General features: G+C 35.3%; 1 protein-coding gene across 1 annotated transcript; it reads left to right on the top strand.

Moving 5' to 3' along the window:
• Positions 1–13,308: 13,308 nt before the first annotated feature.
• LOC110457886 (glutamate receptor ionotropic, NMDA 3A-like) lies at positions 13,309–68,276 on the top strand. Its single transcript, XM_021509340.1, has 8 exons — positions 13,309–13,790; positions 32,855–33,893; positions 46,048–46,181; positions 56,852–57,002; positions 58,121–58,411; positions 59,072–59,191; positions 60,046–60,122; positions 66,666–68,276. The coding sequence occupies exons 1-8, from the start codon at positions 13,399–13,401 to the stop codon at positions 67,486–67,488; spliced, it is 3,027 nt and encodes a 1,008-aa protein (XP_021365015.1). The 5' UTR covers positions 13,309–13,398; the 3' UTR covers positions 67,489–68,276.
• The last annotated feature ends 3,813 nt before the right edge of the window (positions 68,277–72,089 follow it).

Below are 72,089 nucleotides of genomic sequence, written 5' to 3'. Positions count from 1 at the left end.
ATTTACCTACCTGAGTAAGTGTTGTACAATTGTGATACTAATTACAGGCTTAGCTTGTTATCTCATCAATATAGGCCGACGACATGTAATATATAAAACTGGTCACCACCTTCCTTTACATTTATTTAACGGTAATAGGAAACCTGCATTCCCGATATCAACCTGGGCTCAATCGTTAGGTAAGGAGTGTTGTTGTTAGTTAACCTGTTCTTAATAACAACATCTGATCAGATAAGAGGATATGTCAGTAAAACAAATCTTACATAAAAACATTTCCGTGGTCGTATAATAATCATCAATTTTCCTAATCAGCTGAAGAAGAAGGAGATATCACGGGATCCTTGTCAAAACGTGAAGAACATATACATTTGTTTCCGACCAAATGATCCAATTAACTTAATGTCGCTAAAGACAAGTTTTACTGGATAAGAAATACGTGTTTAGATCGTTAAAACACCAACAGACATAAACTTGTCAAATTGATTTTGTTTTTGGATATACATGCTGATTTTCATTTTCATGCATACATGCATGTATGTAACAGGTCACATGGTCTGACGTCAAAGCTATGCGGTATAAGGTCACGTGTGGATGATCTGGATGGGATGGGGGTACATGTAGTTCGTAGCAGTATACAGTGATGTACAGGTGTATGTGCAGTCAAGTTGACATACACACACCTCGGTGTATAAATATCTGACCCACAATATAAGGTTACATGTTGTCGGAGGTCATCACGTAAAAAAAAGTTAATTTGGAAAATGGTGCGGTAAGAGATTTTGATTGGATAATAATTTATATTGTTAAGCTATCGAGTCACTGTGAAATATTGTGTTTAACATGATTTATTCATCAATTTGTCGTGATTTATATTTTATTTTAAAAGTTTTTGCATAGAACAAATAGAGCACAAATTTAAAGTCTGTACATATCTTTCAGATAAAATATAATACTATCTCTTTATTTGCACTTAATTGCACTGCCCCTCCCATCTCCTAAGTGGGTCTGGATAGTGTGACGTCGCAGCATACTAAATTTGATAAATAATTTACATTTTAAGCTTCAGTGGCAGGTTAAGGATAAACGCTTGTGTATGCTTGATAGATTCATCATCAAAGCGGAAACATCAGTTTAAGTAGCAACTAAGGGAGGGTCCGGGTATTTGAGTTGGCCAATGTACGAAATGACCTGGTGCACAAGTTGTGCCCGGGGGGTCGGGGTGTGCTGTAGCCGGTTTGTAACAGGACGTAGAATAAACGATGTTAGGTACACAGTAGATAGACATAGGCACCAGTGTTTAACTTGTCTATGTACAGCCTATCATAGCTGATCGATAGCTTTAATTTCAATCCGTCGGCCATATGTCTCGTATCAAGGAATTGTTCCAATTACATGAACATTCAAGACGACATGATATTGCTGCTAGCCTACCAAAGTTGTATTCAGCTTTTACCGGCTTGTTTACACTAAATGCTTTCTATTTTCGTAGATTAGTTGTTATCTATCGTTATCTATAACGTCCGTACGAGACATAGCACAAAACCTGATTGGAAACGTTTATTTTTGGTTGAAAATAAACTGTATTTGCTTCGCCGAAGATTATTCAAGCAGCCAAAATGTCCTTGGACAGCTAACAACAAGCTATATTGTACCGTAAATATAATACGCACACAAGCGTGTTCGCATAATCTGCGACTAGAGTTGTGGTTAATTGTTTTTATGGACTCAGCAGCTACTAAACATAAGTGAACACTGACATTGCAGTCATTTAAATGATTGAGATTATAGCGGGATTATAGATCAAGATAAATACGGTCAATGCCATTCTAATTTATACAGTGTATACCGGATTGATGATTCACCAAGCCTGGCTGGTAAAACAAGAGTTTGGCACTATTCTTTATTGATGTGATGGGAAAACAAAGCACTCTTAATTGCTTAACATGGCAATGGCAGTGTGATATAACTCAAAAGAAGTATCACAACACATGGCAATACATAAAGTTTCTCCAAACAGTGGTGCTGCTTGCCAAAAGAAAAAAGAAAAATACAATAAGATGATGATGTGATCACCACTATCTTGTAATTATATGTTGTCTTTAACAAGAAACGAAATATTGAAAATGTAAACACTGAAAATAGATTATATTGTACGACACGACAAGATATAAGACTATATTCGACAAATTTACAATTTGTAAGAAAACCTTTTCTACTACATTAACCCCTGTTAATGAAGTTACAGGGCAGCTGTACGAAAAGCAGAACGATTTTGATTTACCAATCCTGATCTTTTCCTTGCTTTTTAGTAATACCCATCCTTCTCCAAATTCTCTGAACTTGATTTTTTTTCGAAGGGCAGGTGAGTTTATGCCATGGCGCATAAATAATTTCTTCTCAATAACCAAAAGGCCCAGGGTACTGATATTGAACCTGTAGCATGCTGGGATGAAGGGCTACCAGGTTTGTTCAAATGAATGACCTTGACCAACTTTCAACGTCACAGAGGTCAAATGTCTTAAAATCTTCAAACCGATTCTTCTCAATAGCCAAAAGGCACAGGGTACTGATATTGGGCCTGTATCATGCTTGGATGAAGGACTGCCGGGTTTGTTAGAAATGGGCAAACTTGACCAACTTTCAAAGTCACAGGGGTCAAATGTCTTAAAATCTTCAAACAACTTCTTCTCAATAACCAAAACGCCCAGGGTATTGACTTTATGCCTGTATCATGCTGGGATGAAGGGCTACCAAGTTTGTTCAAAGGAATGACCTTGACCTACTTCCAAGGTCAAAGGGGTCAAATGTCTTAAAATCTTCAAACAACATCTTCTCAATAAACTAAAGACCAAGGGTAATGATATTGGGTTTGTAGCATGCTGCGATGAAGGGCTACAAAGTTTGTTCAAATGAATGACTTTCATCTTTTTTCAAGGTCACATTGGTCAAATATGTTTTAAACCTATAAACAACTACTTCTGAATAAGCAAGCGGCCTAGGATAATGCCAGTAAAATGATGGGATGAAGGACTACCAAGTTTGTTTAAATGAATGACCTTGACATATATTGAAGGTCACAGGGGTCAAATATGTTTAAAGCTTTAAATGATTTGTTCTGTATAACCAAAAGGTCCAGGGTAATTATATTGAGCCTGTAGCATGCTGGGATGATGGGCTACCAGGTTTCCCGTTCTTCTTAGATCTTATCTAGATGCACACGGTAGTTTTGGTTATTTTTGGACAAAAAAAACGCGTTCCCTTCCGGAACACCTTGGCCAATTATTCAAAAATCAATCATAATAAACATATCTTTTTAAAAAAAGAATTGAAAATTTGCACTTAAAATTCGACAGGCTTATCAAGCTTTTGAACACATTTGTTCATATTATCAATTTTGAATACAGATTACAATTTGGTTGACACTTTGATATTTTGTTGTAATTAGACACGATGTTGTATAAAAGTATATCTAGTCTAGCAATAAAACAAGATGTGTCTTAACCTGTACATTAAATAATGTTATAGCAGGTTTTGTAAGAATATATATAATGCATCAATACAGGTTGCTGTTAGAAGTGGGCTTTATTAGTAAGCAATACTGATCCACGCAGTGTTCGGATTGTACGACTCTAATTCACCCTACGGTTAAACAAGTTACCTTAAACAACGCTCTTGTTGAATAGGTTTGATAAATAACGTTTGATTAAACAATTTAATACAACGCTCTTAATATAGATATTAATTAGCTATATAACAGAGGGACGTAATATGACATTTGGATTATACATGTGAAATATGATTATACCCATGAATGCATCAAAATATGCTTCCAAAGTTAATTATTCAAATTTCATCTTCCTTTGTTCAAAGATGAATTGCTCTCTACCATTAGTATACAGAGATGTGTTGAAATGATTCTACCCAAAACAAGTTAACTTCTGTTTTACGACTTTGTTTAAACCTTTCAAGACAATAGATTAGCTCTACGTGTATCGCACAAGGCCTTAGATCACTTCATTTTAGAACATGTTAAAGGCAGTTGTCATTTTATTGATTTTCACACATTTTCACGTTTACAAGTTATTGGCTTTCTTAATCTAAGACAGTAAGTTGTGATTTTTAAATATGTGATCGAACTCCCACGAAGAAATACAACAGAACAGAAATGGAACGAAACTACGTGATAAAACTGGTGCACTCTCAGACAAGTCAAATAATTATGTAACACATGTCCCTATCTGCTATAGAAACATCCACGTGTTGCGATCGTTCGTTTATCTACCAAATAATTTCACAGATTGGTTTCGCTTTACATTTCACCGGCAGCGTTCGTGATGTTTACGATTATCGACTGAAATAGTGCACTTTGATAGCCAGTATCACAACTATTTTGTTTGTCAAGTAATACCAAATAAATTAATTATTGTTATGATAGAATATTAATCATCTATAGATAATAATTTTACTTCAGTTTTCCATCGGACTGCAAATCATATTTCTAACAGAAGATATAATATAACATATTTATTAATATGCGAAACTTGAGTCCTGGTAATAAATGACGCAATTTCCTTCCTCAAATAATTACCTTTATCATTCTGATTCACACGAAACCGTCCCTGAAAATGAAATTGAAATCAATTACAAAAGACGGATCGTGTTCATGTTGATTATACGAAATGATAACTTTAAGAAAAAAAATATAGATTTTTTTGCTTAGCTTCGTAAATAAAATTATTATAATCTCTACTTGATCAACACATTAATGCTTGTGCCTTGTGCTAAATACTACTCACAACACGAAAGTGAAACAGATTGATTAATGAAAACAGGCTACAATAATACTTTCCCAGGGTAAGAACATCACATGGAAAGGTATTACAACATCAGAAGTCAAGGATCCGGTGTCATTTTCATGCTGTGCTAATTTAATAATGCTTTGTCTGTTTTTATTAACTTTATAAATATGTATTGCTAGATTCTGAACAATAGTCCTGTACTGTACTGTATTTAAGCGTACTTCATCAAATGTTTTAAGCTTTAAATTTGGGTGAACTAAAACTTGTACTTCAATTCTCGATCTTGTCCAATTTTCCTTTAACCTTTGACGTCACAAGCAAACAAATGGTACTGGTAATTGTAACAACACGCCTGGATGTTATATCAAAATAAGATATAAGAACGCATTAGTTATTTGTTACTGCATTTTACCTCTCCACTTAAATTCGTTCCGCATGTTATTCTCTGATCGGATTTATTTGTGTGTACCCCTCAATTAAGATGTGACTTGCGGTAGGGGAGCATTACCCGATTGAGGACAGTGCCCGATAACAGTGATTTTTGAAATGTATTATATCACTCCTCCAATGGGATCTATTACATCATGTACCCCTCGTCTGGGATCTATTACAACATGAACCCCTCGTCTGGGATCTATTACAACATGTACCCCTCTTATGGGATCTATTACAACATGTTCCCCTCGTCTGGGATCTATTTCAACATGTACCCCTCGTCTAGGATCTATTACAACATGTACCCCTCGACTGGAATATATTACAATATGCCCCCCCTTCAATGGGATTTATTACAACATGTATCCCTTGACTGGGCTTTATTATATCAACTCTCGAATGGGATTTATTACCCATGTAATCCTCGGCTGGGCTTTATTATAACATATCATCCCTCCAATGGGATTTCTTACAACAAGTATCCCTCGACTGGGCTTTATTATAACATATCGATCCTCAAATGGGATTTATTACACATGTATTCCTCGACTGGGCTTTATTATAACATATCGATCCTCAAATGGGATTTATTACACATGTAATCCTCGGCTGGGCTTTATTATAACATATCGATCCTCAAATGGGATTTATTACAACAAGTATCTCTACTCTGGAATATATTACAACATGTATCTCTCGACTGGGATTTATAATATCACCTTTCGAATGGGATTTATTACACACGTATCTTTCAACGGGGCTTTATTATATGATATCGATCCTCAAATGGGATTTATTACACATGTATTCCTCGACTGGGCTTTATTATAACATATCAACCCTCCAATGGGATTTATTACAACATGTATCCCTTGACTGGGCTTTATTATATCCCCTCTCGAATGGGATTTATTTACTATATATCACCCCTCGACTGGGATTTATTACACATGTATCCCTTGGCTGGGCTTTATTACATCACCTCTCGAATGGGATTTATTTAATATATATCACCCCTCGACTGGGATTTATTATACATGTATCCCTTGACTGGGCTTTATTATATCACCTCTCGAATGGGATTTATTTAATACATATCACTTCTCGAATGGGATTTATTACACATGTAATCCTCGGCTGGGCTTTATTATAACATATCGATCCTTAAATGGGATTTAATACACATGCATTCCTCGACTGGGCTTTATTATAACATATCGATCCTTAAATGGGATTTAATACACATGTATTCCTCGACTGGGCTTTATTATAACATATCATCCCTCCAATGGGATTTATTGCAACATGTATTCCTTGACTTGAATTTATTATATCACCACTCGAATGGGATTTATTACACATGTATCCCTCGACTGGGATTTATTATATCACCTCTCGAATGGGATTTATTACAATATGTACCACCTGGGAATTATAACATTTGTCCTCGACTGGACACACTTTGACTGGGATGTATTACAGCATCTTGTATACGTTACAAAATTGGGATTTATTATACAATAATTCAGTCCTGAAGTTAAAATGAACGGATTTATACGCCGGTTCTGAGCCAGAAGCAAGGATGCTTTCCTTCATTTGTATCAAATAAAAAGAATGCTTCACATTAAACATTACAAGAAACATGCAAAGACCGCTACATATAGCTGTAAGATCTATAATATAAAATCGAGATTGACTGTTAATTAAAAAGACTTTAAAAACACAATCTCTGCTCAAGACGACATTATCGATTATCTGTTGTAAAGTAGATTTAAAAAAACAGTCATCCCGGTTTAAGCTATTGAAGTGGAACTTCCTCCTGTGTTATGGAAATGGCAGCCTATGTGTGTGCGTTGTTTGTCAGTATGATCAACTCCGAGTGTTATTCAGTAAGTGACAGCCATTGACAACATCCTCTTCAGCTGCGTTATCATACTTCTCACCCACAATCTACTCTCCTCCCTGAATGAAATAATTATTGATTTGCTTCTCTTACTGACAACAAACAGTAAACCAAACGTTTAAGGTTTCTCTTGTTACTGGAGAGGTTATGTAAGCTTAGCGGTGGTACAGGATCACATGAATCGTGCATGTGGTTACATACAATACTCTATAGTGGTATATATATTTACTGGTGGCTGTTATGAACTGGTACATGTGTACGTACATTGTGTGTATCCTGAAAGCGGTGACTAATTAGTGGTTCATATTTACCCTCAAAGCTGTTACAGTATGAGATGGTAAATGTGTATCACGAATCTGTTATTATATAATGGTATATATCTACTCTGAGGGCTGTTATTATATAATGGTACATATCTACCACGAAGGCTGTTATTATGTAGTTGTACATATCTACCATGAAAGCTGTTATTATGTAGTGGTATATACTTTATCTACCATGAAGGCTGTTATTGTGTAGTGGTATATAATTTATCTACCATGAAGGCTGTTATTATGTAGTGGTACATATCTACCCTGAAGGCTGTTATAATGTAGTGGTACATATCTACCATGAAAGATGTTATTATGTAGTGGTACATATCTACCATGAAAGATGTTATTATGTAGTGGTATATAATTTATCTACCATGAAGGTTGTTATTATGTAGTGGTACACATCTACCCTGAAGGCTGTTATTATGTAGTGGTACATATTAACTCTGAATGCTGTTATTATGTAGTGGTACCTATCTACCCTTAAGGCTGTTATAATGTAGTGATACATATCTACCATGAAGGCTGTTATTATGTAGTGGTACATATCTACCATGAAGGCTGTTATTATGTAGTGGTACATATCTACCATGAAAGATGTTATTATGTAGTGGTATATAATTTATCTACCATGAAGGTTGTTATTATGTAGTGGTACACATCTACCCTAAAGGCTGTTATTATGTAGTGGTACATATATACTCTGAAGGCTGTTATTTTATGGTGGTATATATCTACCCCTAGGGCTGTTATTATATAATGGTACATATCTACCATGAAGGCTGTTATTATGAAGTAGTACATATTTACCATAGAAGCTGTTATTATGTAGTGGTATATAATTTATCTACCATGAAGGCTGTTATTATGTAGTGGTACACATCTACCCTGAAGGCTGTTATTATGTAGTGGTACATATCAACTCTGAATGCTGTTATTTTATGGTGGTATACATCTACCCTGAAGGTTGTTATTATGTAGTGGTACATATCAACTCTGAATGCTGTTATAATGTAGTGGTACATATCTACCATGAAAGATGTTATTATGTAGTGGTATATAATTTATCTACCATGAAGGCTGTTATTATGTAGTGGTACATATCTACCATGAAGGCTGTTATTTTGTAATGGTACATATCTACCATGAAGGCTGTTATTATGTAATGGTACATATCAACTTTAAAGGCTGTTATTTTATGGTGGTATATTTATTACCCTGAGGGCTGTTATTATATAATGGTACATATCTACCCTGAAGGCTGTTATTTTATGGTGGTATATTTATTACCCTGAGGGCTGTTATTATATAAGAGTACATATCTACCCTGAAGGCTGTTATTTTATGGTGGTATATATATACCCTGAGGGCTGTCATTATGTAGTGGTACATATCAATTCTAAAGGCTGTTATTTTATGGTGGTAAATAGATACCCTGAGAGCTGTTATTATATAATGGTACATATATACTCTGAAGGCTGTTATTTTATGGTGGTAAATAGATACCCTGAGGGCTGTTATTATATAATGGTACATATATACTCTGAAGGCTGTTTTTTTATGGTGGTATATATATACCCTGAGGGCTGTTATTATATAATGGTACATATCTACCCTGAAGGCTGGTAGTATATAGAAGTAACTCTGTACCTTGAATAGCCAAAATGTAAAGGTAGAGGTGCATTAGTACTATGAAGGCTGTTCATGTTTGTAATTGTTTTTTCCAGTGTACATTTTTACCCTAAAGATAACACTTTGTTTGCATTTTTCACAATTGTGAAAGGGATATCATTTCGGCAGGGTAAAACGAAAAGAAAAAAGAACAGTTGTATTTTCCTATTCACTGGTGATTCAAAACCACATTCCGTAATTTTGCTTACCCTGATATGATCATTCGTTTTCCCATGTGTACATGACAATGTGGAAGTGCAATTTCGAAACCTCAGACTCTCCTTGTTCAATTATTTTACAGCAAAGATATGTCTGTTCCTGCTGTCAATGTATCATTAATACCCGCGTAACATATGAGAGCTATCATAAGTCCTTCACGTGTCCTTTCAACAGTTTCCAATCCCAACCCTGAGTCAGACCAATGAGAGGCTGAACTGTTCGGTACCGGTAATAGAGTTCGTCTTCCCACTGAAGAACATCTGGTCATGGAAAAGATATATTTCCTGATGATGAGACACACATCAAATTCTATATGCACCAAAGTAAAGATGCTGTATCAATAATAATGGAAACCTGTTGCACTTATCACGAAAATACTATACTAAACCGTTATCAAAAGGAAATATCAAGCAAAACAAAAACCGATCTTAATTCTTAAAATTATATTGCTCTGACCTTCGAATCGCAAAGAGGTTACCACAATCGAAGATCCCGAATATATTACATTAATGTACCAGAAGGGTTGGACGAAATACAGATGTTATAAAACTGATAATTTTCTTTGCAGACAACCATTACTTTCCCGTTTTAGAGAAAGGCGTAGCTGGGTGTGACAAAATGATGATGATCAACTCTAAAATTCGCTTGTCATGTTCCATGAATGTGTCTGTCGAGAGGGACCTCTGATTTACATACCCAGCTCGCCACACCTTGTGTTTGCTGGACGAACACTCCAGTAAATTGGCTCTCCCGTCTGGACGGAAGCCCCATTCATATGTGGTTATTTCATAGACTCTTCTGACGCAAACCCATATCTATTGGACTAATTGTAGGGTTGATTAATGGCTCTTTGATAGTCTACAGAAGACAGCAACGGAAAGTTTTCAATTCATTTACTTGATTTTTCTTCTATATGATAAATGGATTTTAGAACAAGAGCGATGAAGCACATGGGAATAGAATTTTCTGTCCGTACGATTGATACTGAGTGGACTTCCCGAACAATGCATTCCAGCGAAAATGTTAAATTGGATTGGTGATCTGCAGACAGAAAATCAGTCTTCTTACCAATGCGCTGAGAATATGCATTGAAGTAATTACCCGTCAAACAATTAAAACTTATATTGACATAAAAACACGATTAATGGTAGGAAAGGAAAGAAGCATCATAAGGATATTCTTAAATAAACAGTTGCATGCATGCCGAATACTGCATAACTTTGTAGAGACGTTGATTAAGACAGCTGAAATGCATCATGTATTTGAATTTATTAGATATAATATCTTTGACTTTTTTATGTATGTATGTACGCACTGATTACTCTAATTATAATACCTTAGTATGACATTTATACATATTTTGCTAGACCAATTGTAATTCATATTCAAAAGTAGATAATTGAATATCCAAACCAACGATGTATAAAAGTGAATTATGTTTGGGAAATTAGGTTCTTTTCGATTTTAATTGTTTTCCTCTTTTTTCTTTTGTGTTCGTATGCCTTTGCTATATCAATGTTCCATTAAACACTATATAGTAATGAATGCTAAACAGACAGCCGATGATGTTTATGTTATTATATTATTTTTATTATTGTAAATGTAATCATTCTTGTATTCCATTTTGTCATCTTTAATCATTACATGATGCCCCTTATCTCTATTGCCATGGCTCGCTGACATTTCGACATAAAAGGATATCTTTAAAATAAGCGATGCGTGTAGATGCATGATGTTCGTATTGTAACACATGCTAAAACTGTTAAAGGAATTATTGCTTTACCAGATTGAACTATTTCAAACCGAGCTGATAAAAAACATAATGTATTATAGATTTCTTCAAGAAAACAAAAGGAAACAGAAAAACTCCTAATTTCATCATTTTATCAATGCTCAATGTTAATCTTAGTCTTTGACAGTTGATGTTGAACTTAATTTGAAAATAAAAATAAAAATATGAATATAAAAAAATTGAGAAAATGTATCATAAAAGGACCAGCACATCTTCGACAGACCACAGTCGATAGACACTTGAGACTGTTCGCCCTTCCCTTCATTGCAGACGTGTTACAAGCGAACGTAATAATGGCCTAACATATATCCACAAACTGCACGTGCCAATAACAACTCAATAAGAGTTTTGGGGAAGAGGGAGGATATCGTCAAATATCAAGTATTTGATCAGAGTTTTATTTGTCTATTTATTTGAAACACGATAGGAAAACAGCAAAAACAATTCAACAGGTCCTTCTGCTGTTGGAGAAAATGCTTGGCTGTGTTTGTGAGCAAACATATCCCACAGGCGCTGGTTTCTTCAGCATCACCCCGTGAATTCGAATCACACATGCAATCGGTACATCTTATCTGATAGACAAGCGGTATATTCCTTATGAAAAATCTCTCTGTGATCCAACGTTCAAAGTGTCAGTGATGTGTAAAAAGAGACGCGTTATTGAAAGTCATTTGGTTAAGACTGTAGAACCACTAGAAGGGTCATGTGACCAACACCAGCCGTTTATGCAAAATTCATAATTATTTTCATCATTTTAATTTATTTACTTATATAATTTGTCCCTTTCTCCTCCTTCTCCTCATAGTCCACGTCCTCTTTTATATTTTCATTTTACGAACATATTGTAACAATATAATCCCACAAACTAAAAGAGAAAGAGTTCGAAATCCCTTTGTTGCACACTTATTCAAAAAACTGATTTAGAAGCGATGATTGTTTAAGTATTGAAATAAGTCAATATAATGATAACTCTCAGTTGTGAGTTCTTATCTCCATTCTTAACGTTACAGACAATTTTCAATTAATATGGCTAGGCTGGGTTTTTTTCAAATTGTAAATTGAGAGATTGAACAAGCTTTGGCAAGCTAGCCTGGTATGGTTAAATTATTCTGACTCCTTAACTAGAAACATGCCAGAGAGAGACGGCAAAATTAAGAAATACACATTTGAACGCGTGGTTAATATGATCAGAATCCCCCAGTGATTCCTGGGAGTGACAAACGACTATGATAGATGTGTTCTCTAGTAATGTCGAGGTCGGCACAAGTTCATGTATCGCTACTGAATGATTCCCCCCTCTGTTGCTAAATTTATTACAGCACTGTCGTGTATATACAGGATACATACTATGGAAATGCAAATGCATCACTATAGTTGTGAAATAGAACATGTTTTCATTTACACGTCTGTTAGTACAAGTATCAGGAGTGCGTTAATCCAGATAATATGTCAACATCCTGTTCAATAAATATCTCCTTTTATTTTGCAGCAGATCACATCAAATAGCGACAAGTTGTCTAGGGGGAATCGGTCGCAAACACAAAAACAAAAAACTGACATTGTGATTAGACATTCTATCTTTATATCCCTGAAAGCCTCTCATTCTAATGTTATCTGGTTCTTTTGAAACAAAGCCTCATTATCATTGTCATATCCTTAGCTATCAATAATTACACAACCACGCAAGACCGGTGGATCGAGTCAATTTCTATATTTATGCATCTGTTTAGAACACGAAGATTTGATAAAGTATGTTCTCCTTGCTAACGTCAATGTTTTGATAATTTTCATGTCATACTCATATATTGGTAGTTGTAGACATTTACGTAAAAAGTTCTGAATATCAATAAAATGAATATGTCTCAAATCCCGTCAACAACATTCGGTGTGTACCCCCGCTACACTGTATGCGAAATTCGGATGTCTATTTTACTCAAATTCTTACAAATGTTAATGTACGTCAAAGTCAAGTAAATAAATATAAAATGTTGTAGATGTTAGTTATTTTATTTTTGGAATGTATTTTGTGTATAACATAGCTTTGTTTTCCATTTTACACAGATACCAAGCTCAATGTATATTAAACTGGAGCCCTCCTGGAGGTACATGGCCAGAGGTCTCATCAAGTTCTTCCAAGCCAACTTCTGGTTTGAATTTCTGCTGTACTTAGAGGATGACTTTCTCTTCGATGGTTTCTACGACGAACTTCATAGTATTACAGACGATGATAAATGGAATATTAGTGAGGAAATATTTTCTAAGAAAATGACGGAAAAAGAGATGTATCGTAGTTTAAACACATCAGTAAACAACCAAGACCGGATTATTGTTATCCACTCGAGTGTTGCAATGGCCAAAAGGATATTCAAAGTGGTTGGATCTGTTAATCTGTTCAAGGATGTTCACATAGCTTGGTTTATAACGGAGCGAGCTTACACGCGAAATAAAACGGTGCTACGGTATTATCCGGAGGGTAGTCTTGCCTTGCTCATGAATGATGCGGTCAACACTGTTGACCTTCTACAAGACGTTATATCATTGGTATCCACAGTTTTCAGGGATTTGCCTAACGAAGACAAGCGATTGTTTTCCAACGTCAAGTACGACTGCGATAACTTGTCCAATATAAATGTGTGTCTCGGAGAGAAATTATACAAGTAAGTATTGTCATCATACGTCTATTTCCGGCGTAAAAACCGCCATACGCCGATATGGTAAGTACTGTGTTAAAACAAGTAAGCCCGTCACTATACGATTGTAAAAATACAATCACAATATCCCTATACAGATAGGAAAGTGTCTTCACTATACGTTTATATATGTTAGTGCCCGCCAAAAACGCATGTATACATTCGTATCGCCGAAATACGCCTATTTCAGTCCGATTCGTCCCTATATACTTTTTTTAGTGTCGTCACTGTGCGTCAATGTCAATAAGTACCATATATGTTTTAAGAAATATTGTCTCTTTACAACTTTGAAGATCATAGCTTGTTAAATCTCTTGCTTCATTTTCTATTCAGAAATGTCTACGTTTCTTAACATGAAATCACATGATGACACCTGTATAGGCATGCTAAGAACCACTATCAGCATTTTCATTTAACATTTTACTCGGGTTTTACTTACTTACTCATGTTTGCTAAATTTACTCCTGTTTTGCTAATACCTTACTAATGAACTCGTATACTGCGCAATTACGTAGTTTACAATTGCAGTAAGCAGTTTTGATTTATTAAATCCGTTTAGCTGCCCTTGTTACCATTATCATGCAATGCTTAAGCAACCCAATATTGGTTATCCGTCGTTTGCTTCATTGCAAGCACGATCAGGAAATAGAAAACGGTAACACCAGCGAGTGTTTTTCACGATAGGAATATTCAACACAAAAAGACAATAGAGAATCAAACACTCAAACATACATCAGCGACAGTTTTGCTTCAGCAGAATTATACCATCATAGCAATATATCCTATCTAGACAAAAACTATCAAAATCATAAAAAGCCATTTGTGTTTTAGATGCAATTTTGAAAATGACGAGGCAAGGGGTCTTCTCTCTCAGTGTTCCATGAACACTTTAACCAGTATGAGATCCTAAATGAGACGACAAAACATCATGTATAATCCATCTATAAACCATATATACCATAACGGCACGAATATCTGACTCATACAAACGACCACAATAAAGGACGTTATATTGGTGAAACTCATCGCGATCAGTGTTTTACATTGAAGCATTGCCTAGCGTTAGCTGATACACTTTATATTTTGTTCTGCGTTTTTTTTTTTTTTTATCTAATCCCATGTGTGAAAATAGTTTTAAGTTAAACATCACGCATATGCTGTATCATTTAATACTTTCCATATCGTTATGTTTTGGTATATCATTAAGTGTTTATACATATCCTACTTGTTCCCCAATACAACAAATTCACCACAAGAACACATAATTCGGTTTATTTTGTATCGGCATATGATGGTGATTTGATTCTATGTATAGTTCTGGAAACAACCACATATTTTTGCCTGATGTAGACTTCCTTCAGGCAGATATGTGTCTATATAACGCTTGCAATCTATACATGTAATGTTTCCACCAGCTGCAGTGTTTATTCGTGTTGCAATGACATAACAATACGTAACGTTCACCTAAAAAAAGCTATATAACCAGAAGGTATTACTGCCAGATGTGTTATGTGTTACAGGACACTGACCTGGTCTTACATACGTCCGCAATGTTTTATTCCGAGCGAAGATTCTTTTTTTAAATCCGACGTTGAATTTAAAGTACCATTAGCAACCTTTACCATAATGTAATTCCTACGCCGAGGCATCCCATAATACGCGTCAATCAAGGCCATATGTGTATGCAACTCCTTGGCCTTCTCACACTGTGTATCGAAAGCACTAAAGGTACATTTTCTGTAACCGTTTTCTTTTCTTCTGTGCTGACGTCCTGGAGACATTGCATAAACAAACTGATTATGCTGCCCTATTGTTACATTTGCTACTTTGTAAAAATAACATTACTATTAAGGATGAGGCGCTACTTTGTCGGAATAATGGGAGTAGTTTGGTGTTGCGCTACCTTGTTGGTGTTATAAAACTGGTTGAGTTGCGCTATTTTTTCGGAATAATGTGACTGGCTGGGAACTGGGATGTCGCGTCTTTGCGGGAATGATGTTATTGGTTGGGTCTCGCACTACTTTGTCAGAAAAAAAAGGTAATAGGTTTGAATGTGGCGCCTCTTTGTCAAAATAATAGAACTTGTTGGGTCTTGTGCTTCCTTATAATATGACTAGTTTTGATCTGGTGCTACTATGTCGGAATAAGTTATTTTATCAGGTCTCGCGTTACTTTGTTGGTCTAACGTGATTGGATGGGATTTCGTGCTACTTTGTTCTAGTTTTTGTCTGACGGTAAAAGTTCAGTAAGTATTTTCATTATCTGTTAACACAATTTGTTGCATTAGTAGTAAAGACATCAGCCTATACATGTCACCTTAATGTATCATACAATTTGAAAGAAGATATTAAAAAATATAGTAAAAGTGACAAATTCCTGATATATTCTAACATTTAATTATTTTGTAAATGTTCAATATTCCCAGTAAGTTGTGAGCGAGTTGAAGACACAAAAGAAAATTGAAAAGAAACGAATAGAAAGAAACATACTGAATTATAAATAACACGTTAATCAAATGTTTAAGCTACTGATTTCTCAGATCCGACGACCGAAGTTCAATTCCCCTGGTAAAAGATTGACACTAATATTGAAATTATTATATCGGGGCCGATTAAAAGCTTTTTTTACAGCTCGTTAGCAGAAGTCGGTCTAACAAAGGTCATCTGATTCCATTGGAAGTCACATTATTATTTAGCCACCTCGTGACATAGAGACACATGGGATAAATGTACGGTACATGTATCATTACCTTTAATTCGATAGCAAGCAAACGAGTATAGAGGCTAAAACGGGTGATGATGTTTGATACTCTGTTTGAAATAGGAATCTCCATTACGTCACAATAACGGTATTCATAACACAACCACGGATCTCTATTGCATTCAGGCAGAAGAACAATTAAGTAACAACGGCAGAATTCTAAGAAACCTCGAGTATGTATACCATTAGTTCAGCTAAACACAAAGTAGCCATGGGTCTTTATTTCATTACGTCATAACAACATCATCCTAGATTTTTACGACCTTTTTTCATTGCGTCAGTACATTCAACGCCTGCTGGTGTCAGGTGCTATTTTGGCATTAGATTTTCATGAACTAAGCCTTATAAATGGCAAGCCGAGATCAAAATCACTACTAAAAGATAGCAGCCTCGCCGAAATGCAATACATATTTAAAGACGGACACTCTTTGTAGCAGAAATGTAGGCACCAGTGTGCGATGTATAGGCCTTAAGGGATTTTCCGTTAATATTGTCACAGAGATAGCTAGCTTAGTTAAACTAAGACACGATATATGTGTCTCTGTCAATACAAGATCAGTAACGCATACACGACCTGGAAATGACATTGAATATTAAGTAGAATTTAAAAAAAATGTAAGTCAAACAACAAGGCGAAGTTATAGAGTGGATTTTAAGATCCTTAGTAAAAGAATCATCCGCATGTTTGTAGCAAAGACGTAAAAACGATGAACGATAATACAAACTCTATATAACCAACTGTCAGACTAGAAATTCATCGGAGGTGTACATTTGACTTGTCTTTCCTTGATTAACAGGATAGAATAAACAGCTAACTACATTATACACAGCACAATATAAGAAATGTGCAGATTCATATTATGTTTTTAAATAGTACTGAGAAATGACCTGATAAAACCTCTAATGTTAATTTGATAAATAGTTGTATTATCTTTGTCTTGACACAATTGCAGCTTGAAGATACTAGAGCTCATTTCATTAGTCTCAGATTGCGTTTGGTTTTGTTATCTTTCGTATTGTTTAGTAATGTTCTGTACTAAAACAAGTATTGTCTGCTGTTGAGACCATAATGGTATAGTGTTGTTACGAGATGCAAAACTTATAGAACTCCAACATAGGACAGCGCTGGGTTTAGTCAACAGCACGACTACTTCCGGTAACCATTATGACCAATCAAAAGCGGCAAAGCTAATTCAAAGCTAAGTGGTTTCTGTAATCTATACCGTATTGGATTAAATGAGTGGGATTTGTATCTACTTTGTTATTGTCATATTCTTCCACTTGAAATAGCATGAAGTAATCAAAGTGAAACGCTAAGCTGAAGCTGATATTACAGATACAGGCATAACGCAATCGCTGCCCTTTGCCATTTATCGACGTAAACGATGCATTCTCATGAAGGAGACAACGAGGAAAAAAGTGTATTACAATATTTATTGCATTTCTTTTTGCCCAATGTCAAAAATGATTTCTTCAACCCTGTTATATAATATACAAAATCCACTATGAAATGTCTTTTAACCGTTAGCTAGTCTCACGAGCATACATTGTACATACTCCTATAGGGCTGATAAGGTTGTTTTCTTTAATGTCCGGCAGTTGAAGGCGAAGATAATTAAAACCAATTTCTAAAAAGAATCTAATCCGATATTACGTTACAAAACCACAAAATGGACAATATTGTAATCACGGACTTTCATGGGAAAATATAAATATCTCAAAAGGTTGTTTTTAATCTGAAATTACGATCAGTGGTGATACCAGCTCTCTTGTTTTACTTTTATAACTTCTGTAATTACAGTATTCGAGTGAACGATTACTTGAACACTGTATCTTGTGACGTTAGCTGCATTGTCAATTATAAGTGATGGCAATGCTGGATGAACTTATACTGTGTTCTACATTTGTCACAGGTAGACTTTGTTTATACAGCTGACTCTGTAAGAAATCCCTAGACCTCCTGCATCTAAGATCCTCCCCTTCTGTTCGCGGGCGCGACAGTACTTGGGTATCGATTCCGCCAACAATAATTGCCAGCACATACCCATTTGAGTGGCCTTAATCTAATAAGTTCTTCTTGCGGATAAAATGGATACCCTCTCCATCGCAACACACCAACCGGAAAAAGACAATTTAAATTTGAAAACAATAATCTTTTCTGTCAGAATTGTTGTATTCTGAGGAACATCAAATACCTTCCTGATGTCTCTGGCGGAGAAAGAGAGACTGTAACTTCCCATAAATAACAACGTTTCTTGTCCAAATTAGGAACTAGCAAGGGAAATACTGCCTTTCTGAGACGAATCTGTGACGTAGAACTTAATACGGTTACGGACGACAAAGTAGTCATGTGACAACGGCTGGGAGTAATCTGCACAAATAATTCGCACAAATAAATAATAAGAACCGAACTAAATGTCATACCTACCTTGTGTTAAACCGAAGGCCATTGTGACCTGGTCTGCTCTCATTAATGTCGCAGAAGATTTAATCTTACGACGGTGGCCAAGATACCTCTGTGTGTCACCGTACATAGGTCAGTCTGTGCGATTCCTTACCTAATTGCTTGAATTTGCAGTGTAAACGAACGGTTTCGATAATAACAATAAAGTCAAAATAAGTAAAGTTCATATTAGATGTATAAATTAATAACCTTAATTTGTTCTTACCCACAGCACAGTCAAAGCAAGTCACGTCTCTGATACATTTAACCGCCTATACATTGCACTTATGTAGAGGTGTGCGTTCCTTCGTGTCTTAAATTCAATTAAGTATTATGTGCCAGGATTATAATGATGAAAAAGCATGCAATGTTTCATTGTACAGAATTCAACCTTACTTTTTTACTTCTATCCGTTAATACAGGGTCAGATATCATTTTTTTCCGAACAAGCAAATATCAACTAAAAGCGATGCTACAATTTGTTTTCTCTAAACTTTGATTTCATCAGACCTAGGGATGAGGCAAATATTTAGGTCTGTTCGATATAACAGGGTCACATTGATCTTGAAGAGTTCTGAATAGACGAAATCACTTTATGATGCAAACAATGTATTCCGTGACATTTTGCATTGACTTACTATTTTTTGAATATGTGGTCACTTAATTCGTATTTTAATTGTTTACTTTAGATGAAACTTTAAGATCATTAATGCTCATTACTAAAGTTCATACATATAAGAACCATCAAATGTTTAGAAGATCAAGTTTTTCCTTGGTTCTGAGCAATGAAGTAATTATTGAATTTGTTTTGTAAAATCAAACTTTTCGATACCTTCTAACGGTCTATGGACTGAAAAGACATCCGTAGGAAAAAGTTGCAAAATGTATGGCGTCATATGTAAAGAGTTATTGCAAAGGCTTATCGGTACACCGCAATGAGTCCAGATTGAAAATAAATGTCTGATCAATGTGAATTCACCCCAGACATACTAAACTGCTGCTGTCAGCGTGTAATTAGGAGACACTAACTGTAGAAGCCCCATTTTTATATACAACAACTAGCTCTATTCTACATAATTTATTCAAGGACACATTTGATTGGAGAGCGTTATGTATCATTGCGTTACATTAGCGTTGTTGGGCAGTTCCAGGCATTGTCTATGTCGTATCCTGCTTGCTTAAGTAAGTATGTTGATGGACCTTATGTAATGATATTAAATATAATCAAACGCGCGAGCTTTGTTTCCAACTTTTCGAATGCACGAGTAACATTCTGTAACAGTGTAACTATTAAACTTTGAATGAAAAAATTAACTATTTTCTTGCTACGTTCGTGTATGGCATCATGAAATTAAACTGGGAAAAAGTTCCCCCTATATTTGAAAAATATGATAGATTTTCTTGAAGAAGCTTCAGGACTCAAGGATTATGTCTTGTATTGTTGCTGTCATTTTCCCCCAACGGTAACATTTGTCTTATGATGCAAAATATGGCTTTACCCTGTATCGAATTCTGATCTACACCACGCTGCTGACGTCCTCTTGTCAAGACGGGTGTCCCCAGGTGATACAGGATATATGTACTAGCGTAGAATGTTTTTTTAAACGAGTCCCGTTGTGATATGCAATAATATCAAATAGACGGGGCTTCTACGCCTCTGATATATTGCTAAAATTGCTTTTCTTTTTGCACCCAACTTTTTAAATTTTAAAACAACAAGAAATATAAAGAAATTCTAACGGAATACACATACATAGATTATGTCGTTGCATGATATCCGGAATAATGTCAAAGGCAAATGTCTGCTATTAGTTGCATTCCGGATTTTGAAGGTTTGGACGCGGTCGAGTGCATGTCTCTAACTGTATTGACCTTTTTTTTATCCCGGAAGAAATAAAATAAATAATGTTATCCAGACACGTGAAAACAGTCTCTCTTTTTAACACAATTCAGCTCTTCGCTGAGATGTTACTGAGATTGCTTTCTGCATTACTCAGTTCTGACAAATTGAGGGCAACATATACTCGGATGAGCAGGTCCAATATTGTCGTTTGACTGTATCATGAGCAGAAAGATGACATACAGCTTATTTGGTGTAGCAGAGTCTTATGACATATTTGAAACTTGTAATAGCTTATTTTGCCTGCATTGGCTAATATAGAGGTCCTGTACTCCGGGGAAATCGACTGTTTGGTTAGGAAGACGAAGAGGCCAGACGGATTAAATACATCACATACAATACTGAGTGTGGCTCGGCTCAACAGTTTCATTGGCTTTAGCAAACAACCCTTTACGGAAGATGTGCTGGCATTCAAGGAAATACACTGCTGTTAATAGGAAATGTGAGCATGCCCTTCGAAATGAAGTTAATCATCGTTATAAGGAAAACCATGCAATTTTAAACAAAATCAACTATATGTATTGAAGGCAAACCCTGCTATATGAAAGAATAGCCATGTTATATGTAAACGAAGCCATGCTATATGTAATGGAAGCCATGCTATATGTAATGGAAGCCATATTATATGTAATGAAAGCCTTGCTATATGTAATGGAAGCCATATTATATGTAATGAAAGCCATGCTATATGTAATGAAAGCCATGCTATATGTAATGGAAGCATTGCTATATGTAATGGAAGCCACGCTATATGTAATGGAAGCCACGCTATATGTAATGGAAGCCATGATATATGTAATGGAAGCCATGCTATATGTAATGGAAGCTTTGCTATATGTAATGGAAGGCATGCTATATGTAATGGAAGCCATGCTATATGTAATGGAAGCCATGCTATATGAAAGAATAGCCATGCTATATGTAATGGAAGCCATGTTATATTCTATGGAACTCGTGCTATATTGTATTGAAATCATGCTTTATGTCACCTGTGTCAAGTTATAAATCATTGAAGCCATGTTAGATTAACCGGTTAACCAAGTAATACGTACCTTAAACCTTGCTTTATTTTAAGGAAGACCATGCTATGATTACAACAGAAACTATGATAGTCCTTACAGCGCCAAGGTTGAACTTACAGAACCCATACATTTGTTAAGGAACGATTGCATTCATCAGCAAAATAATAAAAATCTTGAAAGGAAGATATGAAAGCACTTCGGTAATTTAAATTTTTAATAGCATAGCATTTTAAAAAAATAAGATCATATTTAATGTGAAAACATCGTAAACGGGAGCCTTTGTAACAATTGTTTTTCATCATTGCATTCAGGTCGCTCCAAAGCAAACTGCTTCAAGACAATAAGATTATCAACCACACAAACAGGAATCATTCCTTGACTGTAAAATTATCAATCAGACCTACAGAACACCCATATTAAACTTTCGGATTAAAAGATGACTCCCAGAAATATTTCTTAACTACACTGTATCAGATTATCAACAATGCACTAGGATAACCCCAAGACTATCAGATTAGCGGCCACCTCCACAGGAAGCAAACATGGAATGTCAGTTTATCGGCCACCTCCACAGGAAACAAACATTGACTTATCAGATTATCGGCCACCTCCACAGGAAACAAACATTGACTTATCAGATTACCGGCCACCTACCAAGAAACAAACATTGACTTATCAGAGTATCGGGCACCTCCGCAGCAAACAATAATTGCCTATCAGATTATCCGCCACCTCCACATCAAACAATAATTGCCTATTAGATTATCGGCCACCTCCAGAGGAAACAAATATTGACTTAACAGATTATCGGCCACATCCACAGGAAACAAACATTGACTTATCAGATTATCGGCCACCTCCACAGGAAACAAACATTGACTTATCAGATTACCGACCACCTACCAAGAAACAAACATTGACTTAACAGATTACCGGCCACCTCCACAGTATACAATAATTGCCTATCAGGTCTCGGCCACCTCCAACAGAAACAAACATTGGCATCAGTTTATCGGCCACCTCCACAGGAAACAAACATGGACTTATCTGATTATCGGCCACCTCCAAAGGAAACATTTCATTGACTATCAGATTATCGGCCGCCTCCGAAGGAAACAATCATGGACTGTCAGATTATCGGCCACCACCACAGGAAGTATTCCTATATATCAGTTGATCGGCTGCTTTAGCAGGAAGTATTTTTAGACTTACAGATTAGCGGCTACCTTCACGGAATGGAAACTAAGACTATCAGATTATCGGCCAACTACACAGAAAATACTCTTAGACTAACGGGTGAAAACTTCACAGGAAGAACTCTTAATCTATCAGAGTATTGGCCACCTGCACAGGAATTACTTTCAGATTCACAGATTATTGACCAAATCAACAGGAAATACTCCTAGACTAATAAAATATTGACCCTCTCAATTAAAAATACTCAAAGACTACTCGATACGTGGCCTCCACTACAAGAAAACACCATTTGTTCCCTTAGCGGCGTCGTAATAAAAGCTCCACAGAGCTTATGTTTGTTGTTGACAATTGTACACGACGTTAAATAAAAATTATTATTATTAAGAAAACTGTCAGATTATACAAGGACCAGACTGATTTACACCAATTTTGAAACTAAGCAAGGTGTTGTCAGTGACACCCATTCTTCACAAGGCACTAAACAAGCCTATGTGTCGGAAGGGATTTGTTTGTTAGGGTTTTACGTCCTATTAACAGCTATGGTCGTTTAAGGACAAGCCAGGTTTTGGTACATGTAGTGAAGGGGAAATTCCACTGACCCACGGTCAGTACCTGGTGACTGCCCCACGTAGGTCTCGAACCCACGACCCAGTGGTGGAGGGCTAGTGGAAGCAGAATATCAGACGCCTAACCAATTGGCCACCGCGGCCTCTCCGTCTGAAGGGAAAAGGTTTTTTTCTGTCTGAAGGGAAAAAGCATTTTTTTTGTCTGAAAGAAAAAGGCTGTCATAGCAATGCATGCGTTATGTAAAATGATGATCCGTTTTATATATCACAGACTTTTAGCAGCGATAATAAGCATGCATATCCCGTGTAGGTATTGTAGATATGACGTCAGAAATGGACGCTTATGATGTGATGCAAATCGTATAAAGCTGTTATCCGCTCGCGTGAGTTCCAACCACATCAAGACCAAAGAATGCAGTCGTTGACGCACGAAAGTAAATTACTGTCCTAGAAATGGATCGTCATTGTAGGATACATATCTAATATGTGTCCAGACATATAAGCGGAGCTTGGGTTGTTTCAGGAAAACAACTATTACGCATTGCGTTGAGAAATATCTAATATCTAATTTCCCATGTGGTCTGTAATGGGTTTTCTATGGGTACTGGAATCTCACATCCTCTTATAATGTGTTTTCTATGGGAAGTGAAATCTCACGTCATTGTTGAGATGGGTTTTCAATGACAAGTTGCGGATCACGTCTGTCGTTAATGGGTTTTCTATGGGAAGTGAAATCTCACGTCATTGTTGAAATGGGTTTTCAATGACAAGTTGCGGATCACGTCTGTCGGTAATGGGTTTTCTATGGACAGTGAAATATCACACCCTCTGTTGTCTTTTCTAAAGTTGATTTCTGCAAAGAGCATGCACGCGTATTCCCCTAAAGGGATCTTAGTTCCCGCATACGTCATACAGAAAACAGATTTTATTACTTGAATTCTATTTATTGTTTTTATCATCTATTGTGCATTTAAAAAATCACAATTGCTATATTGCGAGATTTCCTTTAAAAGATTAAACGTTCAATACATATGTAGGAGCAATCCGAGGATATTCCCGCGAGATCCCGCGAGATGTTATAACATAGGACGGTCGTCAATACAGGAAGTAATGTTAGCGGACAAAATTATTGTAAGGTTGAATGTCTATGTTTTATTATCATTTTATTATACAATATTGATTACTATCAGTTTAACGTTTTCATATATCAATAAAAGTAAATTAATTTAAATCAGTTTTTGGGCGTACAGTTACTATGTGATGATCATTGGGTAGATACTAATGGTCTTAGGATGATCTAGTTCCGTTTCCAATGTTTAGACAGATATTTTGTCATCTTTCTGTTGGCTTCAGCCCGACCCCCACTCCCCAGTTCTTAGTCTTATTGTATACTGTTATTACTCTGTCGTCCTTGCCTGTTGAAGCTGTGATCAGCTTCTGTTCCTTTTGTTTCCCCAGGTAGAGAAAAACTCTTTCTTTCTTTGTTATTCAGAGATGCCATCACATAAATAACAATAAAAGGTTATACTGGTACTATTATCTCATAAGTATATCTCATTATGTACTTGTAGACCCCATCACTCACAAATAACTGTGTTCTTTGACTGCCATTGCGATCTACGATTAAAACAAAAACATAGGGGAATCATTCAATACATTTTAAATTACGTGCATATGTTTGAATCGTGCAAGCATAAACAAGATTATAAAACTATGAACGTAAGGTTAGATGTGACATAAAATAAAACTATTTCTTAGAAGTATAAATAGGAACTTTATGCATGAAGATTATCAAACATATTTGGTGCCATGTTTATTTCTTCATGAACTCTATTTAGGTATGGGTATTGCTTTTAACCTCTTTAATTGTTATCAACTTGTTACAAATACATGATATAATAGGATATAGAGCTTTAGAGTATGGAATCAAAGGGTTTCGATATCGCAGTTTCATCAGTTACATCTGAAAGCATTGACATTCTGAATAAGTTTAAACGGATTTCTCTGAGAACTGAAGTAGTTCACAAACATCGCGATAACAGACAATGAAACCCTTTGTAATGTTGATGAACAGGGTAAGGTGCATATACTCAGAGATGTAAAAATCACACTTGATTTATAATACCTCATTTATTACATGTTAAAATACACTGACAAGATTTTTTCTGATGAAATATCGTATTCTGCATATATTAACAACAAGGCTTCATGTTGCTCATCATGTTATCATAATAAAAAATACCACGGAAAAAGGCATTTTGTCATCGTAGTAAAATATGGCCTTGTTTGGGAAGTGATTTGTATCTTACGTCGACACTTAAAGCAGTTAGAAATGGTCGATTTGTAAACTCATCAAGTAGAATCACAATAATTTTGATTGATTTCGAAATTATAATATGATACATTGAAACGTGCCAGGGGACCGATCAATTTTTCAAACATGAACGTTTTTATCAAAGTTTGTAACAGATACAAACTAGCACAAACTCATCAGTCATTGTCTCCATTCATCAAACGAGGCACTAACAAACTGCACTGCTCCATATACGTCGTGTTTTTCTTAGATCTCTTAAGGTTGTAACTTTATGCTGTGAATTGAACGTTGGAAAAAAGTCCGTTCGATAGAAACGTAAAGAGAGAGAAAAAAAAACACTCGTATGCTAATCTATCTTTTAAGTCATCGTAATTGGAATATAGTTTTGAAAAAAAGAAGAGGGTAATAACTAATCGCACATGATAAAAAATATATTCTGATAAATTGTTTTGAAATAAAACTTTTAAAACACACTATTTGATTACTGGTCTAGTTAAAGTGATCAGGATATTTCCTCGCCGGACTAAGTGAAGACAAGAGCGGCATTCCGGCTCCAGTTATGTTAACGTGGACCAAGAGTAAAGCTATCGATGGAGATTACCGAGTTCATCTGAACCATCACATTCATTTGATCAGCAGACCGCTGAAAGGTTTAGGCTCTGCATGGCATGACAGGAGGATTTTATACAGCTTGTGTAATATTCTTGTAAAATTGCTTTTTTAAAGATAGTTTTCGTCTTTACTTCATTTCTTCTTGTTTGAAACCAGGGTATCATAATTTAATCAGAGATCCCCAGTGAGTTCGGGTTAAATTCTATTAATGATTGAATCCGTTCTTACCGCACGACTTTAAAATACATAATTCTTATCTTTTGAGATAACTACTTTTTTTCTTCCTCATTTCCTTCTTCTTCTGACGACTCACTCAGGCTTGACATAAGTCAACATATACTTAATTACTACAAACATCAAGTTTGGCATATGTTATATTTGCCTCCTGCTGTTTCCTCCATTCATCAAAAATTATAAATATAACTCCAAACGACGAAAAGCCGTAAATGGTTTGCATATTATATAATGTTGTCTCTCTTTCAAACATGTTGCTTCTTTCAAAAATATATGTATATACGTAACGTGTGTTTCGCTGTTACTGTTTAAGTTGTTGTAAATGAATATAAACTTTATTTGATTCGCAACAATAATAAAAACAAGTTATATTAATCAAACTTGTTGGTCCGGATGTTAGCGCGCGGGGGCGTCTTATTGTGGGAGGTAACTAACATTAATATGCATGTATTAAGGTGGAAAATATAAGGAGGGCGAGAAAGTGTTTCCAATATTTTCGAATCCGGAGTTATATATTTCACCATAACATACAACATTTTGTTGATGCAATCTTAATTTTCATGTAAAATAAAATGAAAATGTGGTTTTCGAGTCTACCTCAGTATCCCATTGTAACGCAAGGCATAGTGACCTAGCTAATCCAATTATATAACTAAGATGATTTGGGTGCGAAGACGTTTGATGCTTTTGTCTTCAAATCACAATAAGCTGCGCGTGTTTGTCATTTCTGACGCTGTGAACAGTTGACTTATATTGTGTGTTTAACATGTATATATTTTGGATGATTACATTTGCCTTAGTATTTGTTGATTTACCTTTACTATTCAAAACATTAAAATATCCAAAGAAGAAGCATTACGCCTGCTGTGCAACCCTTCTCCCTGACCGATTTGAGTGAATTTTTGGTATGACAGGTGAAAGTCAACAACTTGACACAACATGTCTTGATGCAAGCATGAGTTTGCAAATTCTTGATAGACTCACAAACATTATTTCAATTCAACCTCAATCTATGTCCTGCGAAACATTCTAATCGTCAGCTTAACAGGGTTTCAGGAGAGCTAGATGTTAAATAGGAACTGTTTTGCTTGTTCGATGATAGGCCTTCAAATATATACAACAATAATTGCGCGTGTCTTATCTCGACAACCTGTCTACCTCTACACGGGCATGGTTTGTTGGCAAAAGTCATGGAAACTTGAGTATATGCAATCAATAAAAAGTGTCATTACATCAGGGATGCTTCAGAATTCTCTTTTGTTTATATGTGGCGGCATATAATGTTTATAGAATTTTCACATTACTTTTTGTTCCTAATCCTACTAATACCAGTACATCTGTAGCATGACTGTTCTGGATCGGATTACGCTTAGGTAATGCTCATGTCGACCTTGTGACAAGATATATCTGTGAATGAGGAGACACTACGCTCGTTATCACGCTCATATCTTATCATTTTACCACATATCTAATTAATATCTAAAGACTCGTATAACGTATAACATATATATTACACTGTACGTGATATACAAGATATATTATAAAATCTTATCAAAAACAGGATGGACATAGCTTTATGATAAATGTTAAATGGACCTTCCTTATATTCCTACAGAATACGATCTATTCAGATCTTCATCCAGTCGTATTTTCAATTAGTTACACACAGCATCGCATTTCTCCGTATTAACTGTACATATCAGATAGCATGCGTGGCCGTTAACACGACGTTTCTGACCGGTGACTACCACGTATGGTCAATCAGTATTGACATGCTTTCCCCGCTGGTAAAACTAATTTACCAATTCGTCGGCATTTGCCGCCACAAAATGACCTCGATGTGGAAGTATTAATGGTCATTGTTGATGTCTATTTCCATAAAAGAGAATATCCGAGCTTAACCAAACCCATTATTTATGGTTGTCAGTCGGTAAATAGTTTCAGAATCATTCCACTGCGCGTCAAATCCATGATTATTGAAGGAGTAACAAGGTCTCAATAAATTCTTCTAATGTCGGATGTAAAACAAGCGTGAACTGTAAACAAGATGTATCTACAACAGGGGTTGAATACAACTTTATATAAATGTGCGCCTGTTGACAAATGATTTGTGCCTTTGCATCGTTCATACACAAGTCAACGTTTTATCTTGGTGAGATCTCGTTCTTTTTAAGGAATGACCAAGATTTTGTTTTGGTATATACGGTATATACCGAAAATAAAAATGTGTACTTTGCAAAAATCCGCGAAGCGGTTTATGCAAAAAAGTACACAATTTATTTTCGGTATATACCGTATATACCAAAACAAAATCTTTGGCATTCTTTATATTTTAATTTAAAAAAAGTAGATAAACACGTTGTAAATACACAGTTAAAGATTTATTTAATTTTTATGTAAACTAAACAATTGCGCTAAAAAAAACTGCGTTGTAATTTTGCATTCTGAAGTGTAAAAAGTAGTTCCGTCATCAATTGTTTTTCTTTTTAGGTATATACGATATATACCAAAAGAAATATGATGGGGAAGTTAGGCAAAATTTAATTATTAATAGCATAGCTACAATATCATGGCAATATCAGAGCCATGCATGATAGTAGCTTCTGATGTACACGTATTAACCTTTATATGGAAGACTCGACTTCACGGTGAATCCAGCCATGTTCCTTTTTTTATTTTTTTACCCTCAATAACGTCACAATGAAATATTGTATATACAGTATCAGCAAGTACATGTATTAATTAAAATCAAAGCTGTTCCAATTTCAATAAACTTCAAAGACATTAACTTGTTTTCGGTAATCACCTTATTGACGTGTTGAAATATATGAAGATTAGTTGTGTATAAGAACTTCCTAAATGAATTGCCGAATTTATATATAAACAAATAAAACAGCGACTAAAAGCAATGACAAACCATTGGCTTCTATGCTTTTAAATGTAAATAAAGACTTAGGAGTTATTTGTGTGTACTTTTCTGTCGTGTCTGGGCAGTGACGAATATTATACGTGTGGGCTGTGGGTGATCTTTGTAATGAGTTTGATTGTAAAGGGTCATTGTCACGAGATCACCCTCACAAAATCGTGTTGATGTAGGCAGGAAAAGACAAGCATGGCGATAGCTGACAGCGTAGGAAATGACTATATCATGAAGAAGTGCAAACGTTGCTCGCGAAATCATAACTGAAAAAGACATTGTACATTAGTATGTCCGAATACCTAAGTTGATTAACTGATGAAAAACCTTTGATTTGTTACGCCGCGTAGTTTGTTTAATAGTAGTTGTTATAAACTTAAAACAGTCGAACATTGAAGCTATTTTTTTGTTAGAAGACGGGTTGAATCAGAAGTTCGTGATTTTAGGCAGCGGGAGAGCTTGTCTGCGTTTTCACAGTTTCAGTGTTGAGACGTTGCGTGTGAACTGATTTGGCTACAAGGAAGCAAAACTAAAGTACACGTATTTGGGAAATTGGTTGTAACCGATTGATTTACGTTTGCATGTGTTCTGTGTTTGTTTTGGTGTTTAATTTCTACCAATGCAACGCTGTCAGAGTAGCAAACGCTGTCAGAGTAGCAAACGCTGCTGCGATATCTATCACCAGTGAAACTGCTTTCCTGAATTGAATCAAAAAATAAATTTAACAAGAAAGATATACTGGTCGATGGGTATCGAATACTGAGCTAATGTGAAGCTAACCATGGTTCTCCCATCTAATGAGATACCTATGGAAAGTATAGGTTATGGATCCTCAAACTTGTACACTAGACAGACGTGATAATGGGATTAAGACTTACACAACGCGGGGAAATAGGCGTTGTCCAACAAATTGTTGTCTTTAAGAATCATTTTGAGAGAGAATTCTAGAATGTCTTGTTCTATTAATTTTGGTGGACAGAGACTGAGCCACTATGGCATTTTATGGTGCTGGGTTACCGAACTACTCGGTAGTGAAGTGGACCTAAGACCAATTAACTGTGTACTAGTTATATGCTTAACTTCTTTGAATACCAATCAAATTGTATTCGAGTCATAATACAAAATGACACATCGTTTTACGATCCATTTTCAATACTATATAAAGACATGTTTGTAGATATTGATATTTAGGGGTAGAACTTATCTTCATCTGGCCAAACAGCTGGAAGTGTTTATATTCGTGATAAATGTGTTACAAACGCATGACTTCACTTCTATATTCAGCATGCTATTATTGAATTCCGGCTATCCAAAGATTTGGTACATTGTTATATATCTGAAATGAGCATCTATGATAATGTTCAAGAAGTAGGGTATTAACCCAATTACCAAGATTAACCTATATACAATAACCTGGCTAAACCTACCACGTGGTTTGAGTGAGCTTTCATTGGGCACACAGACATTATAACTTTCTTGACTTCATTGTATTGATTAATATATACATTAATTGTATATCTGTAATTACTGTAAAGCGCTTTAGAGTGGTTTATGTTAGCTAGATAGGGCACTATATCAAATGTTGTATATTAAATTATTAAATTATACCTCTAGTACAAATCTTATAATCTGATTGGTAGTTACCAATTGTTATACATATAAACTTTATCTATTTTACAACAATCATGAAACAAGTTATTTCTACTTATCTTGTTGGCCCAGAGGTTAGCGCGTGGGGAGTATAAGTGTGGGAGGAACCGGAGAACCCGGAGAAAACCCACGTCGCTATCCAATGCACCACCCGACTACCACCAATTGTTCATTGCACACTGTCATATTCCCTTTAACATAAAGAGAATGGAAGGGTGCTTCCCAACGCCCTAGCAACGAGTGACAGTGTGTGTGACAGTGCAAAGTAGAAATCGCGCAAAGAATATGCTTAGTTAAGATTTCCAAGCGCTAGAAATGGCAAGATTTGTAAACTTTGTCTTTCGGTTTAAAAAGAATAGAAAAAAATATATTCATAAAAGTGTGACAAAGCCCTAGGGTAACCCCTCGGATATCACTGTCACCTTCGACTTCGCCTCGGGTGACAGGAGAGACTCTAGTCACTGCCACACTATTATAAATGTAGTACATCATGAAATACACGTATAGGCTATTGTTTCGACCGTTTTCCCTAAAGGGGTTTGATACCAAAAGAAGTGTCATTGCTATGATAGGATGACTGATCTACGGATTGTTCTATCAAATCAGGAAACAAGAGTTTGTATTCAACTTTTGGGATATCAAAAATACAAAGAGTTATGTCTTTCCGAAACATCGTTATCTACGGAATTATATTTACATTTTGGCAGCAATCAACATCATAAGCATCACAAAAAACGTAATGTAACATGTGGTTTCTTTATAAAATCATATGTAAATCTTTGACGGTGAGACCATTGTTCATTACCTTAAGATAACGTGGAGAATGTGGAGAATTTCTCAAAGACTTAAGATCAATTACTGTCACATATTTCATTCTATTGAAGCAGTTATGTCAATGCCGTTTTATAATACATAGTAATTTTATTGATAAATTAAGAAAATATAAAGTTTATTTAACAGTATTGTTATATAAATATGGATATAAAATCGATTTTTTAAAATATTGATGCAGATATAAAGGCAATGAGGTTACGTCCATTTTAATATGGAGTCCTAGAGAGTCTCGTGCAATATGAGTCCAGTCTCTAGTACTCAATACGCATCATTGTTTCCTGTTTTACTAGTACAATTAAAACTTTATAATTGGTTATTCGTTTTATTAATTTTATTTGTTAAATATATATGGTTTCTAGTATCCAGTCACTGGCGAAATGACGATTTGCAACTCTGTGCATGTATTCAATAGATATGATATTTGACAAGTGTATGTGATCAGGCAAACCAAAATGAACATTTCGATAGAAATATTTCAATTCAAGGATATATATAAGCTGAAAATGTCACACATATTTTAGGATTATTCACCGGCATTCCGAAACTTTATTTATGCATTTTCGTGTTCAAATATATTTTCAGAGAAATAACGAAGACGCACTTCGACGGACTAACGGGGACATTAGAATTCGAAGCAGATGGCTCAATAAATATTTCTAACTACGACATCAGAAATTTAGTGACTAGCGGCCGCAATAAAGTGTGGCGAGACATGGGCTTCATTCGAGGGCACAATATCAACCCCTTCGGCATCGTATGGCCCAGTGAAACCATCTCCAATCAAATTTTCAATGGTAAGAAGCGGTACCGTATTGTCACAAACCCCGTGAAACCGTTTGTGATGGAGCAGAAACCAAATCCGGATTATGACGGATGTGCACAAGACACCGTCTGTTTAAAGATATTCACAAAGGAAAAACAAGCTACCATCCGTGTCCTTCGTGATTACGAGAATGGTAGGATAAACAAGAGCAATCCGTACGAGGTGCGTTGTTGTCGAGGTCTGGCGATAGACCTGCTTAACAGACTCTCACGAGATCTCGACTTTGACTACACGTTGTACATTGTTGGTGACGTCACGTATGGAAAAGAGATAAACGGAAGTTGGAACGGAATGGTCAAAGATCTGATGGTGGGTTCAGCTCATATGGCCGTGGCTGCCTTTAGTATCACGCGCAAGAGACTCAAGGTCATAGACTTTACTCACCCTTACTTTTTCTCAGGTTTTTCAGTTCTTTATTCAGAAAGAAAGCGTCATACCCGTATGCACGCCTTTCTAGAACCATTTGCTGTGGAAGTGTGGGTCGCAATTTTCATAAGTGCTACCATTGGTGCTATAGCCATGGCACTATTTGAGTGGAATAGTCCCTTTGGATTAAACCCGTGGGGCCGGAAACGGAAACAGAATTATACTTTAGCTTCCGGATTAACAATGGTGTATTCGGTGCTCTTTGGCCACACGGTTCGAACCAAATCACCAAAGTCGTGGCCAAGCAAGGTTATGCAGAACTTCTGGGCATTTGCCTGTATATTTGTGATAGCCAGCTATACAGCCAACTTGGCGGCCTTCATAGCTGGGAAGCACGCGGGGATCAATTACCAGGATATCTACGACTCAAGGGTAAGTAATGTCATTGTATTAACAAGCATTATGACTAACAAAAGGTGAATGCCATTTCCGGTATTCATTGTATTTTCAAATTCTATACAATAATGTTATCCATTAAGATACGAAATTCAATTATTCATATTTAACAAAGATCAACTAACGACCATATCTACCATGTTGCAAGGAAGTGAATACGCCGGGGTAAGTGACTGACCAGTACGTCTCCTCGATCAACATATATAGTTGCCAGAGCGGTTCAGCTCTCGGGCTTAGTTCTCCCTTCACCCACTATCCTTGGAACTATACAATCTTCTGGCGATATCCGATACTCGTAATGCTCGCGTAAAGGTACATACCGGGAATGAGATTAGTTATTGAACCAAAGCGTACAATGACAGATAGCAGCATGAAGGACATTGCCTTATATGTATTATTTCAGCATACTGTTACAGGTACAATGTATGTACATGTACAATGTTTTGTAACCAGGGTTAAGTTGAATGGAAGCATGGCAAATGTCATTCTCTTACGTCTTTGATATTTTTCACGTTGACAAGTTATGTGTGATTTACAGATAAAGTAATTGTTCTTTGAGTTTTTTAAGTTTAAATTTAAGTACCGCTATATTCTCACGGGTAACAAGGCCACAAAATCACTTTAGTATGACAAGTAACAAGGCCCCAATATCACTTTATTATGACAAGTAACAAGGCCCCAGTATCACTTCATTATGACAGGTTACAAGGCCCAAGTATCACTTTATTATCACGAGTAGCAAGGCCCCAGTATCACTTTATTTTGACAAGTAACAAGGCCCCAGTATCACTTTATTATCACGAGTAGCAAGGCCCCGGTATCACTTTATTATCACGAGTAACAAAGTCCCAGTATCGCTCTTTTATCACGAGTAACAAGGCCCCAGACTCACTTTATTATCACGAATAACAAGGCTCCAGTATCACTCTTTTATCACGAGTAACAAGGCCCCAGTATTGCTCTGCTACCCAGAATACTGAGGGCTCACTAGAGTTATGTAAATAAAAAATCATTAACTCTGTAGCAACTTTATTATCAGGACTGACGTTTCCTTCGTATCGCTCGCAGTCCTGAGAGTGTCAGAATTGCTCTTTTACCAGGAATACTGTGGTCTCAGTATTTGTCTATTAGCAAGATTTACTGCATCTCAGTATTTTTTACGCACGTACTCCCAGTGTAGCGAGGTTTGTGTATAGCTATTATACCCAAAGTGTACTCAGGTTTGAGTGTTGCTCTTCTCATATCACAATGTTGATTAAAACCTTCTCAGAAATTCTTTTATAATCAGAATTAATATTTCCCTTCAAAAGATGAATGGTACATCGAATCAATTGTCAAACCAAAATTAAAATTTATCATTTTTTGAAAAAAATAAAACTATATTAAAACAAATCATTCTGGTACCGCTACCCAATTCCGATAATGTAATTTACACGGTTAAACAGAACCATCACGTTCGCTTCGGTAGCTGACAGGATAAGTTGTAGCCTGATACCAGGCTTCCAATCTATTTGTTAAAATGGCTAAAATCATATCTGATGCAGTTACCAATCCTTAATGGTGTTTTGTTTATACGAAATGTTTCTTTCAATTGTCTGCATTGAGATATCAATATTCATTGTATATGGCATTCGTTATGCAATACGTGTGATGTTATATATGCATCAAGCTTTAATGAATTACAGTATTGGAACCAACTTTATTAAATTCCATAACTTGTGACCGATCCCCACTTTTAATTTTATAAAGCAAAGCAACTCTAAATAATGCAAGTTCCTCCTCAGTAAATAGTCCGAACAAAGCTACAAGAAACTAATTTTCACCTGCAATGTCCTAGTTAATTACAAATTCACCGCCTTGGTTGTTCAAACCAATATAGCTCAGATTTGACCTAACAGTAAATTGCTATGTTCTTCAGCTCGCTTCACAAAGATGCACCTACCAGTAAATTGCACAGTACGTGTTTTGTTCAATCCTTTTCTAAACATAAACATCTGTATACTAATGAATCAAATTTTATCAAAACTAATGAACAGAGACAAAAAAAGACACATAAATTAGATAAGGCAACAGACACAGCCGCATGTCCACATCATTTGCTTTACCATCGAGACACTGTAATTTTGAATGACAAATCGGTCTGATTGTGATGTCACCTATTGGCGCACAGACTTTATAACACAAGACTTACACTGTCCAGCATTGACCAGGAATGATTGACGGTATGAAGGGCTCCAGGTTCACCGACGGAGGAGCGTTCGTTTTGTCGACGCAATTAACGTGACTGGAAATCCGCCTGATGCTCTGTGATGTAGCGTTGAGTGCAGAACTAACCAGATTTCTATGCGGCTGTTTCCTAGATAAGCATCTCTGAGGCCTCATGTCACCATTTGACATTTTCATTTAACCGGAATGATATAAACAGATAGAGAATGCCAACGATTTAATTGATTTTGTCTCAAGATACATCGTTGTTTTTCCGAGTATTGAAAAGATGTTTAAATGACGAACCAACGGTGATAGAGAGAGAGAGAGAGAGAGAGAGAGAGAGAGAGAGAGAGAGAGAGAGAGAGACCTTCAAAACATGACGTTGGCGTTTTGAAGGATATTAATAAATAGAGCGAAACATATTTAAAAGGTAAATACATTTCCCCACATATACCGTTTACGTGCAGGTAAATAGTACAAGATGTACTAAATAACAAAAACGTGCTTGAATAATTCATACACTGGTCTTCAACATGGTTTATTGTAGAGTAATAATTATCTCCAAATATAAATGAGTAACTTGGATATTGACAGAAACATACAGACATCTCCTTTTACGTATAGATATGTCTTCCTTTAAACAGGTTTTCTTTTTTAAGGCCATGTTTGTAAATGTGTCTCTCTTTAAACTTAAAACTTTTTTGTTTTACAAAAATTATGAAACATGTCATTTATATCAACTTGTTCTAAGCCATTGTGAGGACACTAACCAAGAAAACAAGAAGCCAACATGCATACCAGAATATTGTCTATTCGAATAAGGTTAGTAGGGCCTATAGTGTTCGAGAGTTTTTTACACGAACAGGATGAGCTCAGTGGCTATGAACTCGTCTGTATGGGGTTATGACGCGTTAGGCGTACATTGGTGGACAGATTTACCGTAATATGTGGCAATGTCGCGTCCAATGAGCCTGACATTTCCCGAGGACTCGTTCGCTGTCTATCAGATTCCCTACAAATGTCAAATGTACAGGCACACCCCAGGAGAAATAAAAAGTGTATGGCAGCCAAAACCAGAAATGTGTTTTAACAAAATATTCACGGGCATTCGGAGGGTTATACGCCATAAATAGAGTCAGTTGTACCAGACTTAAACGTTGCTAGGATACCAAAAGGAAGGCTCTTTCTCAACTCGAACACCATTAAGAAGATGCATTCCCTGCTTTTCTTCTCTGCAAAACGCTGGCAATACATTTATATCGAAAGTTTAATGGCATTGGATTAAAAAACATGCCCAGCAAGTAGCCTCACAAAAAAAGTATATGTTTCACTTCATAGAAAAAAAAAGGTTTCTCTTCTCGATTTCTTCGAATGCATTTGTAAGTTTGTTTCAACGCAATTTGAAAACTTGTTTCTGTATTGAAAAGGATATCTTATAAACAATCTCCCAAATCATACCAATATATCACAGTTTAAGAAACTGTTTGCCCCGACACAGATAATATGTATGCATTAAAAAGTTTTCATAGGAAAAATCATACAAATAAAACTTCTGTTTCAAACAGTTGTTTCAAAATTCAATCCTATTTTCTGTCGTAGTTGTTTCCGTAAGATACGTCACTAAAACCAAACGCTAACGCCTGATCTATTTCGGCAATGAGTTATATTATATACATCTGTTACGTCGCCGCCTGGTATTCACTTTTGGTACAAGTAAAAACAATTTCCTAACTAAACAGAATTTTGACGTTCTCACTGACCTTACAAGAAGTTAAAATTCATCGAATGCGGCTAGTGCATAACTCCAATACTCTATACGGGTAAAAAAGGACAGATCTAAATAAGGTGGCGTTATAAAAGTAAAGCCAAGCTCTCTGGCGGATATATATAGACTATGGGAACGATGACGTAACGCGGTCGGTTCCAGAGCCGCCGGTGACTTTCATCACGACCTTCAAATGATCGCACTTGTCTCTATTTTAAAACAGTCAGAACTATAACATGTACAAATACACATTTTATATTCCTGTCGTCTGGGCGTGGACTGGTTAAAAAATAATGTTAATTCTAAAAATATAGGAAACGGACATATTTGAATGCCAGGTCTGTGTGCCAGGCAGCACAGGCGTTTGTATTTTTACCCCAAGCACAATTTCTAGGATTAATTTTTTTCGATGGATAACGTTGCAATTGTCAATTGTCAAAAAATATAAACTTAGATACCCAAGACATACTTGACAATTTCAAAATGAAAGTGATCATAACTAAAAACGGAATTAAACAATTAAATAATCAAGAAACAGAAAGAGCATTCTCCATAATCTGAACCACAAGTTTATCGATAGACAAGATACCAATAAAATGCGAAATATGTTGAGAATCGGTTGTACATAAACGCAGATTTAACCACTACATGAGACGTTGTATTGACGCGAAAAACATTTCACGGGTTTCAGGTTTGTTAAAATCAAGTTCGACAGATTAAATTTGTACTCTTCACGATAAAACACAAATCATTTTACGTTTTTTCCTTTATTTCGCTCCTAGGTCCTGTGATGAGAAGTATCCTCATCTTAACGGGTGTTTTAAACATGCTTTCACTCTACTATTTGATCCTATTGTATACATTCGCCAGTTTTTCGTTAAGCTAACATGACATGGAATTCCGGCTCTTTGATGTAATACAGACTTCGGCAGCAAATTCAGTTTGTGTTTTTTTTTTATCTCTGTCTTTCTCGCTTTCTCCCTGCCGCTTGGTTCTGGCGTCCACTGAAATCCAAACAGATAGATCAAGCCGTCGCTGTTGGACTGCCAGGTCTCTGTGTACTGTATAATACAAACTAGATTCCGGCCCGGATCAGGTAAAGACTAATTGCATGAAACTAAGACACGTTAGTTGGTTAAACATATGCGGATTTGTGATAGATTTAGCTGATAAATGTATCAACTAGACACACCGGCACATAAATCGATGTTTATAGCGTGATTTACACAAGTGCTTAGACTATAGTTCTCTGTTTATAGTTCGTTGGGTTGTTTTTTTCTGACTTTTTCCACCACTGCCTGTTACAAATTTCGTACTGATAGGATCAACATAAGGTTAGTACAGGTGACTCATAAATTAATTTAAAATATATAGAGAAATGTCCTTCAGATTTGTCAACGTTCATGACCTCTGATATATTTAGAGTTTTATGGAATATTGTGCGAAAATTGGTAAATAAGATACAAAAAATGGGGTTTCATAAACAGCAATTTCGGAAACAAACACAATATATGGGTACACCCCCNTTGCGTAACAGAAATACAAAGTATCACAACAGGGAATTTTTTGACGATAGCTTTATGTACTTTCATATGTTAAAACATAGGAATCTTAATTGTGGCAATAGAATGTACAATACTCCTATTTGTTTTTAACAATTATTAAGCTTTTTTTTACCGAAACATATTAAAACCACTCCTGCTCGAATGGAAGTGTGCAGAGAAATTTTCAAGTGGAAGGAAACTGCCAATGGTAGAAGCTGATGTCGAAACAAAGAGTGCTGTATCTTGATCATGTTTAATTATTGTAAGGCGTATACAAAAAACATCATATGACACTTTACCTATCCTAATCGGTCAATGAGGAAGGACTTTACTTGGTTATAGTAAGTCTTTAGTTTCTGATATTAAAAAGAAATACCACAGAGACAAATATTGTTTGCAGAAACTTGCAATTCTTCTGCGCTTAAACAAATCAGTAAAGTGACACATCCCCATAAATAACCATGGTAACAGATCATGAAGGAGACACTTGTATAATCCCATAAATGTGAGAAAAGGCAACTGTGTTCCGTAATTAATATCTGACAAAGTGTGCCAGAGCGAGGTCTAACAACGCCGCGGAATAAGAAATTGATCACATGCGTCCTTGTACAACGTAGGTTTGCTGCAAGGAGCGGCACGCAGCAAAATCCGGAATAGTTCCCTACCAACTGTTTCCATGACATTCGGAAGCTTAGACACCTATGGAATAGGCACAATACCTCCTGAGGGGACTCATTATTACTTTGCACAAGCTTTTCCCATTAACAAGTGTAGTTTGGTATTATAGCTCTGCGACGTCGAAAGCACAATGGATAGACCCGTCGTGTATACATACCCATATAAAAGGAAATATTCATCTCATCTTATAGTCCTCTCGACCTGAACACTGGCACAGTTTATAATAAAGATCAGCCGTACTATCTATGAATGCTTTATATATAACAGTGTAACATAGGATGAATGAGACTGAAAACTAACCATTTACCATAATTGTTTATTAAGTGAAAAGGAGAAGTAAATATCAACATAAAAATACTATATCCGAGGTATTGAGGCGACCATTGTTAAAATTATCCAAAACACAACAAGAGCATACACAAGTGTCAACCAAACCATATTCTGAACTCAAAATCGATAAAATGGGCCAAAATATGAACGATGGAAAAAAATTCATGAAGACCCCGAAAAAAGCACATGGAATATATAAGATTAGGTTCTACACTCAAAATGGTGCCCCGCTTAGAGTGCCATTGAAGAATCGAGTCACAATGGAGTTTATCATGTGAAGATAATCATGAGACTCTATAATTCAATACTCCGAGGTTTGTTCTGTTTTTTTTACAGTATTTACATTCAAAAACATAGGACCGTTTTATTTATATACTGATTAATTATGTTGTTTTAGGTTTTGTCATTATACCTCTGATGACAGACACATTTACTACGGGATTCCATTTAATTAACACCAATATCATTTTCAAACTGTATACTGCAGCACGGCTAGTTACTCGTACCCGAAAGAGAGAGCACATCGCACCTGCGCTTTATTCGTTGCAATGGTTACCTGTACGATACAGGGCGCAGTACAACATTCTGGTATACACGTACAAGGCACTGAATGGAACAGCTTCTCAGTACCTATAGGGGCTTGTTACCCTGTATCAGTCGTCAAGATCACTGCGCTTGGAGTCAGAATCTTTGTTGTGTGTCCCAAAATCTCGTACTGTGACCTACGGAAACAGATGCTTTGGGAGCCTTTGTTGGTTGTTTTCACAATTATAACCATTACTATTATCCATATGTTGTAAAGCGTCTTAGAGTAATTTTACAAATTATATAGGGCGCTATACAAATGTTGTATATTATTTATTATTATTATAAACATAATACCAATGAGCAATGTTAGAATTTTACCCTCAACTCTGCCCATGCAAGGTGTCTACAACACACGCATAATGTTTTAGCAACCACTGTAGTTTCTCTCTGCCTGCCACTTTTATTTTGATAACACAGCTGTTACAAGTGGTACGCATCGATCGAATAAGGGTTTGATTGCATACAAAAGCGTATGTCAAATGTTAAACGTTGGAGAGAGCATATCTTCCCAAAAACAAACACTTCTGGACTGACTCTTACATAGCCGGAAACAATTACATGTTAATGACAGCACCCTACAGTCTCATCACATTGACAGAACAGACATGCTTTCAACATTAATCCACATGTTCTATATGACCCAATGACACAAATCGATGCTGCCGTGATATCTAAAAATTACAAGCTCTGCATTTCATTCTCGGCTCATGGACTTTGATATCAGATTGGAAGCCCACCGCAGCAGTGAACAGTCACGCATCGTCATATTATCTACTGTATTGTCTAGCGCCATAGCTTCTCCATTCCGTGTCCGCCACTGATAGAAAGCAGGATAAACCAACCTGTATTGGGATTGACATTCCGCTCAAGTTAAAATTGCCCAAATGTCGGCTTGGCTGGAGCAGTACATTTAATTGAGAGCAGTGATAGATGTGCGTCAGTCTGTCAATGGTAAATACTTGATATAATGCTTGGCTTTGCACCAGATCACGCGCAATTGCATGATCGTGCGCGGCGTCGCTTGTTTGTCCTCACACAACATGAAGACTGCACAGCTGTGCTTTTCTCAATTAAACATTTTAACACAATACATATGCCTACCCAGAGTAATCGAAAGTGTCGGTGAACATCATCCAATTTAAGAAGACGGACAAGAATCAGATACATGTTTATTTGTGGTGATAAAAACGCATGAAATTGTGTGTAATTTCCCATGAGATGGAGCTCTATTTACATGTATAACAAAGATGTATGTCACTGCCATGGTTAGTTCAATAGGCTCCGCTCAAATCGTCTATTATGTGTTCCCCGAACGTTGCATTGTATTACAGCCTCACAAGTAATAACATGTAGTTGCAATGCTCGTTAGGTAAAAGTACCGCCAATCAACTCTTTGCCTCTTCCGCTCATGAGGCCACGATCAAGAAACGGTCATATTCGATTATTTCAATAAAACCCCAGCTTAGCTCAAATGTTCTCGAGTCATGCAAGCTATCCAAATTTTAAGTCAACTTTACATGTCATTTAGTAATTAGAAACCATAAAAAACAAGCGTTCCTGTGATATCGAATGGGTTTTATTTCTCTCTCCTAATTTGTCAAACATGCCATATCTCGTGGATTCGCGTTAGCACGAGAACCAAATGAGACTGTATTACTGGGATTGGCCCCACTGGCGTAAAGATAAGGTATCGTGTAATACTAGGGGGAGTCATTCGCGGTGCAATGTGTCCTGCTCCTGATGACGCAGGATTTGTGGAAATGAGAAGGGACATCTTAGCACGAGAAAATAACCTCCGTTCATAGACTTAATGACGGCTCAGCGGAAAATAATGACCACTCTTTTTAGAAACATAGATTGATGCTGTTATCCCGATGAATAGATGTGTGTTGCTGTATTCATCAGGCTGAAAACCGACTTAATATAAAATCAGTTAGAATGAGACGTTTACGTCATTGAGGAGATATTTCATTTTGTTTTTGATAAAATCAGATATCCTGACAGCCAACACTTCAGTGATAAGTTTTTTTTATTCAAACGACATTGTCAAGGGGATAACATTGTAAAATGGCTCGGCACGTTTCGAACAATGAATGAACACTACGATTCAAAGTCGACACCAATATAACCCTTGTTCACTGGGAAAATACCGATAAACACACTTCGCTGACTACGTTTATTTTTATATCAGTCTAATTAATTGACAAGCTTATCCTGTGCACGTGCATGGAATATCATTATAGATAAATTATGTTAAAGATAATCTTATTGGCTTTTTCTATGCAAATGCATACAAGTTCATCGATGATGAATGAAAATTGCTTATAACTCATTCGTTAATGAAGTGCAGAATGAATCCATCCAGTTTAATAGTAGAAATTTATTTTTGTATGTTTGAAGAGATGTATTGTTTGATGAAAACACAAGTAAATTCCACTTTTACCTCATATTGATGAATTTCTATATTTAAAAAAGAAAAGAAATATTTTCTGATATCTGTTGACTTTTTTGATCATACTTATGCGAACACATGGGATAATGGTTATATTTCAACAAACTGTGTAATTCGAATTAAATAAAATAAAATCAGGCTCAATCCGTACCGATACCTGCACTGTCACTTAACGTTGTGCTCTCCGCAGATGACAAATATTTCTTGTACAGTTATTTAATGAATTAACGAGTTATATAGAGGCCATACCCATCCGAAGATCAGGAGTTTATTGATCCTTATCTTTAAAGTGCAATACTTGATTGGGGTGTAATGTAACACGAATCTGGGTAATTTCTACATACAGTGCTCATGTTTCTACATTTTGAAAGATCCTTCACCCATTCGGGTGTCGGATGAATTCTAATTGGATTTTGTAGTCAGCCAAATGGGGGTTTTCCCCAAAATTATACGTTTCTATTTTAGATTTTCAATGTCATTTCACTTTTTTTTTGATACTCAAAGTTTGTTTAAAATAGGTTATACCTTCAAAGATAAATATATTTATATATATGTAAAAGTTTAACACTAATCTAAGACAACAAATAGCATGTTTTTTTCTGTTTGTGTGCTTTCTACCACGTTTTGAACTTTATCAGGCATAAAGAGTAATAAAAGTTGTTTTCAATCTTCCTCGTATTTGCCTAGTATTTAGATTAGTTTTCTTCAAAATATATACACCTGACCTTCCTGCTCAGATTCAAAAAACTTACAAAGCCACCTGATTGGCTAAACAGTTCTGCTTTGCATTGTGGTCACTAGTTTATTCTTTTCACAAATCTTTATTAAAAATCTTTTGTTTTCTTGACAGTTATATGACGATGCACAAATGTCCAAATGGGTTTTAGTCTTATTCTCAATCATTTAAAGAACCAATTCAAATTCATTTGAGAGAAAACAGCAAAATCGATTTTGGAGGCATCTTGCTAAAATTTGTTTATTTTAAAAATCAACTCACATTTGTCAAGTTAAATGCAAATATCTGCTATGAATTAACTGTGGCAGTTGACTCAAGGTTAAATGAGATAAAACGGAAGGAGAATAAATGTTCAAGCCTTATTTTAGAAAGGCGCTTTGTACGTGATATATAGTAGGAGAACAATTCCTACACATTGAATGTCTTGTCACGAGTCGCGTATGTAAGGGAAATGAACGAGTAGGGAAATTGTTGACACAACGTTTTCTTAAAAACAGCAAAGATAGTGTAAGCTCAATAACAATACAAAACTGTTCTATCATTTAAACAGTATATTGATAGGGCATCGAATAAAAATGAATAAAAAACGTTAAACAGGACGATTATACGCCACAGTGTCAAAATAAATGGCAGAAGGGATACTCAATCCAATACCAAAGATAACTATGAGAGCCGAGTAATGAAATAAATAAACTGAGTTACAATCACAGTGATCATCATTGCAATATTTCAGTCAGAATGTATTGAAATGATCTTATTGTACATTATGCTATAGATATGCTTGTTTTTCTCCGATAACAAAGTACATATCATTGTAACATATTATAAGAAGCCCTTTTGATAGACTATCTTAAAGACCTTGTTCATACCCAAACGCATTTAGATCATACATAAAGATGGTGAGCAGAGTCTATCTTCGGCGATGTAAACCACTGTGTATAGTAAATGTTACAATTACACAATGTATAACCATGCATGTATGGATAACAACCGATCAATGGATATTTATGAGCTGCGTATTTTAAAACTAGTAAAACACTCGCACTTTGTGAGCAACGCTGTTGGCACAGTTGCTTACTTGAGTATAAAGTCATTAACTTGTTTGATAAGGCGTGTGTATACATTTGGTATGACTTCGGCAGTGGATGCCGAACTCACCATTAGATTACCCTTTTCGTTTTGAATGGTTAACCAATAAATTGCTATCAGATCGTGATTGTTTTGATTCATACGTCAGTTAACGCAAAATGTCCACATATGAAATTGTCTGCCCCTTTTTCTCTTTTTCCCCCACGCTTATTCGATTGACGTCGTTATTTTTACAATGACAACTTTTAAGGAAATAACTGGAATACTTGCAACTAGGGCATGTCTCTTAACTGCATGATGTTGTTTACGATAATTATTAGGTCTTTAAAATTACATATGTATCCATTTTATTTGTTTTATTGTGGATGAGGAACGTAAACGATTCAATCAATACTAATGTAGTATTATACATATATATGTAAAAAGATGTATTAGATATAGTGGAGACAGGGATATTCGCACCATGTACCCTTGATATGTAGAAAACATGATTTCTACATTCAATAGTTTTTGTTTGATCTTCATGTTTAGATTGTAGTTACATATATTGTCCGCTTTGTATTTCTAAGAACACAACGTGTTGAATATTACACCTTTATAACTGTTTCCTTGTATTGAATACCTATGTTCATAAATGCAAATATAGATGTAAGAAAAACACTTTTATTGTAAGGTACCTAAAGGCCATACTTGATATTTGTCAACTGTTTAAAGGAAAGCAAACTTTAATTTTCATTTAGATGTTCGATATACGTGTTGGTGTGCTGGAGGCTAGTGCTGTCGAATCTATCGTCAAGAAAATCAACTACCGATTGTTCCTGACCAGCCAAAGACACCATGTGCCTAAATCGGACGAGGCTATCGAAATGTTGATGTAAGTATGCCTTTAGTTCTTTTTTTTATGTTTGTGGTATTACAAAACTTGTGATAGTGATATACATTATCCCTACTTTTTTTTAACTCCATGTCGATCATATTTTCCACCTTTTCTGTGCTGTAGCATTCAAGTGAGGTGGCCACTTTAATTGATACTAAAGTATGTTAAGGAAGAACGTGACATGTAACTAATGCACTATCCTCCGTTCCATCGCTTCATATCACTCGGCTAGCTAGCTGTTGTGCCCATTGGAAGTCGTAATAGAATCAATTTACAACTGTAAACTTGTTTGGTAACATCATACATCATTGTTTAACAGGATTAATCATAGGCCTTTGTCTCATGTGTTCCTGTTATTCATGGAAAGGCATTTGTTTACTTCACAGACGCTGCTGTTTTTAGAAAGTTTACTTGTCAATAATAATACTTAACAAGACATATCGCCACTGCCCAGACGACCAAATGGGCACGACTGATAGATTACTGGTAACTCCTGGTGCTAGATATTGTAGATATACAGATATGCATTTGTTTTTTTTCTGTGTGACATATTGATAGCGATATTAACAAATTTCTTAGTTTAAGTCAGACACATTGACAGTACTTGTTTATTTCTTTTACTGTGTAGGTAAAATGTGGATATCTATGTGATAAAGTTACTTATAATTTGTAGAATGTAATAATAAAGAAAGTGATGGACTTGTACTTTTATAATTCAAAATATACGCATTTCTCCCAAACTTTGTTAAGTGTCTCATCACTGCCAGCTCGTGGTCTATTTTCTCCATAAAGAATGTTTTTGAATGTGTTTTATCACGGTTATTATTCATTTGATGTGAGAAACGGAATATCAAACTTTTTATGTTTGTTTCTGATACATATCCTTTCTGATTACTAACTTGTTCGTTTGATATTTGATATTGAAAGTGAATTCACGAAAATAGAATATTTCTTTATCTATCTCACTTCGGGAGGATTACGTTCGTTGTATTATAAAATTTGAAACACTATTCCGTTTTCTCAGTTTTGATATACGTCATGTCACAGCACAATGAAATAGCAGGGGTGTCGGTATTAGCATGAAATAGTGGGTGTATCAGAGTTATCATGAAATGGCAGGGGTGTCGGTGTTAGCATGAAATAGTGAGTGTGTCAGAGTTGACATGAAATAGCAGGGGTGTCGGTATTAGTATACAGTTAAAGTATGGGGTTAAGGGATATAGCAAGTTTCTGGTGTCCCGAGACCAGGTCTAATTCCCGAGTCGAAGCCGAGGGAAATAGGCATGGTCAAGGGACACCAGAAACTTGCTATATCCCTCAACCCCATACTTTAACCGTTTTTTATACCGATACACACTGGAGAGATAGTTTTAACTAGAAAATATTTGTAAACCATAAGCTGTATAGCTTCACGTCCCAACTACCCTTTTGATGACAATGGAGCCAAATGCTTCCGAGTTTGGTAACAAGCTCCACCCACCTCGCGCGTCGCTTCCGAGTTCGATAGCAAGCTCCGCCCACCTCGCGCGTCGCTTCCGAGTTCGGTAACAAGCTCCGCACACATCTCGTCTGATTGGCCCGGCGGTAACACTCGAGTGTAGGTGTGTTTTAGTTCCAAGACTAACACACAGGACTAAAACACAGTCAGGCAAAAGTGGGGATATATTCGATTTAACAAATTACTTTTACATAGAGTAAATTAAGTAGAGGTATAATAACATGAAACAACATATTTTCAAAGAGGATGAGTAAAAATCATTTAACCATAGATCCTGTTAGAGAATACCGAAGTGTCAACTACACAATAATTCGGACTTATAATCTATAAAACTAGGAATTAAGTCCTAGGTAGTATGAACAAAAAAAACATATTTCTCTGCGAGATCCTGAAGGCGCCCTTGAAACTTTTCCATATTCTTCATCGACTGGTATCCTCGGAAACCTTGTGTTATATATGTGTCCGTCTGCAGTCGATAACTTTCACGGAAATCGTAATATTTAGAGCTAGCTCTTGAGCCCTGCATTAATTTCGACATGTAAATACCGTATGTAGGGGATCATGAATGTTTCTATAAAGAAAGGGAAATGTCACGATCAGAATAGAATAACAGCATATCAGTAACTGGTATCAATATATTAAAGCAGTGTGATAATGATTTACTATCATTATACTAGGCGTAATTATTGTAATTTTATTGTTATAATTATGGTTAAGTAATGTATATATGTGGTTGAGTTTGTAACCCGAATTACGTTTATTTCGGCATAACCCAGTACAAAATGGATAAAATATTTCAAATGCATTTCATAATATATATTCAATTTACTCTTACCTTTATGAGTTTTCCTAATTATTTTGCAGATATAATTTGTAATGGTTTCAACTTATTTTAGTTCAGTTGAAATTATTGTATTGCAAACTTTCTGTTATCTTTATACATACATTTAGTTGAAACTAATTGTGTCTTTACAGACAAATGATTAATTCACTCCTCACCATTAACCTTGATTTCAAATGAATGATTGTGAAGTTGTTGTTGTTTTTTTTAAATTTGTTAATGTCTTATATTATCAATAAGTAAGCATGAAGGGAATTAATCCACACCTTGTAATTTTCTATGGAGTGTTCATTAAAACTTAACTTCAATCGCGTGTTCCGAAAATTGTTTCTTCTATTCCAATTAACCAACTCCGACATAGAGAACTCTCTATAGATACAGTCGTGTCAACTTAGATGTATTTGTAGCATGGTAGAAGACATTTTTAACATTTATAGTTTGATACTCATTTCGACATATATGATGCAACATTTATAGTTTGATACATTTGAACATTTATGCTGCACAATTATAGATTGATACATATTTGGACATAAATGATGCGCCGATGTGACTTACAACTAATTTCATGTATCATTTGTAACAAACGACACTGCCATACTTGTACCTTAGCATGGTTATGTCGAACTATGCTAAGCTAATAGTGTAGTAAGAACAAAATGAAAGCAAATACATCAATAAATATATAACGTTTTACTCACAATACTATTACAGGTTTTAGGTTTAACAGTAGGTTAGGAGTCCACGTGAAAAAAATCATTAATGTACATAATGATTATAGTTAAATTCATGTTTTTAAATTAGCTTAATGCTATATTATATCAATGGTATATATTGCTATACATTTGCTATCATAATGAAGTTCGTTAAAAAACGATTCTGATGACGCAAACATGTATTGGTTAGCACAAACGAAAACAATTTCTAACCTTAAACTCGTGTATTATATATAACACGTCAGATACGGAAATAATTTATACTAATATTGTCTCAAAAGCCCATAACTAGCATGCAAATAGGGTTCCGGGCTGAAGCACTGGATCATTAATTGCGTTTTTGAAGCCATAAACGTCGGTGGTCGTCAGGCAGCTTCCGCATCCGACACAGCCTCAGCAACAAAGCGCGGAAAGTGATTACATCTCCGCCAGCGTCGCTAGGCTCACGGAGCTCCACAGTTTTCCCTCGCGGTGATTGAGATGATTTGTGATTCAATTGAAAATGAAAAGCAAATATGTCATAAGGAAAGTAATATATTGTGAGAATATCAACCTACTAAAATCAATATCGACATTGTCTGTACTGTATACAAAATGAAAATAACGGAGATATGATGTAGGATGTTATTTTGTAATTTGACGAGTGGAATAATATAGAAAGAATTAAATATGATTTATTCGACTGGTTTATTTCTTTCTAAGGAGTATACCGGCATCACATTGCAGTTGCATAAGCAATTCAGTAATTGGACGATGTAATCAAACATGATGCATGGCTCTTGTGTGATGTTAACGTATGTCATACTCCAGTCTTATCTTACTGTTGCAATCGAAACCCTCTTTTAATACATTCCAAGAGAATTTCAAGGGATAGGCTAAAGATAACACATTACACGAACTTTTCATAAAATTATATAAATATATTTTTTCATCATACAAGCAATCTAAATAGAGGTCACACTCTTCAAAATCATTAAAACCCTGAATACCTTTTATGACATTATCATTGTGTCAATTTCTCGTGTATTTAGTGAATCCTATATACTTATCACATGTACCAACCAGATATTTATATTGTGCATGTGTAAGTTTAACAACTGAAATTGGAAACACTGTAATATCGTGTAGACACTTTGCATTAGTTCCTGTGAAATGAGGGTTACGTGTATAACACTATATTGCTATTGTATATATTAAACGTACCTTTACGTAGGTATCAGTCTCCTTACAAATGACACAGGTAACTTGTCCTGTTTTTAATTACATTGGTAATCAGACTTACTTATATCTATATAAGTTTTCAATCCTGCTTACCACTACATAGGTTACCAATCCCTCTTACAACTACATGGGTTATCAATCCCTCTTACAACTACATAGGTTACCAATCCCTCTTACAACTCCATGGGTTACCAATCCTGCTTACAATACATAAGTTACCAATCCTGCTTACAACTACATAGGTTACCAATCCCTCTTACACCTACATAGGTTACCAATCCTTCATACACCTACATAAGTTATCAGTCCTACTTACACCTACATAGGTTATCAGTCCTACTTACACCTACATAGATTACCAATCCTTCTTACACCTAGATAGGTTATCAGTTCTACTTACACCTGCATATGTTATCAGTCCTACTTACACCTGCATATGTTATCAGTCCTGCATACAACAACATAGGTAACCAATCTTTTCTACAACTACATATGTTACCAATCCTTCTTACACCATAGGTTATCAGTTCTACTTACACCTGCATATGTTATCAGTCCTACTTACAACTACATATGTTACCAATCCTTCTTACACCTACATAGGTTACCAATCCTGCTTACAACTACATAGGTTACCAATCCTGTTTACAATACATAGGTTACCAATCCTGCTTACAACTGCATAGTCTATTTATCCTTTTTTCAACTACGCTGTCCATATGTTACCAATCTTTCTGACACCTACACAGGTTATCAGTCCTACTTACACCTACACATATTATCAGTCCTACTTATACCTACATAGGTTACCAATCCTTCTTACACCTACAAAGGTTATCAGTCCTACTTACACCTACAAAGGTTATCAGTCCTACTTACACCTACATATGTTATCAGTCCTACTTACACCTGCATAGATTACCAATCCTTCTTACACCTAGATAGGTTATCAGTTCTACTTACACCTGCATATGTTATCAGTCCTACTTACAACTACATATGTTACCAATCCTTCTTACAACTACATAGGTCATCAGTCCTACTTACACCTTCATAGATTACCAATCCTTCTTACACCTACATAGGTCATCAGTCCTACTTACACCTTCATAGATTACCAATCCTTCTTACACCTACATAGGTCATCAGTCCTACTTACACCTTCATAGATTACCAATCCTTCTTACACCTAGATAGGTTATCAGTCCTACTTACACCTACATAGATTACCAATCTTTACTACAATTACATAGGTTACCAATCCTTCATACACCTACATAGGTTATCAGTCCTCCTTACACCTATATAAGTTATCAGTCCTACTTACACCTACATAGGTTACCAATCTTTTCTACAACTACATATGTTACCAATCCTTCTTACACCTACACAGGTTATCAGTCCTACTTACACCTACATAGGTTACCAATCCTTCTTACACCTACATAGGTTATCTGTCCTACTTACACCTACACAGGTTATCAGTCCTACTTACACCTACACAGGTTATCAGTCCTACTTACAACTACATATGTTACCACTCCTTCTTACAATTACATATGTTACCAATCCTTCTTACAATTACGTAGGTTACCAATCCTTCTTACAATTACATAGGTTACCAATCCTTCTAACCACTACATATGTTACCAATCCTTCTAACAACTACAGCACTGCTTACAACTACACAGGCTACCAATCATCCTTCTTACAAATACATACATATGTTACCAATCATTCTTCTTTCAACTACATAGGTAATCAAACCTAGTAACATCTGCATTGTGTAGCAATTCTGTTTACATCTATAGAAATCATAACTCCAACTTACAATTATGCTGAGTGTTGTTTGTTTACAACAGACAAGGAACCAATGACCATTGTTTAGCAGTGAACGGTGGAAAGGTAATCAAACCTAGTAACATCTGCATTGTGTAGCAATCCTGTTTACATCTATAGAAATCATAACTCCAACTTACAATTATGCTGAGTGTTGTTTGTTTACAACAGACAAGGAACCAATGACCATTGTTTAGCAGTGAACGGTGGAAAGAGTCAGGGTATGTCTCGCATCCTCCCAGGCCACTCAGTTCTGTGCAGGAGTGTTTATATTGTGGAGACAATGTATTAGACTTTAAATATACCTACACTTTGATCTCCGTAAAGCGCAGAACACTACATTACACTTATTGACACTGCTGCGCCATACGGATGTAATGACCGTAGAGGTTCTGTACAAAATGCATAATACACATATAATGTCTGTGTTCACTCCTCAGAGGAGACGTAATCGTAGCCATGGATATCGACAGTAGAGCAGTCCAACCGAACACAATGTTACGTTTGAAGACCTTATGGGAACTCAAGAAGAACGAATAGCTGCCCCTTGTTCTCTATTACGAACAATGCAAGAGAGTTAAGCTGAAGCTGATCCTGGCGACTACTAGATACTAGATTGGAAACTTTGTACGAATAGTTGTGGTAGTTACAAACATCGGGTCAAACAATATGGTATGAATGTCGAATTTGCCAGTAAGAGGTTCGATGCCATTTAAATCAGTAGCATCATACACCACTAACCCCTCTAAGCTAACATATCATTGCACTTCACATACAAAAAGTACCTCAATTATTTCGTAGTTATTCTTAATCTATTGTTGCTAAGCTGACAAAACTAAGCTACAACTGCTGAATTTAGATTGCGATAGAATACTTTTCCTTAAGCTTGTTCTTGTTCTTGAACGCTATACAATATGGTCCAGCTACTTATTGTTATCTATAATATAAAGCTACGAAAGGTTTTCATGAAGGGCTCAATGCACCACGATATTCCTTCACTCAAACCACCAATTGGAATGAGATTTCCAAGAAATTAATGGGTCCAGCTGCAGACTACAACAGACAATGGGCAAAACGTGAACATGCTAGATTCGATACACTTTCAAGGTGGTTTAAACCCTATCAGGTCCAACTTTCCAAAAGAATAAGCAGCTTGGAATCTTACATAAGTCTATATTTCTAGTCCTTGATGTCCCGTCGACACTTAACGATCTGCGTTATGCAATATCGCTTTCAAAGGAACTAGTCTGTTTGTTAATAACAGAGAAACTCTGCCTTTAAGTCAAGTCTTCAAAGATGAAATACTAGTTAATCACGCTTCCGTATTACAGTTTTTCAACATACAACTTAATGATGGGAGTACTGACATTCTTTGAATAGATGATTGAATGCGTTACTTGTTACATTCAACAAACCCATATTCTACCAGCTTCAAGCTTTTTAAATAATGCAATAAAATAAAGCTCATGTGAGCAATAATTGTACAATTACAAAAGATACAATTCACTAGAAGTCTTTCAAAGTCAAACAGTTTAATATATCATATAATTGCAAAAGTAAGGAAGCAATGTTTAGTGAAAAGACACGTATCATTTTCACATTGAATAATTATAATTCCTAATTGGTAATGTTACATCAAAAATGATCTCAAGCTAATGACACACAATGCAGTATGATCCGCTTATTCGTAGTACCAAGATTCCAATATTATAAAACTCCAATTCAAGTAATGTTCAACGTCGACTCGCTAAAACTCCCCAGCTAAGGTCAAACATGGCTTTGTTGTGGTGTAGCATTAATGTACAATGAAACTGTTAGATGAATATATTAAACATGCAAAAATGTAAATAAAGCATAGCTAGTGACTGTTAACTTCAGCAGCGTGAAAATGAGGCCATTGTATGCCACAGCGTGTCAGTACATGTTTTCTGATTTATGCTTACTAGGTAATACTTACTTGCTATATGTTTTTTGAAGTATTCGAAATAAACCTGAAAAGACACGATTTACTTTCATATCCCTATTTACCTATTTCAATAGACCTCTGGCTGAAAACCTATATAGATGTCTAGAATTTACGCTTTGACATTGCTTTAGTGCAAACAGTTCCAAGTAGGCTGTTTTGAGCAGATACTTATTGTTTGAATATCAGAATGTGTTATGAATACGGGCTGTAGTCATGGTGTAAGAGACATGTAAATCACGTGCATATTTGTCGTTAAATGACAATTTACTTTACTCTTTTAACCACATCCATCAACAAACACGTTAGAATGATCGACCATAAACGACCATTATTTATGAACCGGTTGCGTGTTTGAACACAAATGTCTTTGAATCAGAGTGTGGAGATGCTAGTCTCATCACAAACTTACCGTTCTAAAGTAGAAAGACACATAAAACTGTCGATTACATACCATTATACCAAACATTACATTTCAACTTAAATGCAATGATGATAAATTTCTCGGTTTTCAAATCAGGTAATTCTGATGAAAATGCCTTTCCGTTTTCTTTCGCGATCAATGGTTTTAAGACATGTGTATTAATCCCTATACCATGTACTGTGAATGTTTTTTCGCAACTATAGATTTTTGCTTATATTTTAAAGAATTGGATTTCGAAATTGAACAGCATAAGAAATGAAATGTGATATTTTTATTTCTAACATCGAGTTACCATTTTTGTTTTACATATATGTTTTCTTACCTCGTGTGTCTAGTGATATTTTTGTTTTCGACCTGTCACCGGTGTCTAAAATCACACTGATTTTTATCTTGTTAGAGCGAACTCACAAAATCATTTCTAAATATTCAAAGTTATGTAACTTGAAAACATTCATGTGTACACAACGTGTAAACGTTCATTACCTTGCATTGCGTAGCAGACAATCGAACACGACCTACAATATTTACGTCGATCATATACACATTTAAGTAACATAGCGTCTAGACCGTCAGTCATCACTTATGATATTTATAAAGAAATATTGTTCTAATCCCACTTCCTGATTATCCCGAAACCGCAGTTTATCTTGAATACCCGATTATCTTGGAAACCAATTTATCTTAGTTACCCGATTATATTGGATACACGATATCTTGGATACACAATATCTTGGTTACCCGATTATCTTGGATACCCGATTATATTGGATACCCAATTATCTTAAAACCTCAATTATCTTGGATATCCGATTATCTTGAATACCCGATTATCTTGAATACCCGTTAACTTGGATAAACGATTATCTTGGATACCGAATTATTTTGAATACTCAATTATCTCCGATACCAGATTATTATGGTTACCCGATTATATTGGATACACGATTGTCTTGGATACACGATTATCTTGGATACACAATATCTTGGTTACCCGATTATCTTGGATACCTGACCGATTATCTTGGATACCCGATTATATTGGATACACGATTATCTTGGATAACCGACAGATTATCTTGGATACCCGATTATCTTGGATACACGATTGTTTTGGATACACGATTATCTTGGATACACGATTGTCTTGGATACACGATTATCTTGAATACATGATAATCTTGGACACTCGACCGATTATCTTGGTTACTCGACCGATTATCTTGGATACCCGACCGATTATCTTGGATACACGATTATCTTGGATACACGATTATCTTTGATAAACGATTATCTTTGATAAACGATTATCTTGGATAAACGATTATCTTGGATACCCAATTATCTTTGATACACGATTATCTTGGATACCCGACCGATTATCTTGGATACCCAATTATCTTGAAAACCCAAACATCTTGGATACACGATTATCTTAGATACCCGATTATCTTGGATACCCAATTATCTTAAAACCTCAATTATCTTGAATACCCAATCATCTTGGATACACGATTATCTTGGATACACGATTGTCTTGAATACCCGGTATACTTGAATGCTTTAATTATTTTAAATACACTGATTATCTGAAATTCTACGGTGAATTGGAATTCTTCGATTATCTCTAAATAAGCTGATGTTATACCAATATAGCAACAAAGCGCTATTATCCAGAGTTCTAAGTGACACTTTGAGTGTGGGATCCATTACAATATAGTTTTGTGTTTTTACCTCAATGTAAGTTTTAATTATCTGAACATCATACAGAACAGAGTCTGTAACTAAGATCTAAGTACGGTGATTACCTACATACCATTGTTACATACTGTGTTTGATATTTTACAGATCCAGCTACCAGGATGCATACTTTATTGATCATCAATATAATATTGTACTATAATAACCAAAGTGGAGGTTAAATTTGCCTGGGGTGGATGTTGCGGTATCTGTGCTGTAGCATTCAAGTGAGATAGCACTATAACTGATGCCGTTGGATTCACCTAATAAGGCAGCTCCTGCGAATTCCTCAAAATTGTATTGATTAATGTATATGCTAATTGTATTAATTGTATATCTACAAAGCGCTTTAGCGTGGCTTATGGTAGCTAAATAGGATGATATATCAAATGTTGAATATTATTATTATTATAATCTGAACGTTACAGAGCCGGTCAACTGGATGCTTACTTAGGTGACTATCCTATCCTAGAGTACGCTAGGGGCAACCTAGACCCAAAGTGTCAGCTCCGACTCTTGTCGCAAACGTTTGGGGAGGACGGATACGGGATAGGTATCGCTAAAGACTCGCCTTTAAAGGTATGCAAATGGGAATGAAAGTTAAACAAAATATCATAATAATCAAAATAACAATATAAATAAATCAATGTTCTTATATACCGCTTTATCACAACCTAGTTCGTAGGTCGTTTCAAAGCGGTTCACAAATTATTATCCATGGTTATGGGGCCTTTGCAACCAGCCAATATCTTGCTCAACTCCCCGGGAGCATACAGCCGGTGCTGTCATTTCGGCGCTCACAGCTAGCAATCTACAGTTCTAGCACTGCCCAACCACGTACTCATTTATAGCTGAGTAGACTGGAACAAGCGGAGTAAAGTAGCTTGCTCAAGGACACAACACAGTGCCGTGCCGTGACTCGAACCCACAACCCTTCGGTCACGAGCCCGGCGTCCTACCACTAGACTACCGTGCCTCCTCTGTAAACAATGGATTTGAATGATAGAAAAAAGGAGAGGTTATTGTTAGCATTGTTCCTTTTGATATATTAATCAAAATATGAAATATACCATGAAGTATGGAGAATATGTTTCTCAAACGTCTAGGTACACGAACGTCGTTAATGAAAACATGAACTACATTATGACAGTCTATTCCACAGAACCAGTGCAGTGCAGTGTTAGCTACACTTGATTTAGTGTTTATGGGGGTGTTCGACATCTAACGTTGTTAAGTGTACTCAAGACTAAATTCAAGAAGGAATGATTCCATTCCGAGATTTTAAAATCGATTACGTCTTTGCCGAAATTTCCCATGGGAATTGAGCGAAAAGTTGGTTAGAACTTGCGCTTTGTTTTATAGTGACACAGGAGCATTAAGGAATCGTTAAACAGTTTCATCCTAATTCCTGAAAGACATCCTCAAGAATAATTCAATTTATAAGAAAAGAGAAAAAAACAGACGTATCAATGTGCAAAATGGATATATTGAACAAATCTATTTTCTTCTGCTCTCCTTCAAGATATGAATATTGGATAAATGGAATACTATCAATCCCAAAATCAATAAACATCTTCTTTCCATACCAATATTCTGTCTGCAATAAAGTCGTAAGCTGTCTAAATGACAATATAGATGTAAGGTATCTCTATAACTAATTATCTCTAAAAGAAACACACTCTTTTTCCTTCATGTAGATTCCCCTGTCAGAGAAAATTAAAGAGTACCATGAAATTGGTTACATCGACGATCTGATTGACGTGCACTTTGCTGACGCGGAGTGTTACAAACAGAGAATAACTTCCGAGGAGTCCCGATTAGAAGTGCTTCATCACGCAGGACTATTCGTCATGCTGTCTGTAGGAATTGTATTCGGAATAATTCTGTGTTTTGTAGAGCATGCTATCTACAGAAACCTTGTTCCCCGATTCCGCAAAAAATCCCCGAAGAGTTGTATGAAGAGTTCGCATCTGATGTTTTTTAGTCAGGTATTGTGTTTTATATGCTACATTTATTAGTAGAGTTACTTTAGGTAAATATATTTGTATACAATATACGGCATGACAAAATATCAACGCATTGTTACAATAAAGAGAATTATATATACGAAATCAATAAGTGTTATCAGATCGTTCAACGAAGCACGTATTTAGTTAGAATTGTATGAATTAAAGCTGTCGTCGAATGTATATATGACCTTTTTTATGTCAAATTCACAGAACACGTCATTGTTAACAGTGTAGACATAGTACAATGAATCAAAGAAATACAACATGCTATCTAAAGCTATGCTATTCAGTAAGCAAGACTAATATATCTATAATGACACAAGGGTATCGATGACATGGTCAAATGATTAATATCCGTTCCCACCAGAGCTATTAAAAATGCTTTGTTATCTATGGTGACTCAGTCATCCTTTTAAGAAACAGACTACCTAAAACTCATGTTTTATTAACTCTTTATAATTGTTATTTACAGTGTTTACTGCGCTAATTGATTGCTAGCAATGATGTGTGTTTTACACGTTATAATTGTATTAACTAAAGTCAATGTCCCATTCGTGAGAGAATTTGTTTATGTTCCTAGGGAAAGAATTTTCTTGACATGTATCATTAACTTATTCTTCCAAATTTATATCTTTTCAGAGACTGCACCGTATTTTGACGAGTGCAGAATTGGTAAATGCCAATGAGTCAGCTAAAGAAATGATCGGTATTGTGAAAAACAGGGAATTCTCGAAACTCTTTATGAAAAGCACCATTCGCGTGAGTACCATGTTTTATTAACTACCCTCGACGGCCGTGGTTCAAAACACTCTTCATTGGTTGGCTATGATATATTATTGAACAATAGACATGCGCGTGCCTGTTCTATTTGATAATAGATCATGCTCGTAGAGCGCTCATCCAACAGCATTTCGTAGTTGTGAATGTAAACAAATAATGAGTGACTGGTCATAGACAAGCTTCCTTTATCGAGTAAGGGGTAACGTGACAGCTGCGCGTGGCCTGTTGATGAAATAAAACTGAGGCATTACGAGAATATATGCTTGCACGCGCAAAAGTACAGTCTAAAGTAAATAATTGGATTATCCATTATTTGGTGCTTATATTACACGGAGGTTGACACGAAAACACATTCCCTTATGGTTTGACGTGATAGACTAGGTATACTAAACACTGATGTCATACTATAGAAATACTATTATGAGTGCCTGTCTTAATCAAAGACATATTAGGTATCTTATGAAGTAATATTACTCAAGATGACTTCAAACATATTTGCTATAGGTTTTTTGACCCTGCATGACCACCAGGTATCCCTTCCAGTTTTTTGTGACTCTATTTTAGTTTCTTTGTGTTCCTAGTGTTGTCTCATAGAGTTCCAATATTGTCCTTTTGAGCTTATTCAATTTATAATTTACTGATATTTACCTTACGCTAATCTTTATGTAAATCTCCCATTTGTTCATATTTTGCCCACGTTTTATCTAAGTTTGAATTATGGATTAATTGACATTTTGGTATTCTCTTATTTTACTTTAAATGTTTAAACATTGTATACCATTACCAAATCTGAATTATTTGTGGTGAGTAATACATTTTTTTTTCTAAAACAGAGAAACAAACTGGCTGACATGGCAAAGACAAAACGATTGAACCGAAATTTCCTGGATGTGGTTGAAAAAGCTAAATGGTGGGTTTGCTATTCATTTCTAAAGGTTACATTAAATGTGACACATGTCTGTGTTCTTCACTATAACAGGAATTGAATTGTGTCAGACCTCATTCTTGATCTTTGTACATATTTCCGCATTATTGAAAAGTACTGTAGGAGTAGTGGCTGCGAGAATAGTTTGCTGATTTGGATTGTACGTATTGCAGATGGTTCAAATCACATCACAAAAAAAGATGAGAGATAAAAAGACAAACACAGTCCTGAAATACTGATGTACATCAAACTTCTCCCCGAGTTGTTGAAATCGTATTTAGTTAGTCTTTTCAATTCTGAAGGAAGCCAATCGCCTAAAGTTCAGAATTGTTTAAATACTTTTACAGTTTGGTCAAGATGAACTAGCTATTGTTTTGATATAATAGTTTTACTTTTTACACAAACAATGTACATATTGAACGTGTCGCAACGTTTCAAGACCGACTGGTCCCTTTGTAAAGCTATGACTGGATAGCTTGACAAAAGGGACCAGTAGGTCTTGAAACGTTGCGACACGTTCAATACGTACATTGTTTGTGTAAAAATTAAACTTTAATATCACATATTTCCAAACTGATTAATCTTATTGAAAATAACTATTGTTTTCTGTATGTACATAGTGCACATAAACTTAATACCTTCGTGGCACAAACAAATATCATATTTATTTCTCACTGGTTATATTGTAAAAATGAATATAGCTTTAACATTTTAGAAAACTACAAACGTCTATATCAAGAGTGCATACTACTTTCTATAAATCTAATTTAACTTACTAATCGTTTACAGATCCATGGAAGAATTGTCTGCCTTGAATAAATCAAACGATAGTATTAAGAATGAGTAATTAACGTAAAAAAAATGACATTTCAAGAATGACTGTTGTGAATGAGTATGAACATTTAAAGGGTGCTACTTTTGGTAAAAAAAGCTATCTTATTTGATAAGAATATATGCCTGGTGATGTTTTAGATTTACATATCAGAGATTCATGCAGATGAACATTTTCCTACAGTTTATTATGATGGACAGTTGTCATGAGAGAAGTCTGTGTATTTTCAATCTAACGTGTATTTAACACAATATTTCAGCAATGGACAACACAATTAAAAGCAGGTAAACACATCACCGTGTGTATATTTACTAGATGTGCATTAGAGTATAGAATTATATAACTTAGATCAGAGAATGGATATGTAAACAAAATGTATCTGTGTCATTGATGTGATTGAAAAAAGTATTTTACATTGAATAGTACAATTGCATCCCATCTTGCATCATTATTGATTATCCATGTAATTTTGAATTGAATAAATGTCAAAAAGAAATAACGAGTAACATGTTTCCCGATATCTAGTACGATACTACATTCTTTTCTGTTTTCCACAATTTCCATGAAGATATATGTTGGCGGTAGGGTCAATGTGAAAGTATTGTGAACTTCTACTTGTTTTGCTGACAGCACATTGCGCAATAACAAATGTTCGAAAATGTCCCTGGCATAAAAGAATAGAATCTTCGTGAAACATACGTCAATATCTCTCTTAGCTAGGACAATCGAGGATATCTTTGAAGGCAAAAAACTATGTTTATTTACTAGTTTTAATCAAAATTTATTTTTAAAAATCTTTCAGCCCAGGAAAAAGGAGAATAGGCTTCAGGTAAAATTCACACCACAGTCACCTTTCTGAGTTCTACTATTTTAATACAGACTATAGTACGCACCTCAGATACATGTCTGAGTTATACTTATATAATACAGGCTACATTTTGTATAGTGCGCACCTCAGGTACATGTCCGAGTTATATTTATATGATGCAGACTACATTTTGTATAGTGCGCACCTCAAATACATGTCTGAGTTATACTTATATGTTATCGACTACATTTTGTATAGTGTGCACCTCAGATACATATCTGAGTTATACTTATATGATACAGACTACATTTTGTATAATTTTGTATAGTGTGCACCTCAGATATATGTCTGAGTTATACTTATATGTTACTGACTACATTTTGTATAGTACGCACCTCAGATACATATCTGAGTTATACTTATATGTTACTGACTACATTATGTATAGTACGCACCTCAGATACATATCTGAGTTATACTTATATGATACAGGCTACATTTTGTATAGTGTGCACCTCAGATATATGTCTGAGTTAGATTTTTATGATACAAACGATAGTACCAACCTCAGATGCATGTCTGAGTTATACTTTTATGATACAGACCACATTTTGTATAGTGTGCACCTCAGATACATGTCTGAGTTATACTTATATGATACAGGCTACAATTTGTATAGCGCGCACCTCAGATACATGTCTGAGTTATACTTATATAATACAGGCTACATTTTGTATAGTGCGCACCTCAGATACATGTCTGAGTTATGCTTATATGATACAGGCTACATTTTGTATAGTGCGCACCTCAGATACATGTCTGAGTTAGACTTATATGTTACCGACTACATTTTGTATAGTGCGCACCTCAGATACATGTCTGAGTTATACTTATATGATACAAACTACATTTTGTGTAGTGCGTACCTCAGATACATGTCTGAGTTATACTTATATGATACAGACTACATTTTGTATAGTGTGCACCTCAGATATATGTCTGAGTTAGACTTTTATGATACAAACGATAGTACCAACCTCAGATGCATGTTTGAGTTCGACTATAAAAATACAGACAAACTTTAATAAAATGATGATTATTAAGCTTCAGTTATATTTTTACTTTTGAAATACACATAAGTATCAATTTTGCTATCAGTGAAACAAAGGAAGGAAACAAAATATTCTTAACGGGAATATCATATTGAATGTGTGGTAACAGGTTGGCAATGTCGACATGAAATTGTAGCATCATATTATTTTTTCAGCACAATGTGATACAATGTAACAATTTTGTAAATATGTATATATATATATATATATGTAAAAGTGCCATATAATTTTGCATTGTGATAAACATGATTTTAATGTTGTTAAAGCACTCTTTAACGTGTGAAATGTGTACTGTGGTTGTGTGTACGTACCTAAGTGTGGGACTTGTACGACCCTTTACTTCGAACGCCACAGGGTTTCATTCTGAAACATTCAACATCACCAGGTACACCTTTGTACATGGATAATACATATGGAAACAAATAGTTTCATGTTTATTGGCTGCCTATTATCATTTGTCTATTAAGTCTGTTCTGATTTATTTAACCTCGTCGAATTATCGAAATTAGCTGTTTCTTATGTCCTAGATAATGCTTTCGCTACAAATCGTACTCAAAGTGGAAAATTGATACTGAGAAACACATTCCTGAAAGAAGAATATCACTTTCTCGACACAAACAGTAAATAAAGTAGAATGATGATATTAATACATACAGTCAACAGGTAGAATAATGTCATAGATTCAATAATTAGATTACACTTTTTAAAAGTATAATTCAAAAGAAAAAATATAATGTTTTCGGTAAAATTAAAAAGAAATCGAAAAAAAGTATTAATATGAAGGTACAATAACGGTGACATACTTTTTAAGACCATAAAGATCATATAAATCACCTCGGGACTCTCGTGGACAGTAACAACCCTGAGCAGCTTTCTTTTACATTTTATTTACTTGAAAGCACTCGTTAAAGTTGCTTTCAGACAATTGGTGTTAAATACATGTCATTACATAAATACATGTTTTAAGGTGCATGTTCTATAGTTACAAATATTGAATATCAAGGCGAAGATTTTGTAATTATTTGGACATACCTACTGTTGAAGTTTGGGTCCTACTGTTAACTCAATCGCTAACTATCGAAAAGTGGCTTAAATTTTTATTTGAAATGCTACACCATGGAACAAGACATTAGTATAGGAATATAGGATCTAACATGTGTTTCCATTTCATGTGAGATTATAAAACGAGTCTTATTTTTTTTAATTTAGCGAGCACTTCGCGAACTAAAATGGAAAAATTGTGACGAGTTCCATAAATTTCATATGAAAGGAAAACAAGTGAAAGATCCTTTTTATCACATCATGACGATTTGTGGCATTTAATCGTGTAAAACGATAATTCATCTACAACCCTTCAATGTAAAATAACCACCATTTTGACTCCAGTGCGTAAGTTTGTGACGTCATGTACCTGTCCGATGCGTGACATCAAAATTGAAACAACTGAAACTTACAACCAATCACAGGGCTGATAGTTCATATTACAAGAGTTATTACGCAAACAAATAAAATATGACATGGGTATATTCACTGAATAACAGTTATTTATGTGAATATGAATATAAACTTTATTTATTTTACAACAATTATACACCTAACTTATCTAAATCACTCTTGTTGGCCCCGGATGTTAACGCGGGGGGGGGGGGGGTCTTAATTTGGAAGGAAACTTGAGTACCNNNGGGGGGGGGGGTGTCTTAATTTGGAAGGAAACTTGAGTACCTGGAGTAGGTTAAACATAGAACGTAGAAAGTGCATCGTCTTCAAAACCAGAAGAAGTGTAGTAAAAAAGGAAGATTACATTTTTGTTTCGATTAATGCAATAAATATACAACATTCCCGTTATATAAAAACGTTTCGGCTATCTGTTCAGTTACAGATCGATTGCGAACCTTTACTGCTGTATTTTACTTCCACTCATACATTTTGACACATAGTATGGGATTTGTTGATGGCCGCTATCTTATTCTGAGCACGCGTGCCATTGTGTCGTTCTCGAAACCACAATAGACGCTGACCATACAGTAAAGACAGACAACATGACTGTTTGCTGTAAACGAGCATTAAGTTAACCCTTACGACGTAATATGTGTCAAATAACCCTTCTCTACACACGAACCGTATACTTAATAACTTTATCGATTTTGATCACAAAAATTATAGGTGAATGGGTTTGTTATTTTATTTCTGTTCGTCCAATCTCTTTCGCATGCTCCAGCAATAAAAAAGGTCGATTGGTGTGCCCCCTTTGCCCTGTTAGCGCAGATTAACGACGTTTTATCTGTCCCTAACAGGCCACTTATTGCGGGCAGACGAACGAAGCACACTGTCCCGATACTGCTGTGCCGTTAGTAGATAGCTAACAGAATATTGGTTCTAACTGATATTGGGATGTTACTAATCTATAAATGCATGCTTGATTCGAATGCAGAACAAACATGGGTTCTGTTGGTCGGAGAGATCGAAATTTTAGGTGTAATTATATTGACATACATTGTTTATTTTCTTATCGCTCCGGCGGAAGTGCAGTAACATATCATTACGAAGCGTTATAATTTCCATCAGATGCGCTATAATAGAAGTGATAAGATACTGCACAGCTCTAACATTTTAAACGGAGATGCGAAAATGTTATAATGTACAGCACTATCACTTCAGACGAAATTTAATGAAATTTTAAACCTGTACAGGTTATCATTTCACGATGAAGCGGTGCTATATAAACCGCCATAGTGTTATAATTTAACGCTAACTTTGGAACAATGATAAACTGTCGATTTAATAATTTCGATTTTGCAATATTCTACAGTAAAAAATCCTCTCCATTAATGTAATATTATTCAGTTATGAAATACTGTACAGCTCCATCACTTAGTGAGCGCAAATGTTCACGGTTTTAATTTGCGTGTTACACCGGTCTAACTCAATAGCCACAACTATAATCGTATGAGATGATCTATATTCCGAGGGATTTATATTTCATGTAGTATTAGAGGTTGTGAATATAGCGTAAAACAATTTTAACTAAATGAACAGAAAAAGAGTACAAAACTGGATAAACTACAGCGCTAAAAGCCATGGAAAATGCTGGATTATATTTGGCAATGACAAAAGTCACTTTGGTAATTTATTCTATTTACCTGGTATATATGCAGTTGTGTGTCTATTTATATCGTCCATAGGGCAGTTGATTCCATTATTGAATAAATTCACACATACTTCTTATGGTTTTCAGGGGGGTTTTCTTTACACATTTTCTTTTTTTTCTTTTTTGTTTATTATATCAGATCGGAAGGAATATTCGAGTATAATGGTAATAATCAAATAAATATGTATGCATAGGGCAGTTAATTCCATTATTGAATAAATTCCCACATACTTCTTGTGGTTTTTAGGGGTTTATTTCTTTACACATTTTCTTTTTTTTCTTTTTTGTTTATTATATCAGATTAGAAGGACTATTCGAGTATCATTGTACTAATCAATAAATATGTATGCTGTCATCTTATTTGGCAACCTGCTGATTATTGATGGAACCTAATATCAATCCGTGCCAGTTATCATTTACTTTAAGAGTCGAACAGGAAGACAAGCAACACAATTAATGAAAGGGAACTTAGATTTATTTATCGATTTGTATGATTACACTGTACTGACTAAATTTCATTTGATTGGTGTGTATTCGGAATTGACACATTCTTTCGTGTTATCAAACGGTATTGTTTGTATTTTTGTATTTAGCATATCTACTCAAAGTTATCATTCTGTTTGTATAGGATGCAGCAGATGCGAGAAGACAAACTTTTCGGTGACGAAGATTCCCCTGTAGCAGCCCCGCCTTGTATTACTGAAATCTCTCTCAAAGACGTAGGCACTAAAATCGATTTCAGTGCCCTAAAAAGTCAGATCTATGAAAGCGAAGTACAGAGTGGCAATGACGGGGATATAGACGAATCCTGTGATGAAAACCGTAACGACGAAGGTGATTGGTTTTTAACTCCTCCTCATCCGAAAGACGTTTGTTCGTACAAAACAGGTGACTTAGAGAAACACCGTAGTTCAGAGAATCTCGGTAGATGTATTTCCATACCGGAAGTTAACCGGATGGAAAGAAGTCCGGATGTCGGTGACGAAGAGGACACAAGTTCAGATAGTGATGATTCTATAACAGAACAAACTGAGTTGCTCATGCCCAGCCCTTATTTACCGGTACAAATTGACTCCCACCCTATTCCCAATGGTCACGTACCGAGACAGTTGTCGTTGGACCATAATGAATCCGTTGATAACTATTCAAGAACAGAAAATATAACTATTGATTCAGAAAACAGGGAATATCGCCAACGAACTGCTTCTTCTTTCAATGAAAACAAAAGACAAAATCATCGAAAGCGGAAAACGTGGCACGAACTTAATTCGAGGCGGAAGTCAGATGTGTTGCCAGTGAAATATGAAGAAATTTCTAAGGATGATTTATTGTTAATGTGGAAAACTTCAGAGATTGACCTTGGGGACAGACTCGACAGGGCGCTCAAGGAAAAGAACAAACTCGAAATGAGAATTGCACAGCTTGACGAGAGACACCAAGGGATTATATGAGGTGGTGACGCTCTCTGTATGTTCTTCCCCAGGTAAACAACTGTCAAACGCTGTGTAGGAGCCGGTCGTTCCAATACCTTACCAGCAACCTTGCATGAACTTATTCCTATGACTTCAGATGACATACATTGTTGCTTTTGGCATCTACCGGCCAAATACACTTTATGTGGTCAAGACAAGTGTCGGCAGTGTGGTCTTTAAGTTATCGATTCTTTGAGGAGTAATCCAAGTCAATGATACTCGTTTTACATCGTTCTGATTCGATATTTCCTTAATTGAAAAAGGTCTTTTAAAATGTTGTGTCTTTAATCGTTACACAATGAAAATCGGAGTATTAGCGTAAATGTATAGCTACATTCGTATTATTTGCAGACGGTGTGGGAGATTAGGGAAAATGTATAGATAATATGTGTGGAACCATTAATGTTGTCAATAATGAAAAATAGATAGTATCGATAGTGTCGTTCAGGAACACACAATGATTTAAATATTATTAAAAACATGCTGTATAGGTTGTCAAAGAAAAACGTTGTTAACGGATTATCGTAACATGTGTTCAAAACCATATCCCCATGAAATATCTCTAATCTTTAATACCGTACATACACTTAATGTCCCTATAAATTTTCCCAACAACTGATAACTGAGAACGTTAAGTTTATGTGCACGTAATAGACATAGATGTGACAGTTTCTGTTCTTCAAATAATTATGCAAAACACAAAAAATACTGAATGGTCTGAAGTGGATATTAATTCATCAAGACTATGTATTAAAAAGGTATGAAAATACAACAAAATAAAAGTTGTTCACACAAAATACAGGATGGCATTGTGTTACTGTAGATAAAATTTAAGATGAACGTTGAGAACTACATCTATTGTCTATGCAGTTGATGAAATCTTGGTTCAGAATGAAAATATATCAGATTGATTTTGGTTTATCATACTACGACAACGATCATGAAACTATAATAAATACCCTATCAGGTTCAACTCCGACATTAACACGAACAATAACTGATATAACACCTTCATGAGAAGTAGTCGCGTAACGGTCTCAAAAGAACATGCAGATATTACAGTGTACGTACATTTGTAAGTATGACTTTGTCTATAAAGACAGTCGACTTATAATCCACCTGATATCGATGTTTTAAATGACTTTTTGAACTCCTATGCTTGGGCCCATATTCATGAAACCGTTCCCATGCTCAAGCATGGTTTTTATGCTAAATCCTAATTTATTGATCTGGTTTAAGATGGAAAGAAAAACTTATTTTGAGACGTAGAGCCGAATTCTGTTTTCGATGTTTACATTTGACTAAAAGATAATTTGGTATGATTTAAGTGTGAAACAAAAATACTGGTTTGATCACAGAATCCATGCTTGAGCATGAGAACGGTTTCATGATTATGGACCCTGGTACAATTGCTATTTGTAATCAAGCTCGCTTATCGATAATTGAACAAATGATTTCTCCTGAAACCTCTGTGCTATAGATAGATAACATGCTACTACATGTTGTAACATGAGGGAGCACGAGCAGCTGTGATAGGGATTCCTACGTACCACGTGACTTACGACCTTATCAGTGTCATTTCCTAGAATTGTAACATCCCTAAATAGTATGTGATGCGTCAATCAATGACATCCTTGTGAAGTGGGTTCAAATGAAATAATTTCTTGTGACGTCAAAAGTTATGATAATTTGAGCTCATGACGTTTTGATGCGAAATTAGATAACTAAGCGACGAGTCTGATTCAGAAATAGTCAAAGTATGCCTAACCACAATTGCTGATATGTTCAAAATGTGTCTGTATTATCGTTAATGAGTTATACTGAGTACATTATTGTCATAACGTTTTGGTGCGATTGCTAAGAGGGACAAGTTCTAACAAAATTCGATAACTTAGCAACCATTCTGACTCAGAAATATTAAAAATAAGTTTAATAATTCCAGATATAAACAAATGATGTCTGTAGTATCGTAAATGATTTATCTTAAGAATGGAATGATTAATTTCAGTCATAAACGTAAAAATCAAAGCCAGTATTGTTATAATAATATCAATAAGGAATTACACATATGCTAAGTTTAAATTTATCTTTTTTTTAATTAAAGTGAAATGTCCACCTCGTTTGTAAAATTAGTCATAACAAGATTTATTACCATATACTTTCATGTACATAGATATAATATACATATATATATATATATATATATATATTGAATCACTTTCATCGATGTAAATTCATTGTTTTATTGTTTACCTTGTTGGTGTAAAAAATATACAAAGGTTGGTCCATTGGAAACGAAATACTGTATATAGACTTTTGTTTGTCTTTGTAAATATTTGTCCACGATTTCAATTAAATATGTGTGAGGTTTTAATACATTTATGTTTTTTCGGTGTTTATGTCTTGCCATTTCTAGAGAGTGGAAGAATATAACCCCTTATGCCAATGTATAGATTGTATATAAACCGCTGTATATTAAATAGAATTACAATCATAATTTTTACGGTGTTCCTAAATTTAATCTGTCCCACAATCATATATTATTGTTTTTGTAATATTTGCAGGACGAAAACGGCGTAAACATAGAGTCTCTGTCAACTTATATCAAGTTCTTAGAAACTGGTTACTTCAGCTTAGAAGTAGTAATCAAATATTTGCTTTTGTGTCGTAATTTTAAATGTCGGAAGAGTGTGGCCTAAGGTTGAATTCAGAGTCTGCTGTTGATTGATTCTAGCAACACGGTACAACATTTCTTTGTAAACTTAGAATAGATGCTTATTGAAATATAAGAGCACTGCTGTTTTCCATAAAATTCAATGTCAAAATACTTTTTGTCGACGGATTTTATGAAACCCATATTGTATGGAAGCTGTTTAGTCTAATTAAAATTAACATTTTTGTTTAATGGTCTTTTCGTCTACCCAATGTAGCTTGGAGTATGCATATTAAGATATGTCATCGTCAGTATATATAAATTAAATAGAAAGAATTCATATAAACTTATTGCTAATCTTGCTTTATTTCTATTTTCATATGTTTGCAAACAGTTACAAAATGAATATCAGGGGACATAACTCGTCCTCAAAAATCAATGTCCAGAAAACGTTTGAATCGGGAATAAGTTTAACAATTAAAATGTTTAAATTTAGAAATTTTGGTTGTATCATACATTCTCAAATTCATTTTTATCAGATAGAGCATTATAAATTGGATTTGCTTCATTCATAATTTTAAAACCACATTTCTTAAAGCTATTTTGGTTTACATAGTATAAGAATATTTCTTTCCCTTAATCTGTTCAATTCCCAAATTTGATAAAAGAATATCATTGTCGGTCATCCTAAATAATATTTTACTTTGTAACAATTTTTTGGCGATTGGATAGGACATCATTACATGTTTGTCCTCCGTATTTTGTTGGTAATCATAATGTCATAATTTTTCTTTTGTTCTGTTTCTGGTGAATTATACAAAAGAATAATAAGATGTTTTTTATAATTATTTCTTGAAGCAAAATTGGAAGTAGTTTAACATCGTTGTTTATACGAAAGAACAGCAGTCAACGCCGACACACAATACAATACAATAAGGTGACATTTAGACAAAATTACAAACCATTCTAAGAATTGGAGGTAAAACCAATATAACGTCACCCGTCCTGATGCGTTCCGTCATAACACGTCAAGTCCAAATATGCATGATCAATTTGATAAAAAAAAATTGACAATCATATGCCTTGTAAGTTAAAATTTTGACAAATATTTCAGGTTCGTTCCAAACTTATTTTAGTTGCAAGCAGTGAAAGTTAATTTCACACATTTACTTCCATAATGAATAAACAAAACTTCGATCTAATTTGGATAAGGAAGAGTAAAGTTATAGGAATAACATTGATGCGTTATGTAGCCTTAGAACTGTTTTTAAAATACAGCAGCTAATAGATTTGCATTTTATATCTGTGCAAATAATACAATGTGTAGTTGCAACGATATTTTGCTACAAAAGGGTGTTTCTATTTCTAGTGCTTCAAATTGTATTTGAATCTGCATATGTGTTGCTTAATGTTCGTATCTCATAAAGACATCAGAACTTTTCGGATGTTACAGGATTATTGTGGGATGTAGTTAGAATAGTAAATTGTCTTCGTTTAATAAATTTACAAAGTAAACTGTATATGTATGTGTACAATAACCTGTGTATATTAACCCTTCTTATCGTGTTGATGAAGAGATACAATGTATTTGTTATAGTTTATTCATACATGTATGTTAACAAAAGTGCATTCTTTCCTTTCATTATCTAATATCACATGAAATTCTAAGACTATTTTTACAATTGAAACCTGCATGAATTCACATCTTTCCTGACTTCAACATCATTGACAACAAATTATATTTGTGGTGTCGATGTAATGAGTCACTTTGTTTAATACTCCGGACACTAACAGGCGGAGACTGTGACATTAACGTCAAATGCTGTCATAAATCGTAGTAAAGTACCATAATCCTATCATTTGATCACATGAAATGCACCTAAATATATATTTTACCAAGTCACTTTAAAAGAACTGAGTATAAAAT

Source organism: Mizuhopecten yessoensis, unplaced genomic scaffold (assembly GCF_002113885.1).
Source record: "Mizuhopecten yessoensis strain PY_sf001 unplaced genomic scaffold, ASM211388v2 scaffold9369, whole genome shotgun sequence".
NCBI lineage: Eukaryota > Metazoa > Mollusca > Bivalvia > Pectinida > Pectinidae > Mizuhopecten > Mizuhopecten yessoensis.
This window is presented reverse-complemented; position numbering and strand designations above follow the sequence as displayed.

Coding starts and splice junctions, on each gene's coding strand:
- LOC110457886 (XM_021509340.1), top strand. CDS start 13,399: ATGACGGAAAAAGAGATGTATCGTAGTTTAAACACATCAGTAAACAAC. Junction 13,791..32,854: donor CTCGGAGAGAAATTATACAA/GTAAGTATTGTC, acceptor ATATATTTTCAG/AGAAATAACGAAGACGCACT. Junction 46,182..56,851: donor GAGGCTATCGAAATGTTGAT/GTAAGTATGCCT, acceptor TGAACGTTACAG/AGCCGGTCAACTGGATGCTT.